This window comes from Halictus rubicundus, chromosome 2 (genome assembly GCF_050948215.1).
Source record: "Halictus rubicundus isolate RS-2024b chromosome 2, iyHalRubi1_principal, whole genome shotgun sequence".
Lineage (NCBI taxonomy): Eukaryota > Metazoa > Arthropoda > Insecta > Hymenoptera > Halictidae > Halictus > Halictus rubicundus.
Window position 1 is genome coordinate 22436933 of NC_135150.1, and position 66745 is coordinate 22503677.

Below are 66745 nucleotides of genomic sequence, written 5' to 3' on the forward strand. Positions count from 1 at the left end.
CGAATAGGATTGATTATCGTTTCAATCTGATTTTTCTGTTCTATTACGCAAATTACACATCGGAATTGTAGCCGCCGCAATATTTCAAGTCTCTCAACGACGTCGACGATGACGGATGGAAGCGTTGACATTGGCCGTTCACGCATTAAAATTTCGAAAGTGTACGTATAATATCATTCGTATACAATGTACCCAAAAAGTATTGACCCTTAGACTTCTGCGAGTTCTGCCCTATGCCGGAGTCATTTCAGGCCCGTGCGGATATTTCGCTGCACCCGGTAAACAATTTGCTATGAATTTGGCACTAAAATTTGTCCACAAATTCCTATCCATCTGTTACCCACGGGTGATGAATGACTCCGGCATAGCACACGGAGGGTTAAACACTCCATTCCCAATTCTCGAAAAATTGTCGATATTAAATTTTGGTGATTTCGTGTAAAAAAACAATGCAACCATAAGCCACAAATGCTGCAGATTCAAACGTCTCTGAAAACTTTCAAAAATTTTTCTCGTAAATCAAACTGCCATTTTAATGTTGAAGCCTCTTCTTTACAACAATTCTTTATAAAATGCACGATTTTTTTCACTGTTCTGTGAAACAAAAACGAGGTAAAACAAGTCCGGACGTGTACAGTCCTCATGGTGAAACTTATACTACTGTAAATATATCAATATATTTATTTTTCCTTTGCTTTTTTATGTAAAAAGCATACGCGGCAATCATATTCATTGAAATTGAAATAACCTCGATTTAGTAACAGAAGATGGGATCTTGATGATCAACTTCGCACCCTAAAATGGCGAATTAATGAAGCTACAGGCAATAATAGTACTTCTTGATCGAAACGGTTCATAACATTTGCATTCTAAAATTGGACATTTAATATTTATTCGGTATCCGTAAAAGCTGTGTCAAACTGACGCGAAGGACAGGTGAGAATTGATTAGTCAATTGTGGATAAAGTTTCTATGAGAGATGGCACGGTTCCAGCAGGATTCCAGGAGAGTACGAGGTCCTTGATTTTTCAAGTGTATCCTCCGTTAAAATTTTGTTGCAGACAGTGACTGCTTCCAGTGATGGACGGAGAAACCAAGGTCCGATTACTTCACTCGTCGGAGTCAGTTTTTGTGTTTCGTCCTCTGGTTCGCCCAGTTTTTCCTCATTGCCCTGCTTGTCCAGAAGACCTCGAGGGCCGATCGCCTAAGGCGACGGTCAACGACCGGAAAATACTCGTGAATCGTGGAAAAGAAAATGATGAAGAAGAGGATCGGGAAAGCGCTATCCATGATTGAGACTTCGATGGAAGTCACCGGGCTTCATTCGCCGACCTGCAGACCCACATTTTCACTAGGTTTTTATCGGAACGCCTTCTAATCACTAGACTACGGATTTTATGCGTTCACCGCGAAAATGAATGGGTGCAATCGAAAACTGTAGAAAGATAAAGAGAATTTAAGAGGATTGATACATATTGTTTCCAACGTATTGAGATTATTAATGCACGAAATCAATTTTTTATGTAGCTTCGGTATCTCGCAATTGATGCAGAAATTCTTTATTTTGCAGTCCAGTATTTAGCAATCGCTGTTGAACATTAAATTGGAACACTATTCGAATCGTTTCGGGTCAACATTTGTCTGACATGCAGATGGTCATCGATCTGCACGCAAAGTACATACAACAGAGCAACAAACCATTCGTTTTTAATTACAGTGAGATAATTACATTTGCACGTGAGACTTGTAATAGGAAGCGGAATAAGTATCTCTCACGTAACAATAAATTCCGTTGTTTTTATCTCGTGGGTCAATGACCCGTTTGCGATGACTGTTCATTTTTTTGCCAGAAGCGACAATGAAAAAACTGGACAGCCTCTGGATCATTCCAGTAACATTTTGGAAAGTGGACAGAACTAATTAAGTTTTTTTTTTCGAGAATTTAGAAGGATTCATTTACGACACGACGTGTCAAAATAGTAAGTATTCGTTTTTACAACTTTTTGATAGCATCATTGCATGTAAATATTAGTATTTTGATTACTGTTTAAATACTTTTTGCTTCCACTGTACATCTAGTGCACAGGTAGTGAACGAACCGTTCTGAAATTTGAAAAAAGCTCAAGTCGTTTGAATCAATTTCAAAAAAGTCATTCCGTTCCAAGGGTTGTACGAAGACTTTTTTGGTTGACTGCATGTAAATGATCTGTTACGGCAACGCCTTTCGAACGATAACGAAATAATAATAATTTCCACGTGTCCTCGGGTGCTTGAAAACTACGCAATGGCGGAGCTCCATTTCGGCGGGGAATTCGTCGAACGCGCGCGCGCACGCGCGCGTACTCATTCTCTGACGTCGTCGGCTCGGAAAAATAGAGAAAAGAATCGGAACTCTACCGTTATGTTCACCCAACTCGCGCCATAATTACAACTTGCTACTTGCGAGATGTATACGACCAGGCGATACAGTCCCGACCGAATGCCGGAGAGAATCCGCAGCCTTGTTTCTAAGGCGATTATGATAAAGTTGAGTCACGGTGTGTCTGTCAATGTTTAACAACGGCGCGATCAGTCTTCTCTAATTTATGTTGCATATCATTCGAGACGACGCAATGTGGGTATTTAGCCGCAGAACAACCGTTTAACCTTCGTTTTGTTTTATCCTTTCCGTGCGATGCGGATTGAAAATGCATGGCGGATTTCTTGGAAATTAGCATTAATGTTAATCACGCTTGAATCGGTATTTTTTCGAAGAAAACCATTTTTTCAAGGAATCGGCAGTCCATCATAGATGTATGTACATATTATTAATGTATGCTGGTATGGTTTTATTCGTGAATATATTTAAATACATGTTCCCCTGATTATGTAGATGATATTTTTGCGCTTGTAATTTATTGTTTGCTCTTTTAAATCAGTTTTTGTGTTATTCGATTATTTACTAAATTACTGATGAGTAGACTGCGCGGACTTTTATGCAAAATCAAAATTCTATACCTAAATTGCAACAAACTGGAGCAAAGTCAAAATTAATCTTTAATAGGTTCTATATATAAAATAGTGTACATACAGATAGTTCTAAATTCTTCTAATGTATTTACTGGTTAGTGGTCCTTCTACTGAAATCCGCTACTCATTTTGAAAATTGCCTTTTTCTGTTTTTCATTCAGAATCTACTTATCCGCGAATGAATCATGGCGTCATGGTACTCAGGATGCTCTTCATTTTATGTTTCGCAATGTCGTAAAGCTCGAAGCCTGTATTAGAAACCTGAGATAGCTAAATATTCACTGCATTCGATACGAAGGCATTACGTTACTAAAAGAAGGCTTTTAAAGTTAATAAGGTAGATGACCCTTTTCCGGATCATATAAGGATATGATTGCTTCATGAGCAGCAGATTTTTTTTACTGAAATCTGCGAGTACTTTCGTCGGATATTAATTATATCGATATTCGCGTTTCCCCTTTTTAGTTACATTATGGTTCAAGTGCGATAATTATTATTAGACTGTAGATCTTTATGCATTTTTGGAGTTTGGAAAATTCTAAGCTACAAGAACACGTGTATATTAATAAAAATTAGTAACATTTTTATTTAATTTTTACCAGAAGAAGTCCTTTCATCGACGAAATTTTTTTAGTTTCCACAAAATTCTGAAAATGGGCATTTGCATAAAGATCCGTGGTCTAATTGTAACGAATATGCAATAAAAATTGCATTTGGCCTAACGTTCCCATTATTCATCTATCTGCGTCAGTTGCAATATTCTTAAACAATTTGAATCGTTTTTTGAAGAAAACACAATGTAAATTCTCTTGTTTCGCATAAAGAATGTCAGATGAATTCTGTGGTTGTCTATACTCATTGAAGTTTCTCACATTATGCAAACGTTGCATTTAGAAACATATTATGTCTCTAATTATATTGCAACCATAAAGTCATTCACTGCAATTTACTTGCTATGACTGATATTTTTCTCAGCATGTGGGCGACATGTTTTACTTACACAGTAGAGAAACAATTATTGTCGTTTCAAAATTATAAATTCTATCTTGAAGAATTGTGAAAGAAGCGAGGGCTGAAACTTTCCAATGTTAACATTTCATTTATAAGTTTGAACATACGCCTGGAGACGAAACATGTTTAAATTTAGAGGCAGTAAAAAATGTCTTTTTCGATTTGATAAAATTCAGAGGACAATGATTTAAGCACATATTAAAAATGAAATTAAGCATAATATTACAATTGACGAGATTACTTCAGTGAAAACAGAAGCGACTAACCGCAGAAAATGATTAGAATTTTACCGCATGCATTTTAGTATAGTCATGATGGATACGTTGACTACCGAACCACCACTCCAAACAACCTCAAAAACTCAAAATAATTCAGCTAGAGAGTCCAAAATCACACAGTTCAATTTGATCACAGTTTCAACCCAAATCCTAATGAAAAATTATTTTTCGTTATTTTATTAGGACAATAGCATTCAGAAACAAAAGGTTATATCATCTGCATGACTAATACGGTAGCCAATGCGGCAGTAGGAAAAGTTGAACTCGCAGTGATTCGAAGTTACGGCTACGCATTTTTCGCCGATTAGTTTCATAAATAGTCGCGTGCGACTATTCAATTAGCAATAAAAGTTCCAAGGTTCTTGCTACCGCGGTGCGAGAACAATCGTGTGTCATGTTCCATTAGATTTCCCAGAGGTTCGTAATAAACCTTTCAAGGCCGACGGGAGTACTTGTGTAAAAATCATCGCGGAACATGTGATGGATTGTTTTGCGATCGTAAACGCAGGTACGTCATCGATCCTAGAGAGAGAAAGAGAGAGAGAGAGAGAGAGAGAGAGAGAGAGAGAAGCAGACGACCGTTAACGGGCATAGTATGCAAAATGAATGCTCGTTAACGCGCCGTTTCTTCCCCTCTAACGACGAGCATCAATTACGTCGCCGCGACCCGCGATTATTTCCTGCGAATCGCTTAGTCGCATCGGATAGCGCGATAAATCGCCGGTGTTTTATTGAAACCAAAAACGAATCGGCTGTGTCTCGTTCTCTTAATTTATTTCGATGCTCGATACACACGGTTCAAGAAATGGGTGATCAAGATGACGGACGCGTCGCATCGTACAAAAATTAATGTTGTTAAAGCGTTTTATGTTTGTTCGCGGTCCGTTAGGCGTACGCGCGTGTAAAACACGCGGCTTCGCGCAGGCAGCATGAAGTTTGCTAACTCTCCTCTCTTCGTTCACTGCCCGTTCCGTTTGCTTTATTTGCCCCTGAAAGAAAAATGATTTCATTAACAGGAGCGATAAATCGCCGGGACGTCTGCCCGATGTACAGGTAAGCGAAACTTCGCACGTACCAAGATTGCGCCGAGGCCTGAGCCGAGGCTTGGGAATACGAATTTCCGCCATATCCGCCATGACCACCGCCACCACTGAAATTCCGCAAAGATTAGTATACAAGCTACGATCGAAAAGAAACCGCGGACTCCTTCTCCTTGCGACGGTGTCTGAGAAAAGATGGCTTTGCTGGTCGCTTATCTGCGCTTTCAGTCTGCGTGTCAGTCTGCCAAATTTTCGTGGAGCTGCTTTGTTATTTCTCTACAATTCGACAACGTACGCAAAAATGGAAAGAAACCAGACCGAACTAGAAGTGGTTCCATTCTGCGTTAATAGAACTATTCCAACCGGTTCCGCGATCCCTTAATTACAGTGATTTCTCTATATATGTCGCCAAGGACAGGATGATAAACGTCGCAGAATTATCCCCACTACTGCGGGGTATACCCCCCGAGCCACGGACGCCGAGGAGTGTAAACATAACACAGCTCGAGTTATGTCTCCTAGACGATACACGACGCTGTCAAGACCCATGTTGTTAACATATATCGAGAGTTCACTGTAACTAGTTGTTGGAAATCTTACAAGGAAAACTTACAAGGCGCAGAGCTACAGGCGCTATTAAATTGTTTGTAACTGAGACATTCGCAGCTCGATGAAACTTGACAGACTGATACACAAGGGCAAGCAATCAGCAAAGCCATAAGACAGAGTCTGGTTTCTGTTTTATCACACCTCGTATGTTTACGATAGAGTGCATTATCAGTGGATTTTTTAATCCTTCGAACCTCGACGAATATAATCGGGGGATATTCTGGTTTTTTATTTTGTAAAAATAGATGATTTTTTGCATTCCCCTAATGTATAATATTGTTATGTAATATGAGCACATTAATTTTAGCATATTCATATTATATTAAAGATAATGTTTTATCCTACCCTTCCTTTTGCATTGCCACGCAATTTGCTTTCTTAAAAAACTGGATTCAATTGAAATTAAAATTTGAACGAAACAAATATTTGGAACAATCTTGTTTTTCAACATTTTTGCTTTTTTTTGTTGTTGAAAAAGCTACGAGACTATGAGAACTGTCAGACTACAAAATGTAAAGGGATTGTTAAAATAGAAATACAAAAATAATTTCAAAATCATTATTATCGAGCTAGCAAAATTACTAATACACCTTCCTGACGGTGTTATGTTCTTGCTCGATAGAAATCTTAATTGATATACTAAAGTAGATGTACTAAATAGTACGTTATAAAATAACACTGTTGAATAAGAACGGAATTTTGATAGTACTTTCTCCATGTAACAGTGATTTCTTTATGTACACTTTTGTCATAAAACTGCTAAAACTTACCAAGTACTGCAACCACCACCTCCGGACGGATGATACGATGGGTAACTCGCTGCAACAGGTACAACAACTACTGGTATAACACCAACTGTTTGTGTTCCTATAAAACCCATTTTGCGTCAAAAGCGGAAGCGATGCGATGCTGCAGTTGTAGAACTAAATAGATGTAGTTCCATTTTCTCACACTGTCTCTTACGAACTAACACGTCATATTCAATATAAACGTACTCTGTTTTAAGCCTAAGTTATTTTCTCCTCTTAAATTCGGAATTGTAAGTAAATATAATTATCAATCTACTGCATGCTTGAAAAGTAATAAAAGAACTCATGCTATTAGCTAGTTTATTAACTATATTGTTATTCCTAACTACAGTGTGGTTAACGTTTTTTTTTTTGTATAGACTATAAACCGAAACTACAAAATTATTCAGTGGAATTATTAGTTTCATTTTAGTTTCTCATTCTGTTTCAATTGAATGAGTGATAGATTAATTTTTTTTTTTTTTGTAAAATTGAAGAATTGGTAGAGTGTATCAAAGATAACATTGTCAATTGACTACTGCTGCGCAATATTCTCAACACCTGAAGCATGCCGCCATTGCCAAAGCTTGAATGATTAGTGGACTGAGGATTTTCTGCATTTATAGCAAAAGTGTATAGGTGAACAATAGAATCCTTAAACGCATTTAAGAATATCAATATATTGTTCCCAACTTATTCAAAAAGAGGCACCCTTATTTGGATTCTGTTTCTAATAATTATATGCAAAAAAATTTTGTTCTGCATAAAAATCCACAGTCTAGTGATTAACTTACCCTACTGATGCCAGGAAGACTGATATTAAAAATTGTATCGATTAGAAAACTAATAAAATAATTTATGGAACGACGTAAAATATCTATGTTTTCACAATATAGTTGTAAAATCAATTTGTTTATGTCAATCCTGGAATCAGAAGGGTGTATTTTAGTGATAAAATGTTTTATTTAAGTGAATATTGTCCAATGAAGATACTTTTTTTAAAACATTAAATATATATATTGAACTTACTATTTACTTATTACTTTTAAAAATATATAGATAATGTATAATATGTTATGTATATAATAGAATGAAAATATTTGGTTTTTTTATGAAATGAGTGAAATCATGAGTAGATGTTCAAATCAGAGAACAGATGTAACGCTTTCTCGTAGCCTGTTTTTCGACAAGAAAAACTTGACCTATACTCTCAGAAATAACAACTATCCATCATAATTAATTGCAAGATATAATAGCCACTTTGGTATCTCTTAACAATTTTAATGTGTTGAAGGTAATACAATAGCATTTTCAAATTTTTCAAATTATTTTGACTGTTTTACATTTAATCTACTTATTTTTATCATACATGCATAATCAACAATCTGCAATGCATTAAAATAACACTTGAGTATCTTAAACAAAGTTCTGCTACAGTATCACCAAAGTCTCTCCTTTCGAAAAACCGCAACGTGTCAAAAACGTACGTAATTTAAATAATAATCGAATGTTAATAGAACTAGGCAATACTAGCAAAAAAATCATGCATTAAAGAGCTGTAAATTGAAATAAGATTTTGAAAGTAAAAAACATGCAGAAAGTCGTTCCTTTGTTCTTCGTTTCAGAACACATGCAAATTGGTTTGAAGAGAATGATGTGCACAATATTTTAGTGATAATGCTTCAATAATAATTGTCTTCTATGTGGGCCACAGCGATCTCATTTACCACCACCATACAGTGGTTAAAATGGGTTTTCTAGCTGGACAGAACCTAAAACTTGCATTAGTCCTAGTTTCTAAGGTTTAATTTGAGGTCATTACAATCAACTCTTAGTAAACGAAAATATAAATATATCCTATAATATTAACGTGACGACTACCATCTCGAAAAATCTTGCAAACGCAAACAGTTAGTTACTAACAAGTTATGTTAGTTAATGAATCCAAAACTGCAGAGTCAATTCTAACATTAGAACAACCAATGTTATATAATTTTTAGTCTATTAAACATATTAAGAAAGAAAATAAATTTCTGCTTCACTCCAGTTTGTTGCAATTTAGGTAGAAAATTTCTATTTTATATGAAAGTTGTCCCAAAAATTCTTTCGTTAATCATTATGAGCATGTACACAGTGTGATCATTTTTTTGTTAATACTCTTAATTTCTTAAGGCAGTGATGGGCACGGTAGGGGCCCCTTAAACGCCTGCTTCTCCCACCAACCTCTCTTTCATGCAGCGCGCACCTTCGTCGCGTTCGCTCCACCATGTGTACCCTTTGGTAGCAATACGCGACAGGCGAAGCGCATCCTTTCTCCATGGTAATGGGGCTTACTGGAAGAGGATTGTGGGCGCTATAGTGGGGATGGTATTGTCCCAATTGAGACAAAAATGCCCACCCCTGTTTTGCCTACTTGCAACACCGTTTGTTTGGGGCATACAAATGTGTCCCCTATGAAATAGGATTATGTACTGGGGAGCTGAAGATAAGACTTGAATGAAGGAAAAGATGTTTCGTCTCATAAAAATTCAACTGATTTGAATTTTAGCGTTCGTTTATCCTAACCCTGTCTAACCTTTCTGTATTCGTTTCTCATCAGATAGATGTACGTCTACTACTCCATTTAGTACCACGGATGGCATGAATAGTTTTGTCCAGCTAGCAGCTCATTTTAACCACACAGCACCAATGCTAACCACCTCCATCTTCGGGATACCCACCTCCGCCGCATCCTCCTCCTCCACATCCGCCACCACTGGGGTAGCCACCACCACCGGAAGGATAGCCTCCACCAGGGTAGCCACCACCACCGGAAGGATAGCCTCCACCAGGGTAGCCACCACCAGAGTAGCCTCCACCGGGGTAGCCTCCTCCACCACAACCTCCACCACCGCATCCTCCAGGTCCACCTCCAAGGCCTCCACCTCCTCCAAGTCCGCCGCCAAATCCGCCTCCGAATCCACCTCCGAACCCACCTCCGCCTCCGCCTCCGCCGCTTCTTCCACCTCCCAAGTATCCCTTCAGCTTGCACTTCAGACAAGGCGACCTCCTATTACGGACTTTCGTCATCTTGTCCATTTTCGGCGCGTGCAACAAGATGCCCTCAGCGTCGTCCTTGTCCAGTTTCACTCGGAGCACCTTCGTCTCACCGGAATGGTTGATCCTCTCCACGTTGAAGCCTTCTCCGTTCTCTAAGTCGTCGGCAACCTCGTCAAGGTCCACTGGCACGTCGGTCTCACTGTCCTCTTCGTCAACCTCGATCACCATGATCACGGTGGCCAGCGGCCCTAATCAAATTCGACATTCAGTTAGTTTACCGATAAGTAGACTGCGGATTTTATGCAGTTATGACAAAAATGAGTAGTTGCAATCTGACACTGTGTAAAGACAGTACCGCCCCTAGCACCGGGAAAACGGAGCACTTGCCCCGGGTCCCGCCTATTGTTAATAACTTCCATAATTGATAAAACATAAATTAATAAAATTGTAATAGCTGAGGCACTCAATTTTTTAATTTTTTTTTACTATATTATACGTAGGTAACGGTCTTTTTGTAGGGGCCGGGGGCCTTTTTCAATCATTTTCAAAGTATTAGAAAATGCAAAACGTTCTTAAGTGGCATCTATATTTTATAACAAATGTAGACAATTATTATTTTGCATTAAGATCCGCTATCTAATGATGATATAAGCTGTATCGTTAGAAACAATAGAGTAGATGATGTCATTAATTTGATTGTATTCAAATTGTAATTTCATGGATAAAATGTAATGGAAGTTAACGATTTATAAGAATTAATGGTTTGTTTATTCCAGGTTGCCTTACCTATCAGTTCGGGCACCTTATGGATAATCTCGTTTTCGAACATTTCATCCGAAGTCTCGCCACTGGCATTTTTCAGACCATAAAGATTTATAACAAAAAGTACATATTGATGTTCATCCTCTTTCTCCGGTGGTGGTGGTGGTTTCAGTTCAGTTGACAATGTCGTGTCCTCTGCATCGCTTATCACCTCCGCATCGGGTTCTGAAAATTATTTTACGATCATTGAATTGTGAATTTTATGACAAATTTATTTATGATTCATGACAAAGACGTAATTTAAAATAGTAAAATGATTAAAAGAATTTAGAAGCATCAATATATGATTTTCACTTTACTAAAATTAATTGAAAAATGGGGAAATTTTCACTTGTTCTTATTTTTGTTTGCTTCTTCGAATTGATGCACAACATATTTATTTCGCATAAAGATTCATAGTATCGTGATTATGATCCCAATACTGTTAATTTTATTGTGTATAGAATGATTAAATTGTAACATGTGATGACACAGATAACTGAAGGCAAAATAAAATTATTAGAATAGTATACTTGATATAATTCATTTGCTTCAAATGTACAAAAACGTAAGTGAACAAATGTTATAAATAAGTCAGTTCTAAAGTATCACAAAATAAATTTTTAGAAACAGAGACTGTTTGAAAAGCAAATTTTGCAGTATTCCAAAATTATGACTTTAACCCTTACATTAATACTCAGGACAGGAGTACCTACTTCCAACTTGATTTTAAATTTTGTCCTTCGCTGACTTTCGTAAAAATAAAAAGTCTCGAAAAAACCCGCGGCACGTGACTAGTTACGGGCAAATAAAATAGTACAATAGAAAGTGAAAGGGGTTGATTTGGATGACTACCCTTGAAATTGGCTTACCTGATGTCGGTAAGGCCGAAAGCGCCGTGACAAATAAAAATATAGCTAAAGCACTGATACGCCAGGACGTTCCACCGGCCATTGTGAAGAGCTTAGGTCTCTCCGGATGCACTGTGCTCCGATCCTTTCATGTTACCGCTTTTATAGCCATCGATCTTTACACGTGCGCCGCTCTAAGATAATTACGTAACATCGCCGGAACGCGAAACCACCACTCTGCTATTTTCCATCACAACAGCTGTTTACTACTATCGCGTCTCTGGCACGTTCGGTTTTTCCGTGCATGTCCGGCACACTCGGATGTTATTGTTTTTGAGCCGATTCGGTTCTGTGAAGACGATCCACACGATGCTTCTCGTTAATTCTGCTAAACCAACCAGATTTTTCAAAATTTTGTTTCAACATACACAAGTTAAAGCAGTGTTCCCCAACCTTTTTTGTGCCACGCCCGACCTAAGCCTTTCTAAAATTCTTATGCACCCTATGTAACATATACATACTTTTTAATATTCAACAATTGAATCGTTCACTGAAGAAACTTAAATGATAGGTATCAGGAAGAAATTGCTGGGAAATTGTTGAGGAAACACAGTAAGTATATTTTCAAAAGATATAATGGAGAACTGAAATTCAAGTACGAAATAATTTTAATGAAAGACTTCTCTATATTATAATTATTTATTATTTACATTTAGTGAGATCCTGAACTGAGAGTCGCCATACGGTTAACTTAAACTCTGAACGAGTCCATCTTCAATCAAATTATTCCTCTGTGACGCGTGGGCCCCATGTTGGAAAACACTGAGTTAAAGTATACCGATCTTTAATCATTAAAATTGCTAACACGTTTCGACAATCGTTTGGTTATTCCACGAATCAATATAGAACCGCAAAACAAGGAAATATGATGTGAAAGATATATGTTAACAACCAGACTGCAGACTTCCATGAAAAATAAAAATGTCCTGCCTCAATTGGAGAAACCAGGAACCGAACAAGAATATCTTACTTTTTTTGGATAACTTCAATAAATTTTAAAATTCTTTTAATAAATCTGCTCTTTGAAATTATATTCATCCATTTTTGTCACGAATGCGTCAAATCCACAGCTCTATTAATTAACTGTAGATGTGACTGTGTCAACAAGATATTATTTACCAGGATACGAGCATTTTTCATCGATCGGACACTATATTAATTGCCCGATAGTATGGATTACATGAAATGAGAAAGACAAAATTATTGTTATATAAAGTCTCGAGGTTGGCAACGAGAAAGAGGAAAATCGGAGAGGCTCGCAGATTTTCTATTAACTTTGTTTCCAGAATTACGACACTTTATCTGAATGCGATTCATTAGTACGTACGTAGACACTACAATTTTGCACATAACAGACAATTAGCATGCGAAATAATCGGCTCCGGTGCTTTTTGCTTCCAAGCTTCGTAATAATAGTTTTTTTTGCGGGAACATCTATTGATATTCCGCACCGAGAATCGAGTGTACATTAATCAAGTCAGTAGGATTAGAAAATTCATAATTATGTCCGAGTATACGCACATATCACGCGAGTTATGGTCATCGCATAGTATTCCCCGAATTCCATCTTAAAAATGCGTTATCAGTTCTACGAAGACGCGGAATAATTTTATCCATTAATACGTAAATATGAACTTGACCTTGAACTTGATCTCGTGACGTAATTCATAAACATAATGCTACATAAACATTGTAATACAGCATAGTAAAATGGTATCATTGTAAGAGCAATAGCCAAAGAAATGAAGTTCTAAGTGAAAAGTGTTCGATCACTGTGCTCGCAACTTGCAAAAAGATACGAAAACAAAAGGCTCCACAGTATTGTGCTTCTGGGGTTTCCACTTCTCGTCGGTTATAGTTTAGTCATTTTAATTTGTGTGAGATCTTGATCATTCATTCGCATCTCAAATGTGAAATCGCATGAAATAGTTCGCCATTATTGCCCGTTATCATACTTAAACTTGACATCTCGCATTTACTGTCCTCATCAACTGGTTAACGTAACATGATACTGAATCTTGCAATGAAAGCTCGTATCAGATTGAACAAATGATCTCGAATCAGTCACACAGACATGTTGGCAGCAGTATTGTATTTTTAATATCAATAAATTCAATCTAGAACAATTTACAATTGCGGTTTTTACTAAACCTACTGGGGAAAAAAATGAATTTTTGTGCAACCGATTGTAAAAGATTTTTATTTTTCGTCCTTATAAAAAATCCACAATCTAGTAATTACGAAGATGTTGTAGCGGGTACAATTTAAGGATTGTCAGCTTTGTAGACTATTATTATACATAAATAGTAAATAATCGAATGTCATTTATATCTTCGCATACATTTTTCATATTTTTCTCACACACGATAGGGATATATTAAAAATGTTGAAGAAAGTGTCGTTCGTTAAAAACACTATTATTAACTATTTCCGCTGTAACCAAGTCTTTTGCCTCGCAATCAGTTGAAAATCAAAATGCGGTAATCAAAACTGTTTGCCGTCCACGATGAGCCATCACATATTTTTCTTTCGTCACAAACGATCAAAAGATTTTTTTTCCGAATGATGAATTACGAGGCGATATACCATAGTCGACGCGCATTGCGCTGATGCGATGATGAAGAAGTAAACGTAATTATGCGCGCTTAGAAGACCGTTCTGCGCGTAGCTGTTCCTATGACTCAATTCGATCAAGACTGATAATTCGCGGGCGGTCTTAAGCAAAAAGTGATATCGCTGCTTCGTGCGACTCGCACGAATCGCGAATGTCTGAAAAAAATATCCTAGAAGCTCGTAGTTTTCTTTTCCTGTTGACTGTTGCAGAATCTTGATCTCCGCGCAACCTTGGCCTATCGATGGGAATTCAATCCACGAATAATAACGCAATTTTCAATGTTGAAAGGAAGCGAGCCGTTTGGAAAACGAAGAAAAATTTATTTCAGTGATTTTTTGTTGGCGTTAGACTGCGGAACCTTGTGTAAAATAAACGTGTTCTACAGGCTGGCTCAGATGTCACTACACCATTCCAAATTCGAATTTGTTTATAAAGATATGAGTGTGTATTTTTAAAATTTGAACGGGTTATTCTATTTTAAAATGGTCCAGTGATTTTTGGGCCATATCATAATTGGAACAAACAGGTTGGAAATAGAAATTTATTACCATTCTTAAGAATCTTAATACGATGAAATTAATATTACAACAATTTTAAATTCTTCTAATGGTTTTGCTCGTTTTTAACATAAAATCCGCAGTTATCGGCGAAATAATGTTTAAATATACTATAAAAGAGTTTCAGTCAACAACTCTTGCTGCATCTAATTGAATCAGCAAATGATCGCAGGTTCATTATTCGCGAATGGTTGAAAAACTCGGGTATTCCTTGAACTTGTATAATCACACATCCAATTTACTTATTTCCGGCGCTATTCCGCGTACGTAGTTTCCCACAAATTGAATACATTATTTAGTAATGAAGCGCCATTGGAAAAAATTGATAGATTCTAGGTTTCCCCGAATTAAAACACAATTAACTATTGTTCAGAGTAAAATTAAATAATTGGGACGATTAAAAACCAATTGGTACATTCATAAACTATCATGTTGCGGGTATATCGAATGCATTATATGTATGTATCCCTCGTACGTATATGTATGTATACATAGGGTCACTCTATTTAAGTAAGAATTATATTTTATCATCTCAATGAGTGGTCTCGAATTATTCCCAATTATTTGTGTTATATCTACATTTATTGAAAAAATCCTCAGACCAATTTTTGTAATATAAATTCTGAATTATTGCGCATAAAGATTAATATTTAACGAAAATGTAATTGGGGACACTATGGGAATTATTACGAAAGTATAATTACAATTTTACATAAGATCGAAATTGCTGATTAGCTTTTAGCAAACATTTAATTGGAAAAACTACAGGAAGGTGGCGTCAGTATTTTATAAAAAGTTTTTCGATTATGATGTTTATCATAAGTAAAACGTAGAAATAGTTTTCTTGACATTTTTATTAAAAGCGTTAATCCACCGTGTAGATTTGTATTACTGATTAGAATTATCTCACTTGAGTCGCATGTAATCGTTATGTGCTTCCTGACATGTAATTAAAGATGATGATTGAAAATTAGATCTCGTGTTTGCACATGTTCTTGTTTTAAGATAGTATCACTAAAAAGACATGATGTTTTTGTTAAATCTCGGCTCGGATTAAGACAATCAAATTTTCAGTACTGAAAAAAGTTCTTGTAGATGTTATATTTTGGTATCATTTCCGGAAACTCATCTTTTGACGTCATTACCGCGAATTTTCCCTGAATGAAACATAAAAGAAAAAAAAAACAAAACGCGTGTTCATTTCCATAAGCGGCGTTCCTGGAACAACCTAAAGAAGAGTTTACTGGTTTAATTGACCACGAGTAGTGATAATACTAGGATACAAAATTACAGTACCGCCAGTTGAATTGGACGTCTTCTGCGTTCACGTATATACGGGGACTTTTTAAATTACTACCGGCTTAGTCACCACGAGATACGTTGTTCCGCAAAACGGTACGATGCATCTACAAAGTATACATCACGACACTTCCCTTCTATCGAGTGTGTTGTACATCAAATTTTAAGCTGCCTCCAAATACATTTGAAATGTGTTTTTGCAACAGACAACGCGATCGAAATGTGGCGCAATATTTGTAATAATTATTAAACAATTATTTTCAACAATTTTACGTTACGTGTGTATTTAATTTAATTCTTAGATATTGCTAACAGAAGAACAAAATCTTATTTTGAATTAAAAGAAATTAATAACATACACATCCAGTATTAGATCCTGTTTGAAATCCTCACCACAAATCTGAGTTATTATTCAACAAGGGGATAATATTTACGTTCGGTTTTCCATACATATATCAATAAGAATTATTTGTTCTAAGGCTTCTAATTTTTCAGTATTTGCATTGTACGCTTTATCTGCTTGACAATCTTAAAACTAATGTTTCTTAAACGGAACGGCGTAGTAGGCGTGTTTTTAATTTGCAAACATTGCAAGATTAACATTTTCCAATGAATTTATCTTCCTCGAGCGAGACCTAAACTGAAATTTTTGGAATTGTAATTTATGATTAAACTGCGGATCTTTATGCAAAATAACAATTGCATCGATTGAAAGAAATAAGAGTTCAATGAAAATGTAATTATTCTCTTAATAATTTCGATAAGTTGTAAACAACACACCAGCAATCTTACATTCTTATAATGTTTCTTCTGTGCTGTGTTTCGCATACTCATTCTCGTTATGAATGCGTAAAATCCGCAGTTTACCTGTGATGTTTCACCTCATCGTCATAGATATACGTACGTATGCTTCCTGTTGATGTATGAATTTCGAGGGAAATTGATCTGAATAGCTGTGTCACGTTCATTATTAGATGACTCGGGACAACGAATCTATTTTGATAATACCTGGACATATATTGTGGTTGTTTGTGATATGCGAACAAAAACAAACAGTTTTTCACGATATTGATCACCTTTATAGTAAAATATAATTTCAAAATTTCTGACTCAACATCATGAAATTTGATATTGATTTGGTTTGATTTAAGTATTTGAACTAATAATTATTAGTTTCGTATTTTAAAGTTTGTATTTTAAAATATGAAAATGTTGTCTTGTAATTTCTCTTAAAGCAATCTACTGTTAGCAATAACACAAACACATACACGCAGAAAAATTGTTAAAAGTGGTATAATAACTTCTCTGCCTTCCTTGTTTACCTCCTGAAGATATTATCCAGAAAGACGAAGTCGATTTCCCTTTGTTGAAATAAATCATCCCATTATTATTGTTTTTCTCATGACTATAGGCTTCATAAGCAGTGATAATTATTGTTTTCTTTTCCTTTCCATGCAATTGATTCATCATTCGAGTGTTCTTAGCAACCAGGAAGCACCTTAAAAAGACGATTAGTAAGATGATCTTAGACATCAGAAATGGATGCGTAGAATTTAAAAAGAAAGTGATCGAGACCTTTTAAACTATAAAAAATTACTGAAATAGTTGAAGAATATCATAAATGGATTTTTAAGAGAATAATTACGCAAAAATCATGCAGAAATAAAGAAACGATTGCGATATGACAATGGCCAAAGTGAAACAAGGCCACGTCAACGGGTCAACTTTTAAATCAACAATCGCCTGTTACTCCAATATACCATTCTTTCTCTTCATGACTCAATCGATTACATAAACTTCTATCATCAATTGATTTGCGGAAGCATTTTCAAGAAAATGACCAGGAGTTTTACGTTCTCCTATGTTCTACCTCAAAAGGCTTCCGTTACTCAAAAGTCTTAATTGCCCGATGTATAGTTTTCATAAGACTCGTCGACAATGAGTGATCGCAACGACACTCGAGAAGGTCACTGCCGTGACCTTGAACTCGACTCGTGAATGTATGTATCTCAGTGTCGGATTTGTGTGTTGCATCGTGTGACTCACCGGGTACAGCTTTTCAAGAAAGGACTTTCTACCAAGTTGTCAAGTCGAATTGAAAAAATGAATATTTAATGTCTAAAGGAAAGTATTACGTCATTTTATTTTAATTTTTAATATTTTTCGTGTTACAGATTTTTTATTTGCTTTGTGTTCTCCTATTAGACGGAGGTCAGCCCATTTATTGAAAAGTGTTACATAGTTCTAACATTTTTAAGATTTTCTGTTATACATTTTTTATTTGGTTCATGTTTTTCTATAATCTCAGCTTTCAAGGTGACCACTTTGTAAATGTCGTTATAAAAAAGCTCCAGGTAAATAAAACGTCTTTGAAGATATCCTATTAACATTTTCTAAATTTTCAGCCAATTATTTCAGTGGCTTCTTTGAAATATTATCGACATTACAATTGTAAACATTTCATATAGAAACGGTGTATAGCCGCCGATGCTTTGGGAAGATACTTTCTATAGCATTTCAAGCCAAAGATATCAGTGTTTCATGTACGAATTTATTAAATGATATCATATCTTAGAAAACAAATCGCAAAAGTGATAAATGAAAACATTGTTACACGGCAACGATGGTCGCTTAGTTATTAAGAGATTACGGGTTCTTATACACAATTCATTTTTTATAAACTTGTGTTAACGCTTTCACATGCAGAAAACAAAAATAAATGTCATGAACCGTGTTGAGCCAACTTTTGGATGTAATTTGATTAGCTTCATTAAATGGGTTATTCAAAATTTCCCTCTATTTTCTCACTCGATACAGAACTCCAATTTCAAGTAGACAGTAGCTCCATCTAGTTCAAACAATTACATACTAATCTGCACGCAGCATAGACTTAATATCCCTATAGAAGTCTTATGTTAGGGAAATTTTTGTCAAGATCCTAGGGAGTTTTTCGAACACTCGTTTCAGTGTCACATGCATATGGCGCGAATATTCAAACGCTCGATTTCTGTCCACGCTATTCATTCAATATTAAATATTTTTAAATTACAACGTGAAAGTTAGTAACTAAAAGGACAAATTCAAAAATCTAAGTTAAGAAAGTGAAACATCAACTGTTAAACTTTATCATGAGAAATTATATTTAAATTCATTACTATCATCTTCAAACTAAAGATTGAGTATAACATTTCTTTTTTGGTACCTAATAAATGCATTAATATTACAGCTATTATTATACATATGTAACATGTGATTGAGCATTTAAGTAAAATATGCAACTGTATATAAGGTTCAAAAATATTATACTTCCATGATAGGAATAATTCCTGAAGTCACTTGTAGTAATTTTTTCCTTTGCGAAACTGTTCTCCGCAATTTAGTTACGGAGTTATTAACGAAAAACACGGACTAATCAGAGTGCGGCTTCAACTAAGCTTGGCGTTGGCATTGACCGAGCCGGAAACTGTCCGTTGTAGTCGCACTCTGATTGGTCCGTGTTTTTCGTTAATAACTTCTTAACAAAGTCGCGGAAAACATTTTCGGAAAGGAAAAAGTGACCCCAGAAATCATTTCTTTCAAGGAAGTACAACATTTTTGGTATACAGTATTATATAATTATATACCAAAGCATTTATAAAGTATTTATGATTATTATATTTTTGTATTTCATATCGATATTTTAAAATCATTTATACTCTTTTATTATTGTTAATCTAAACGGCTTATTTTATCTCCATCTTAAAAAAAAATGGGATTTGAGTTTAGCGGTTTATAAATACGTCGATAAGGCTATGCGTTCACGTGACCCGAATGTACCCGATGATGCACGAAACAACATAGTGACTACGGCGCATACACCTAAACGAATGCCGGTTATATTACCGTTTTCTGCCCTTCAAATGACACTATTTCTGTGGTAATCGCAGCGTGTGGTACGTTTTTCACGTAAGTATATCACGATTTTTCGGCTTCACTCCAATTGACTTTATTTTAATTTTAATTTCGGAGTGCATACATTTTTTAACCGGTTCTATATGCTTCGTTTTACCAAATTGTTACATTTATTAACCGCTTCGCTTATCGACTCGATCTCCATTGAGAACAAAGAAGGAACGTTGCTGCATTCCGGTATTATATTTGGAATAGCATAGTATGTGCATGCAAGTACATTGTATCAGTACCGGCTGAAGTGACATTACTGAAAATAGGTATCTTCCTTGAATAATCCATCAGTGGATGTAACATTCGTCGTGGAAGTTTCGAGAAACGTGGCGTGGAGAAATAGAATCCACGTCCAAATCTGTGTCTAGACCGGAATCTTTCTGCTGAGCTGGGAGACTCATTTCGCATTATCTTTTGAACTAATCTACTATGCTAGAAAGATTGTTACATTAACAATTGCAAACGAATTTCCTACAATATTTACGATACTTCAGAAAGATTAATAGACGAAATCTAGAAATCGATATTAGTTGTTTCAGATGTCAGAGATTATCGATTATTATGTTCCTATTAATATTCCAAGAAAAATAATACCGAAATGAAAGGTTTTGCCGTACATTATCAGTTAAAAATTGTTACTTTCGCAAGTTGCAGTCAAGAAAGTCTTCACTTTGTATTTCGAAAATAACCAGTTCCGCTCGTAAAATAGCTTCTATATGAAATTAGTATCTGTGTGAGATATGGTATCGATTATAATAAACAAATTTTGAACCTGAAAAAACCTAAATGTGAAGATCAAAATCATTGCAGCATACAGCTGTATAGTTTATCGTGTGACTGTCATTTGTATGGTCAATGTTACGTCATATTACATATATCTGAGATTTCAATGCAATTGCAATTTCCAATAAACACTCTCTATAATTTCTTTTAAATTAATGGTTTTATTAATCGAACTCGTATGGAGATGTACGTGTACGTGAAAAAGGTCACGTTTATTCTCAAGGACAAGTTCAGAGACGCCTATCTGTTAGACTTTCTGACCTTGAATGACCTTCTAACACGAACTACTAAGTTTTTTCATCTTTCATCTATTATTAAAATAAAATTTGAATACATTTAACATTTTATTAATTAATTGCAATCAGCATACAGTTTTCGATTCAATACAACAAAACACAACTCTAATTACCATAGATTAATGTATCATAAATGAAAAAAGTTATCGCGCGTATTCAACTTAATTTCCTTTATTAATGAATGAAACATAAACCTAATACACGTTGCGAATGTGAAATATAGATCGAAAAAATAACCTTATTTGAAAAGAAGAACATCGATCGCTATGAAATTAACTTCAATATTTTTTCAACGGTCATTTCTGTCAACAGCAAGAAAATTTATTAATCAGAATCGATGCGTATCTGCCGATTTCAGAATATGGTATCCAAAACTATCTGCTTTATTTTCCAGTTGTTCAGAAAGCACCATGAGTAAAATCGGAATCAACGGATTTGGCCGTATCGGCCGTCTCGTGCTCAGGGCCTCTATCGAGCGCGGAGCCCAGGTAATTAAAAAATCATTAAAAAAAAAAGAAACTAATCCCTTGTTTTACCATTTTTCATTAACCTAATTATGAACTGTTGCAAATGTGATAGGTTGTTGCCGTTAACGACCCGTTCATTGGTCTGGATTACATGGTGTACATGTTCAAATATGACTCCACCCACGGTAGATTTAAGGGAGAAGTCAAAGCTGAAGATGGCTGCTTAGTTGTTAACGGCAATAAGATCGCCGTGTTCAGCGAACGCGAACCAAAAGCTATTCCATGGGCGAAAGCTGGTGCTGAATATGTTGTTGAGTCCACTGGTGTCTTCACAACCATAGACAAGGCTTCGGTACATAAAGACCCATGTATTCAAATATCATCAGAAAATTAAGATATAAGTTATTTATATAAACTGTCTTGTTCATTTGTATAGGCTCACTTGGAAGGTGGTGCAAAGAAGGTTATCATTTCTGCACCATCAGCTGATGCACCTATGTTTGTTGTTGGTGTCAACTTGGATGCTTATGACCCATCCGCCAAAGTCATTTCCAATGCTTCTTGCACAACCAACTGCTTGGCTCCTCTCGCTAAGGTCATACATGACAACTTTGAAATTGTTGAAGGTCTTATGACTACTGTGCATGCCATTACTGCTACCCAAAAAACTGTTGATGGACCATCTGGCAAGGTATATAAAACTTTATTATACGATTTCCTTTCAGTGTTATGATTATTACCATTTATTATTAATGCAATTTTTGAAATTACGTAATAGTTGTGGCGAGATGGACGTGGTGCTGCTCAAAACATTATTCCCGCTGCAACTGGTGCAGCTAAAGCTGTTGGCAAAGTCATTCCAGCTTTGAATGGAAAGCTGACTGGTATGGCTTTCCGTGTACCAGTACACAACGTGTCCGTTGTTGATTTGACGGTCAGACTCGCCAAACCCGCAACCTACGACGCCATCAAGGCTAAGGTTAAGGAAGCTGCTGAAGGTCCTATGAAAGGAATCCTTGGTTACACAGAGGAAGAAGTTGTTTCATCCGATTTCATTGGTGATAACCACTCCAGTATTTTCGATGCTAAAGCTGGTATTTCATTGAACGATAACTTCGTCAAACTGATTTCGTGGTACGACAACGAATTCGGTTACTCTAACCGTGTAGTCGATTTGATTAAGTACATCCAGACGAAAGATAACTAAAATCGATTTTCGTATGTCCATCTGTAATACTTTGAAACGTGTTTTTGTATGATATGTTATATCATACGAGCATATCGTTGTTGTATGAATAATTCAGATTAAATAACGTTATGACTAGCCATTAGCGTTTTCAAGCAGAAATTGAAAATGTAAAACAAAACTGTACTTTAGCATACATTTCTTCCTACACAAGTAATACAAATCCACCCGAAAAATTAAGTACAAAATAAAATTGACTTTGATGTCGAAAGCATTGAGTAATTCGAATGTCCAATTAGCGTTTGCGGACTCATCCGTTAATAATGTAAAAGTATAGTTGGAAATATAATATGCATGCTTGGAAAGTACAGAATCAGTATGTAACGTAAATTATTGTATTCTTGTGTCGTATTACTTAGATAATGTATGTTACTTTTAAATGATTTATATCAGTCATTCATTCAACATTCGCACGAAGGATATCAAATTATTTACGATTTCTTTCTGTAACATCAATATTTATCATTCATTGACACCAATAAAAATTGTTATGAAACTAAGAGGTTGTTTATTCTCCAAATATTCACTTTTCTGTATATAGTTACATTTTTACAGGATTACACTAATAAAGAGAACGAGTAAATAACGATTTCATATAACTTTTACATAATGCCTATGCGCTTACAAAAAGATTTTTTTTTGTATAATTCTTGAATGAAACATTTATCTTTAAATAGCTTTTAACCAGAGGACAGTGTTATTTTTTTTAGCCATCGATCGGTGGCTATAATATTAATAATAAAATATCGTATTGTATGGCACAAGGAATTATTTGTTACAGTAACTTCTGCTAGTAGCACTAAATCAGTACTGGTTACAATGATCTGTCAAATAACAATAGGTTCATAAACATTGTAGTCATAAAACATTTAGACGATCCTTGTAAGCAATGTAGTGAATCCTATAGACATTTCCTGTGACATTTCGTATTAAAATCGAAAGTGGTACGTTAAATAATATGTAAAGTGAAACAAAATTAGAACAACAAATTGAGTTAGGATATTAACATTTTTTCAAAGTATATTTATTCTCTGAATGTTCTGTTCCTGCAGACTTCATTTTCTCTCATTCCTTGCTCTAAACTCTATTGACTATATACAACTACTATCACGAAACGAAATACGTTGTAACACTTTTTTTCAGGAATACCGATTCTCAACTATATGCCATGCTGTGAAAAATTTGATTGTACAGTGTTACGAAAATACAGTTTCATTTTATCATCGTAAACAATAAACATCTATCGCTCATTTTTTTTTACAATATGTTTCTATAATAATTTTGCAGTTTACAATAATCACCAAGCGTTCACCACTGCTCGATGTAAACATTCAACTTTTCAAAGACTCTTATATACATACAAAGAACTATTAGTTTAGCAATTCAGCACAATACTATGCATAAAAAATATAAGATCTCAAAATGATTTAAACGTTAAAATGCTGTAACATTCGAATGTTAAAGAGTGGCAGATGTTGCTACAATACTTGTACTTGCGCTCCTAATAATGCACACTGGAATTGCTGGTGAGAAAGGACAAAACGGATAATAGCGTAACCGTGAAAAATCTTACTTCAGTATTCAGAAATTTCACTATAAATTTTCATTATAAAACTTCAGCTTCTTTAATGAAGCTGCAACATAAATATTTGTAATTATCTTATTAATATATTCGCGCAACTGGAACAAGTCTCACGAATTGTAATTAAAAAAATATTTTTGGAAAAAGATAACTATTTTAAAAGGGACTATATTTTGAACGCCACAGTGGTTCCGAAGTGTAATAACACATATGTATCTGTACAGTTGTATCAATTTTTCTAGTGCGAACGTATATCTTTTGCGTTCACAGTTTTTGCATTTCGAAATCAATACCAAAACAATGAATAAAAAGTGAAAATTTAATTTTTTAACATTATAACATAATGTTTTTCTACGTATGCAAGTATTTGATGCATACAAGAAAGAGAAACGTTTTCATTGTAAAAAGTAACTCTAGTCTAAAGTGCATACATATTATCACCCTTACGAAACAATATGATCCTGAAAGTGTAGAACCTCTTTGAGCCATTCATTTTTTTCAAAAAATATTTTTCTACTCACAATAAAGAAAATATAGCTTCTCCTAGTTGCGTAAACCATCCTGTATATCACTACGGTATTAACCCTCTGGCAGTTGTTAAATTTACCTACAGCAGTATAGTGGAGATAATTAGATCAACAGTAGGTAATATTTCGTAAAAACACGATTTACATTCAGATGCGTTAAACAGTACGTTTTAAATACCTCGTTCATCGGTAGTACATACTTTACTTAAATACTACTGACAAATAAAACGAATAAAAAAATATCTAATAAGTTCATCTTATATTTTCGTTTAAAAATGGTAGCGATGTGAATCGAAATTATAATTCATATGTCATCACTGAACGTATCCATTCACTGAACGTATCGTCAGTCTTAAAGTAATGTCGACTTATTAAATGACGATATTTAAATGCGTTACAACCGCCAAAGGCTTAAAGTTACATAAATACACGATCAAAGGGCAACTGATTCTTAAAACACCAAGTAACAGCGAAGAAAATAAATCGAACAGCTTACTCTCTGCATAGATTTCATACAATTTCTATTGATACTTGTTTCGCAATTTTAACGTTTTGGTTACGCTAATGATTATGAGTACACGAGACTTCATTGAGAAAGGAAAAAATTCTAGACTAGAATGATGTATCAAATACATGAGTTTACGGTGAATTTGGGAAAAATCGATATCTCACAGGTTGGAGCGTTCACGAATGGTAACATATTCCATCATGTTAAAAGTAAAAGTTTTGCACGAAGGTTTATACGTTCCTGGAGCGCGCTAGCTAACTCCCGTGTTAATTCCTCACAGACTAATCGCAACTCCGCGTTCTTCTCCCGCAACTCTTGTAGCGTTAGCTTTTTTGATTCTTCCACTTCGTCCTTGGGGGTGTCTTCGTCGCCTCCATCCCGTTCTGGAACGGTAATGTTTCATTTACAAAAGAATTTCGAAAATCGACGAGAGAAATAGAAAAACTTACTCGGACTTGGTTTTCTATAAATATGGAATGCACCACAAACACCAGTAAATTGTTGTGGCTGAGGAGTAATGGTTTCCAAAGGTGGATTTTCAGGTAGTTCGCTCTTTGGGGAAAAGTGAGAAAAATCAGCGACAAAATTTTGATTATCACTTAAACTTTTTTGTCCCTCTCCCTCACTCTTTTGCCCAACCAACTTTCGAGGTGAAGTCTGTAGTAGAGATATATAACAAATTTCTGTTTATAATAACGAATTTTGCCTATGCTTTGCAACATTCAGAATCCACAAAATCATATAATTATATGTATAGAAAATATCTACTGCGCAGATCCATCGAAAAAGCAGCTTAATTAAACATAATTAATATGTAAACCTATAATCTTAATTATGTAAGCCTATAATCTTAGAATAGTCAAACAGTTTCAAATCAGACAAGGGTACTTACAATTCCAGGTGAGATTCTAGGCGGTATTAATGGAGGTGCTCCAAGGAAATTTTGACCATTTTTCCCTACAAGAATGTGCACAGTTTGAAGCATAAAACTTTGCTTTCACAGCCATGGATGAAAAGTATTGCAGAGAATTGGTAGCAACATATACCTAATTTATTAAGATCAAGACTAGAGCTTCTTGCGTGTGTTCTATATGGCCTGGGCGGTGGTGGAGGCGGCGGTTCCTTCTTTGGAGTTACAATGATACCTTCTTCGTTAGGGGCGGATGGTTTTTTTATTAAAGGTCGTTGGAGTATTGCTGTTGCAGTATGTTGGAGATCGTCATCTCCCAGTGTAGTGCAACTATTACTATTACCGTTTGCTCCAGATGCGAGGATAGCTGCCTCAGGTGTTAAGCGTAATGGTACAGGATGTAAAATTTTTGGATCCTTTTCAACGTCGGACTTTTGGAAATCGAAATTCACTAATTGCAAACCTGGTATGGTAAGAGAACTACTAGTTCCAGTCGGCGAATCTACAAACTTCGTCCATTCTCTGAATCTTCTTTTCTCGAAAGTGGTTTTAGTGGTATTAGATACAGTTTTCTGAGTAGTTGTATTCGATGGAATCGGTGGCCGTTCAGTCTTTTGCCTAAACAGTGGATTCAATAAAGGTAAAGGTAATACATTGGGTAGAGGCACATGATTTCTTCGTAATACAACCAAATGCATAGCTACAAGGAATTCTTCTAAACTCAATGCCCCATCTCTGGTTATATCGGCCAGTCGCCAAATGCGACTAAGTTCTGGGAAAGGAAGGCCAGACTTTTGAAAAAATGTTTTGGCGATATGACCATGTAGAAGTCCATCGGGATCTAATTGTAGCTGTGAAAATTGATTGGTGTAATATTCGCATTGCTCATCAGTGATTATCCATACTTCTGGTGGGAATTCTGAGCATTCTCCGTCAGCATCAGCTTCGTCACTGCTATGACGTTCTGAACTTTCTTCTTCTGTTCCTAATAATTGCCTTAACTCTTCGGATAATCCTTGCCAATCATCGGACACAGAGTCCAATATCGGTTTACCACCTATATCATTACTTCTATCTTGTATTACGCTGTTCGTAGGGGTCGGTGAATCAGTACTACCGCCTGTTTCCCTCGGAGATTCTGCTTCGCTTTCGCTTTCTGTAGTACTTTCAGGAGCATGCCGACCTTTCACAGCTCTATTAGAATCTGAACTTCTTCTGTCATCTTCATCTCCCGACGTCGGCCAAGTAAATTTTGGCAGAGTTATGACATCCAAAGGCATGGTAATTAAGTCTTTGCGGATATTAAATCCTGCTTGGTGAGCTGCCACAAGTTTTAATAACCCATAAAATTGTTTCTTTCCGAGATGTGTTGCGATACATGGTGCTTTGGTTCCAAAGCAAATATCCAATATCTAAAAAGCATAAAGATTCTAAATTTTGTTACAAATATTATGGATTGACAAGAACTTCTATCTTAATTTGAATCTGTAATATTACGAAGATGTTAAAACTATAAATCACACTATATTTATAAATGTCCTATTATTTGCTAGCAATAATCAATACAAGATTTGACATCAAGAAAATTGTAATTTGAACTTTACTGTACTTATGAATATCTCCCTCATGATGTAAATAATACCAAACATTGACTAATTCTTCAAGACGTCTAGTGTCGTGATAATATTTATGCGGTTCGCATGTAGACCCATTTTCAAAAATGACCCCAACCTTCGAGAGCAATAAAACGACTAATCAATTTTTCAATCATACATGTTAATTAATATTGCGTGTTCGTGCCAGCAATGCGTGACGAATGATCATCGAAATGCTTGACATTCGCTTCGCAATGCGTTCAGAGACACAAAGGAGATGCGGGTTCAAGTCGTAATTAAACGATAATATAAATAATTCGCTTATGATCCCTGTTATAACCTAACCTTCTCGAGTTTCCAGAATTTGCCGACATCATGACACATTATGGCACATCGGACGACCACCTTGTGATAATTAATCGTCGCTTAAGGGTCTCGGTGTTTAGCTCGCGTGGATGACAGAAAACCAATAGCTGACAAGCCGAGCATAAAAAAGTAGATGTGATTTACCTTCATCGTGACAAGTCCTGGCATATTCGCCGAGCGTAGCAGCTCGGCGACTTTGATCACCGGCACACTCTCGCTGTCAGTGTTTTCGCAACAATAACTGAAAATGTCTTCATAGTACTGGTGCTCGGTGATCGTCAGATGAAGGTTCGCCATCGTGATCGTGTCCCAATCCATCTTGGAGACAAGTTAGAGCGGAGCAATGAACCGCTTCAACACTCGTTACGTATAAAGTGGATGTCCGTTCTCTTTCTCTCTTTTCCCTTCTTCTCCCTCTCTTACGTTGTTCCCTCGCTCTTGACACGATTTGCTTCGAGAGGCGGCCTGGATCGGCGTAGTCACATCGCACGATAAATATTATGACTTCGATAAATCCCTTGGGAACGCGAGACACCCCATTTATAAACTATATCCCATGCATCGCGAAATTACGGCCCGACCGCCATCTTTCCGTTTGCTCCTCGGCGTTTGACATTACTACATATAATCTATACGTGCATATACGCTACTTCGCATCGTCAACTGACACTTCCATGCTAGATGCGTAATAACTTCGCTTTACGCACCGCGCATGCTCCGTATCCTCGCGACGGTAAGGCGGGACTTTCAATTTCTTCAGTCTTTTTATTCCGTAAATTCTTTATCCGTTTAACATTACAATTTAATATTACATTTATATTTCTTTCATTGCTAGTTACTTGAGCGTCGTACACAGACTGCAGATCTTTACACATTTATGGCATATGTGAATTTCTAAAGTACAAGGAAACGTGTGTATTAATAAAAACGGATAACATTTTTGTTTTATTTGTCTCCACGATAAGTCTTCTAATCGATCGAAGAAATTCATCCCTTATTTTATTTTTCATAAAATTATGTATGAAAATGAGGATTTGCATAAAGATCCGCAGTCTCGTCACATACATTACGTCACACATGACAAATCGCTTCACCTGTATGTATTTGAATAGCTCGCATTTTCTTTTCTGGTTTAACAAATATTTTAAGAGTAACTATATGCTTTCGAGTTAGTATTAGCGTTTCTTGTTGTTTGATGTGAACGATATAAAATAGTATTGTTCTTTTCATTAAGTTTCGGTCACTCTTACGAATATACTTTAGTTTCGACGTAGCGAAAGACTAAGCTTTTGCGGTCCTTAAGTGTAAACGAAGAAGCAAGTTGCTTTGCGAAAGGGAACTCGTAGAACGCTTATGATAATAACTATATGAACTGAGACGTGACTAGAACATGTTATTACTCTCACAGGAGTTGCGGGTATACCGAACGTTGTCTCCGTCGAATTCGTAATGAATTCAAATGAATTGGTTGCCTGTTTTTCAGTCTAATAGCAATGTAAAGAAGATGTCACCATGAATTACGGGCACAATAATTCACACAAAGTCCAGCTGCGGAATCAAACGTTCTCTGCGACCGAGGAAGACGGGCTTCTCTTCGAATTACCATAACGTCCGGTCACTGTCTTTTTCCCGGTCAACTTAAAACGATGAGACACCGGCGAAACTTCTCTTGGACTGCCACTGATATTGTCGAAGTCCCAACTGGCAAAATGTTCTTCGAACAGCTCTTCGAGTCTTTTCGATAACGCCTCGATCGTTTTCACACGATCGTGGTCATTCTGCAATCACATGATCATTCTGTTAGCGCGAGATAATTTTTTACATTTTCTCGAACGATCAGTTTGTTGTTGTCGACACATTATAGATTTCAAAGATTCCATTGAAAATCTCTTATCCGTGCAATATTTTTACTGCGACAGCAATTCACATATTTGTCTCAAGAAATAATTTGTTCCAAGACGATAATTACGGGATTTTATGTATATATTTACCAACATATATGTACATACAGTGAATTCCCGATATACATAAGTCACTGCAAGCCTCACGTTTAAAGGTCACTGGAACTACCCACACCACCGCGGGGCATACCCCGTGAGGGGCCGAAGCTCGAGAGGCTTCGGACGTCAAGGTTTGTAAACATAACACTGCTCGGGTATGTCTCCTGGACGATAAACGACGCTGGCAAGACCCGTGTTGTTGACATATATCGAGAATTCACTGTATTGGCGTGGGTCAGAAACGACTCCGGCATAGGCCTAGAACTCGCAGGAGTCCGAGAGTTAAACAAATATGAGAGTCACTGTATCCAAGTCGATCGACAGGCAGACCTCATTGTATATAGTAGAAAGAATAAAACAATATAATACTTAATTGAAACATTCACGTAATAACAAGTAAGCTACTACGAACCTTGTGATACAACTTGGAATTGTAGACGATACGACGAAAGTCCCGGACCGCATGTTCCACCTTGTGATAGACACGGTTCTTCAGCTTGTACTCAACCGTTTCAAGAAACAACGGGCTCTTGATGACCTTACAGTAGTCTTCGATCTACAATAGTGTTTTACAATTACTACGCTGCGATGTCTACGGTAAAATAATCTTGTCAAAGAATCTAACTGTGTACGTAGAGGATTCACTGCCGCCGTTGTCCCCGGAAGACGGGTACTTGAAGACCTCCGCTTCCTCCATTTGCCAGACCGTCTGATGAATCGTTTCCAGCTTGCTCAGCGCCAGAGGACTGAGACTTTGCTTTCTTTTCGAGCTGTACCACACGGACCAGCCTCGATCGCTGGCTTTTCCTCCGAATTTCCCATCTAAAAACTCGATGCACCCGATATATTCCTTTTTCTTCCCATGCTTCGCTGCGATCGCGGACTGTGGCGATGCCGCGGACGCGAACGCGGTTTCCTTGATCGGTTCCTTCATCGTCTCGTTTCTCGTGCTTTTGGATCTCGTGCTGGTTATCTCCTCCATCTGGGGCTCACTGCTTTCGTAACTTTTCGTCAGCTTTTTCCCGGAACATTTGCGCGATCGATTGTGCAGGAGATAATACGATTTCTCGAACTCCTTTCTCTGACACCTACGCCCGGAAATCGGCGCGATGGCACTGTTCGTTCCAGTCGAACTCGGGACACTCAATTTACTCTTTTTGCCAAATTCCTTTTTCTCCGATTGCGAGGTGCTCATAGGCGTCGAACGTCGCACTGTTTCGGAATACGTGGCTTTTCCTGCAACGCGCTCCACCTCCTCCGAAGTCTTTTGATCATTCGAAGGGCTGCACGGACTTTTCCTGGAGTAGCTCATCTGCTGAAGATTCTTCACCGTTATGGTTGTCGTTACAGTCGTCGCGGACGTGGCCAACGATAAGACAGGAACAGGTTGTTCGTCCTCTACCACTGAACTGTTCGATGATTCTGAGGTGTGCTGATCGGTACTGTTCTTCCGACGCTTTTTGTTCACCATGCTGGCATTGTTCAAGGTTCTGATCAACCACGAGTCCGTCTTTACGTTCACTTTACTGAAACCTGTTAATGGGCAGCTGCATAGAATATTGCGAAATTTAATACTGGAGGAACGGAATCGGTATTCTCGATGTATCGTCAAAATTAGCCAAGGGGAATTAATAAACTACACATAAAAGTTAGCCTTTTTGTACACGAAATAATGTTGTATAGAAAGTAATTAAGATTTCAATCTTTAATTAATTGAGAGCTTTGCTAGTAGCAATATTTCCGTTCTTCTAGTATTAAAATCATTAAACGTTACGTATTAACGTTTTCAAATAATCTTTAAAATTTACAAAATATTATTGAGCAAAAGTATAATTTACGCTAATAAATATATTTCTTTTATTAGTAGAAAGACTCCAACCACAAAATATTAAGTAGACTAATGAACAAATAAGTTTTTCGTTACTAAAAACACTAAAACTACAAACTATTAGGTTGAGCAGTGTACAAGTATAATTTACAAAAAAAACAAACAAACAAAATGTGTACAAATTACTAAAAAAAAAAAAAAAATGCTTCGCTTATTTCACAACAATAGAAAAATAATGATGCCTGCTTTAAACGAACGTGTGTTACCATTCTTATTTTCAGATGACTGTAAGGTCTCATTGATGCTCGTGTTAGGGGACAAACGCCAGGGTGACCCCGAGTCATCCTCTGAAGCCTCATAACTCGAGGCTCCGCTGCAACCATCGTTATCCTCTTTGACCTCTTTGGGGATGTCCTCGTGCAACTGTTCTGACTTCTCTCCCGATTGCGGCAGAGGATCGACATCGCTGTCTTTGGCGATGCTTTCTTGTTCTACGGTAGGCTCTTCGGTATCAATTTCTTTGTCGTTAACATCGTCATCCTCTTTAACGTTCAAAGCCTCCAGCAAAATCTTAGCTGAAGCACAAGCTGCGTTCCAGGTGACGTCCTGAGTGTGATTCAGCTTGTCGGAGCGTTTCAAAATCCTGGGCGAATTTTCAAGGGAGAAAGCTGGCGGTGGAACAACGGGACTCGCTGGGAACGGTAGTTTCACTGCTGTATTCACGGAATCGCTGGTGGTAACGGTCGTCGCGGCAGCTCGCGACGCAGGTATCGACGACACGGGAACAGAGAAGACCTTCTCCTTGCTGGTGTAATTACGATTGTTGCGTCCGCCAGTCACGTTCCTGGACACGGAGTTATCCAAGCGACGCGTTGACCTTCGCTGGTGCCTCTTCTTCGGGACGTTGTAGCTTCCCGGCTTCATGTACACTCGACTGTCCTCGGAGCTGTCGTATTCGTCAGGCCCTTGAATGCGATTGTTGATCAAGTTGTAAGTGTTCCAAGGCGCGCTCTGAATGCTCTGCATGTTCTGCAGCGTTTGGAACTGACGATTTGCGTCGATCTGCAGCTGCCTGATGCAATTACTGAGGTCGATCGAGTTCTTCGAGATGTCCTGACGCGACGGTATCCTTGGCACGATGTTACCCGTCTTCGCTTCCCCGAGTTTCATGAAGGACACCTGCCTGCTATCAGAGTTCCTTATACTCGCGAACCAGGCTGACAAGTTAGCGGTCATCTCCTCGGACGATTTCTCCGGAGTGCTTGGCTCTATCTGACTCAACAAGGTCATCTTGTCTTTCGGAACGGTCGCCAGCTCCAGCTGGCTCGTCGACGACTTGCCCACGTAGACCAGATCCATGTTGCTCTTCTTTCCTTGTACTTGATCGCAACTCTTCGCGCTCTTGTCGACATACTCGACCGGATACGAGGGGAATACGGTGTAATTAGGATCGAAACTCTCCGGCTCGTTGTTCGAACTGAAGTATACCGATTCCAAGCTGATAGAGGGGTTCAGGAACGACGATTCCACACGGGACAAACACTTCTGCGTGTAATTGCCGTCGTAGTTCTCGTTCGCTGGTCGCTGGACTTGAAACATGTCCGGCGGCGGAACCTTGTTCTCCGCGAGTTCTTGCTTCTTCTCTTTGTACGCCCACTGTTTGTAGTCCTGGTTGTTCCCCGTGAGTACTTTGCTCCTCAAGTGGTAGAACTCTGCGTTCAGGGACTGGGCCGAGTCGGTTTTCGCTGAAGAGGAACTTCCTCGCGGTCGGAGCCTGCTGCTCGCCGAAATACCAGGCTCCGCGTGTCCTAGGAACATATCGGGCACGGATTTCGCGCTGTCCATTGCTGCTAGATTCTCAGTAACGGTCCACTTACTTCGCAGCTTCGACTCCGTCTGGGCCGTCTGTTTCTCCTGCTTGTAGAGGTCGGGACTCCGCAGGCTTCCGACAGACTGAGCCACGTTGAACGGAGTGTCCTGACCGTTTTTCTTGCTGCCCGAGTCCTGGCGCGAGTTCGTGCCCGAGGATGGATCGAACAAGTCGCAGTTCGTGTAAACTGAAACGTCACCTGGAAAAAAGGTGCCGAATGATTTCGGTTTCTCGACGTTCGCCGCGTCACCGATCTCTCCGAGCTTCAGGAAGCTCTGCACGATTCGATTGAGCAGCTCGTGCGTGTGCTTCTCCCAGAGCTGGAAGCTGGCGATCAGCTCCTTGTCATATTTCTCGTCTAGGCTGGGGTAGTGCTGCTTGTTCAGGTAATTATCCAGTATTAGCCAGCCGTTGCTGATGCGCAGCAAAGCGTTGATCAGATCACCGACGAAGACCTGATTCCCGGCGAAGACTGGAAAGCAGGTCGACGACTTGGTGATCGCAGTCTTCGTGGCAGTGGAGAGATTCTTCAGCCATCCTGATCTGGGATTCGCCTTGCAGCTGGTGCTCAGGATAGTCTCAGCTTCCGAGCAGCCCCAGTAGACGACCTTCCTTAGCAGTTCGGGATACTGTGTCCCATCAGTTTGTATAGCCGTCGACGCGCTGGCGCCGTAGTTGCTGCAGAAGTCGGTGAACCAAGCGTTCTTGTTCGAAATGGTGTCACCAGCCCCGCTGAACAGAGGCGCTGAATTGGTTTTGTTGTTTTTTGACTCCTCCCTGGCCAGGTCGTTCGAGGAGGTGTTGCACAGTGCCGACACCATCTTCTCGGCCTCGATGGTGAAATCGAAGCTGGCCGACGACTCGTCGGAGTAATGCTCCTCTTTCGTCTTCGTCGACAAGTTCGAGCCGACTTTCTCCAGCGAGGTCGCCGTTGTTTCTTGACTGGCGTCATCGGTAGAAGGTTTCGCGTCGAACAGGCTGCTCGCTGAAGAGGCTATCGTTTGGAACGGCCACTCGTTGTAGCTTTCGGAAGCGATCGGCGTGATGCAGCAGCAAACTGTATTGCTGGGAACCTTGCTCTTGGCGCGTTTCACGGTTGGAACGTCGATCGAGGGGACGTTGTCTCTTTGCGGACCCTCTGTCGCAACGTTTGCTGGTTGTTTGGGGAAGATTTGCGCGGTTTGCACCGACTGGACGGGTCTGACTTGATTGCTGAAGTTTGTTGGCGCGTACGGGCCCAGATTCGAAAACTGAAAGGTCGAGTGGGTGTTCACGGTTTGGAGGTTGTAGGTGTTCGTCGCCGAGATGTTGTAGTAGGGACCGTGCAACGGTGGTTCTTGTTGTTGCGGTTGTTGTTGTTGTTGTTGTTGCTGTTGTTGCTGTTGAGTGGTCTGCTGGTCCTGCAGCAAGCAATAGGTTTGCACATCCGGTGGTTTGTAGTATGGTTGTGGCAGCAGGGCTAGGCCGGAATTATTGTACTGATCTCCGGAATAGGAGCCGTGCGCGTAAGTGGAGGCTACTAAAAACGAAGCCGTCGGCGCCGGAAGTGCAGCATTGTTCGCCGTTTGATCGAATAAGACCAAGGGCTTCTGGTTGTAGGACAACTGCTGCTGAATGCGCTGCTGCTGTTGCTGCTGCTGTTGTTGCTGCTGCTGATGACAGTATTGCTGATTTCGTACGAGCTTACTCTTCGGGACCCATCTGCTTCCTTTGCCTATATTCATGGAGTGGTTTGTACGAGAATTTTAGAAAACTGAAAACATTGTTTAAGAAATACAGGTTATTTTGACGTTTGTGCAGAGACGTAGTTTGCAGATTCGTGCTCTCATTGTTAGACTACGGATATTTATGAAAAATAAAAATGTTCCAAGTCAACTGTGTGGAGCACAAGTAACATGACAATGCATTTCTTCATTTAATGATGTTAATAAGTCCAAAATATACCAACATTCTTGAATTCTTGTAATGTTTTCATAGTTTACTACTTATTTTCTTGTTTTGCTTGATCGTATCTGGTTGTATTGGAAATAATGCAAAATCAATTGTACTTACTACATGCAAAAATTCGAACTAGGTCACTTTGAAATGTTGTGCATTCGCGAACGAAAATAAATGTACTAGAACTGTAAAAAAAGTCTGTTGAGGATGAATTGATAACAATAGTTGCCTTCAATTAAATGCTATTTTATATGCTGTTATATACGAAGTTCCTTTTGGAAGGAAGTAAAAAATATCTTGTGTCTATTTACTTAAGGACATACTTTAATTATGTACATTTTCAATCAGTATTTGTGACAATGATTGAGAACTTCGTTAGTATTGATAAGCAAAATATTTATCCTTGTTTCGTTACCTGTTCCCATTGAAACGTATATCATGTGACCGTTTTTAAAAAAGTACAGTGTTTGCTCCATATATGTCCCAAATGCCTAGCCGATAAAAATTCCAGAACTATCCCCACTGCCGCGGGGTATACCCCGTGAGGGGTCATGAACTGGGGCCTCTAGAGGCCTAATATATGTCCCTGGCTGGACCCATGTTTTGGACACGTATCGAGTAAACACTGTACTATTATCCATGTTTCGAATGATATCGATTAAAATCAATGAATCGATGTTTCAAGGAGATCATGAGATGAGCAGAACTTGTGAAACACGTGGATTTACACCTTGTATGTGCAAAGAAACAGGATTGGTTGGGCCAGCGTTACGTTGCGCTCCGGGATAGATACAGGATGGATGTAGACCAGTCCCGCATGGTTGAAGGGTTAACATTGGATTGATGACGGGCCCATAAAGAATTGGTTGCTGCTGCGGATGTAGAATGGAGGACGGTGTGGATGTGGGCGGAATCGGTGGTTGCAAAGGTGTTCGATTAGATCGTGCAGCTGTAGGGTGCATGATCCACCCTAACCCCGACTCAAAATTCTTCTTCTGGCCAGACGATGGTCTGTTCAAACGTTCGAATCGTTTAGTCTCCTTTTTTTTACACCAATATTTCTCGCATGAACGTAAAATAAAAATGGCACAGAGGTCAACGCGATAATTCAAACGAAACGAACGTAGTCATCGTATCAGCTGTTATTTGACATGTTTCTAACCTAAACAGCATTCGGTCCACTCCTTCAGAAATAATTCGTACTTTACCTGCTGCCCGAGATGTCCTTCCGATTTTCCTGAGCAGATCAGTCTTTAAACAGAGAGGACAGCGTAAACGATGATAACCCGTCATTGAACGGGCAGTTGCGTCCATAGGGGTGAACTCATTTTGAACTTGCGTAAAAAAATTAATACACACGAACGAACGGGAAAAAAGGATGCGTATTGAACTGTCAATGGGTAAACGTTCGATTAGATCGAGTGGTGCTGATCCACGGAGTTTCTCCAAGTAATTACTTTCCCAAGTTGCAACACCTCTGCTCCGACGTGCTAATTAAATGTACATGTTCTACAGTATTTATCGCGTACCGTCTTCTACAGGGAACCGAATCAGATTTCTTACGAACGAAAGATAACAAAACGTATTTACATATCGGAAGTACAATGGTAATCTACGAAACGGAAGAATTCAACGAACACCGCGAAGAAAAATGGCAGATCACTGACTGCTGGTATAAAACAAAATGATTCGCCCGGAACAATGAAACGAGAGAAAAATTTGACGCACGGTTCAAGCTGCTTCGATTTCGATATACCTGGTAGGATTATTTATCACTAAACGAAAGATGCTTTCGTGGGAAATGATTAAATCAATATATTTAGTAGAGAATGTATTATAATACGAACCGCACAAAATCCAAATAAATTCAATCTCGTCATTGATCAGTTACTTTTAACGCTTTAGTGTTAATTAATTTAATAGTAATAGTTGCGCACCGACTTCAACTCGTTTAGGCAAACATTAGACTGCGGATTTTATGAATTTGTGAAATAGTAAGAAGATTAGAAAGATTTAAAAATGTCAACGTATAATTTTCAGTCTATTAAAATTATTAAAAAGAAGAACGAACTTTCTGTTTAGTTTCTTGCAACTGATACAGAAAGTTACAATTTTGTATAAATTCTGGAAGCTTTTGCGTTGGAATTTTTCTTTTGAAAACTTGAAACTAAAGTAATTTGATTTATTATGGTTGCGAATCATTGTTCGACGGTAGCTCATAACAAGTGTGGGACCAAAACGTAATTCAAATGACAGACCGCCAAATAAAAGATCTTTTTAAGGAACTCTGCTTAACAATTATTTTTAACAATCTGTTCTGAATGAATTATTTTTAACAACCGAACAAAAAAGTTTGCCCGAGTGGATTTTATAACGAATTTAGCACGAACCACTAACAAACATTTACAATCCAATAAATACTTACAATTTAATATTTATAATTCAATCAATATTTACAATATTTACAATATTTACAATTAGGTTGAGGGGAAGTAATGAAGGCTCGACCTCTCCGCAACGACAACTCTGATATATTTTCCTCGTTTCGCACAAAAAAAAACACATTGTACAGATGGTTTTTGTCGTGAATACAGTTACAACAAGATCCTCGACAAGTTGCGCAATCATTACGTATTAATTATCATTCTTAAGCTCTATGCAGAAAAATCGTCGAATGAACACAATGTGACCGACACTGCCACACTCTCAGCACCTACAGTTGAAAATTTTCGAAAAAGAGTTACATACACGCGGCCGAGGAACGATATTCGTCGGGCTGCTTTTGCAAAAAGTACGAAAAAATGTGACTGTTCCTGAATCCCTACGCACGGTTCGCCTCGATAAGAAATAGTACAACAAATCCTCGGCAATCGTCTGAGCTTCGCTTTCGATCGGCAATGTTCGAACTGAACGGTAAACGCCGCGAGTGAACGGGTGAACGATGAATGAACGTATCTTGCGTATCGTTAACTATAACATATTTTTTCAGCGATCCGCTCTCCGCTTTGCACGCGGCCTTTTTCCCCCACCATTTTGCTTTGTTTTCTTTTCTTTCTTTGGATTGTTCTCGCGACCCGGAGAATCCGGTTGTTCCCCTAACGATTGAAATGTCATGTCCGTGAGAGATAACGTGAACGTTTGGCTCGTTATTACGTGTCCTTGATGCGTTTCGTTGAAAAAACGGACAAGGTGACCAGGAACAGCGTGCACAGTTTGTCTAAAGCTACGATAATCGTTAACCAACGGACAGGAGGAGGCCTCAATGCCGGCGCTATAGTACGTCGAATGAAACACCGGCCTTTTTCGCTCAAGGATCCTCCGTTCCCTCGATTACTTCGAGATCGCTAGCGTTCGATTGTCAGAATGAAACGGAAAGAAGTTTTCTATTGTGTGTGTGTGTGTGTGTTTTCTTTTTTTTTTAGATGCGGATACTTTGCACTTCGAATGGCGTGGCTTTTTTCTCTTTCTTTCCTCCTCTATTCTTCGTCTCCGTCCTCGTCGTTCTACGCGCGCGCTTCTCTCTTATCAGCGAGGCGAGAGGTCAAAGAGTACAACATCGCTCGTCTCGTGTCCGTCGCCCTGCCAGCCTGTTCCCTTCTTGTTTCTCGAGTATGCAAGGTACGAAGCTGTCTGTACTAACGATCTCGAACGTATCTCTTTCGTCGATTGTTCGGGAGCATGATAGAATTTTCGCTTAGGTCTAGTTACGGATGAATGCTAGCAGAACGCTGCCGAGGGCGCAGGACAGGATCAGTGATGTTGCCGGTGGCACGGTCGGCGTGGCTGCGTTGCAGTAGTCTGTCAAGCACGAGCAGACCTCCTGGCGACCTCCGAAACCACTGCGCTGGTAGCATTTCCCTTTGTAGCTTGTCTCGACCCAGCCGCAGCCCCTTATTACACGAGTGTCAGCTGGAACTGTTTGGAAACGCGTGTTACCGGTGCCGTTCGTTACACCTCACGATTGTCTTTATGTAACGGTATTAACCTTTCTTTTCTAGTAGCTTTACAGTCATATCCTTGATGTATGCAAAAACTTTGGGACCGAAATGTTACATACAATCGGCTACAAAACACCATCATTCGACCTCTTACTGCTAGCGCTGAACGCAGATAAAAGCTTGAACGAACCAGATTCAAACTTCGTGGTTTTTAATCATTTTTCTGTAAATCTGTTACTAACACATTCGTCACATTTTTCTGATTAAAACAACACCAAACACGACATGATTTGGATCGTATTTACTCGTTTAATCCACGATACAGTAGAACCTCCGTTATCCGAACTGGCCAGAAGGGGACACTACCGTTCGGATAATAGAATAATTACCTAGCTACAGTGCCGGATTAAATCTTTACGAATTCGGATATTATCGGTTTGGATAATTGAGGTTCTACTCGTCAACTGGACAAGCAAATGTGCTTCGAAGTGTATCTATCATGTTCGGATTCGTTTTAATCGGGAAAATGTCACAAATCAGTTGGCGAGAGTTGCATAAAGAAATTATGTAACTGGCTAGAGAATGTTTTATACATAATATTCTTTTGTGTAGCAAGAAATTTAGCCCCGATTCGACCTTCATATGTAATTTTTCATCTTGCCAATTGTTGTAGTTTTATAATATTGCAAGAGAACACTGTACGAAGTGATTTCAGCGATGTGGACTGTCGATGTCCCACGCGGCGTGAATGAAAAGTATAAATTTAGCACGGCGCTCAACGCGTTAATATAAAGTGCTTATAAACCTCGGAGCAACGAGGTGTTTAGAGATTTTATGATAAACGGCGATCAGTCTTGTGAGCGTCATAGCAGATTTGCACTATTACCAAACTTTGTCGTCTGTCATGATATCTGCCGTAACAATGTTGCTATTCGAATCATGTTATCAACACGTTAGCTCAAGGTTGTCAACACAAACTTCTTACCAATATCAGCAGACTTCATAAACGCAAACGAAATATTTCCAATGTGGAAAGTGTTGTTCTCGAAATATTAATGTTCACAATATTTGTTCATTATTCAAACGTGGAAATGGCAAATATACATCTCCTGTATGGCCTTGCTATTGGGAATATTTCTGTAGCTCCTGGTTTTTGTGCAGCAAGAAATTTGCGTTAACAACCTTGAGCTAATGTGCCTTTGAATAAAACAATTTGTTTACTTTTTCTACGATTACATCCATTGTTCGTAGATGATAAAAATCGATTTCACGTCAAAAGAATTGTTTCTAGGACATATATTGATTCGAGATTTTTTGCTCCCTTTGGTGAGTACTCTAGATCCTCAAAGTTTTGAATTCATTCTTTTTCAACACGGTGTGTATGTAAATATTGTTTACCTTATCTTGTTCATCTAAAATATCTATCTTGTTTCACCGCACAATAAAAGTATTTTTAATACTTATTCACGCGTATAAAGTATTTCCTTTTTGTTTAAAACACGAGTTACGCCCAACGTTGCGTCATTGTAGTACGATAAATTACGCTAATAGTTATATTGTGCTAGATAAATCAGGCAAACTGTAGTTTAAGATGCATTGTGCTAACCACGCTGCTGTAACGTGCTTGGTAGCATATTACAGTAGCTTTCTATAGAATAATGAGGAGGCAGTATTAATCTGGGTTAGTGTTGATAGCTCTCTGAGCCAGATTGTGACACGAACATTCGATGTTACAAATAATAAAAACTTTCCTATTTCCATCGAATTTATCAACACTTTACAGTCCCTTGTAACGAATTGATATATTTTCTCACGTATATTATTCAGTTCGTTCATTCTCTCCTAAACGTGTTCGTATTGGTCAAAGGAAACGAATATGAATGAAAGACGCCGTGTACGTGTGTACCGTTACATAAAAGATAATCGTAACGCATCTAATATCACAACAATGAAATAATTTGCGTATTACTTACGTCCATTAACGCTAAACTCAATGACTTGCGTAATCTTTCGGCACATCGTGTATTTTGCGCCGTCCTTGAGATCGGAGCAATCTCTTTTAAGGGCATCCGGTGGATGTTCGTCGGAACATCGGCTGTCATTGTGACTGTTACACAAGTAACACTGCATGGCGTCGATACCTGTAGCATTACAGTCACTCTCAAAAATCATTCAACCAGCATCAGTAACCTGCTTACTACTACGGCACAATGTCTCTAAAAAGCAATGATTACGCAACATTCAAACTAAAAAAACATCATTACACTAACGCCAAACCGGTTTGAATATCAAAGAAACATTTGTGTCAAATGTAATTCCTTAAAATATTTATTTACGATATTAACAGTGAAGCACGTATAATAACGAGATCTGTTGCGAGTCAAATATAATTCATTAAAATATTTTCTCTCGATATTACAAGTGAAGTGTTTTATTAATTTGTACAATAATATTATCGTCTAATAAATATGTTTTCGAATCGATCGGAAAAGCATTTTTATCAATTGTTGTCGTGTCAGGGATTAGATACGATTAAATATTTTATTATACCGAATTTGATGGGATCACGTACGATACGAACGCATAGGCATCCGCAGTGATCATCATCTACTTGTATACAACGTGTAGTCTCAATTTCGTAATAACGCGAAGCACAAGGTTTCGACCATTATCGAGTGGCTGATAAGAGGGGTCAACGAAGATAATACGGCCGGCAAACGATAACTGTCAAGGGATTCAGCAGACTATGCATGTTTTAATCTCCTTGGTACGGTAGCCGACAGCTATCAACTATCATCAACGTCGAGTATAGTCGACGATGGTACCGAGGGGGTTAAACACCGACATGTGCGTGCGTACGGAGACATTTATGTAGGTCAACATAGTGAACATACTCATAAATCTTTGACTATCAAGTATATCAGATACGTTTTGGATGAAATGCTTTAAGTGGATCTTCTGGTCCGGAGCGTCATTTTGGAAATTTTTGTAAAACAAATCAGGCGACTGTTTTGTATTGATGTTTTGCATACATATTTTCTATTATTTGGATTGTACAGTCAAAATACTTAACATTGCAGAAGCTCCTTGAAGAGGTGCATACCAAAAAAAAAAAATTTTTATCTAATCTTATCTAGCACATGATTTATTTTCTGATACGACTCCAGATGTTCTATCGCTCTGAAATAAAAAGAAATGCAGTGGCATTCTAATTAACATGAATATAGTTATGGCATAAACCAAAAGAAAGAAAATATGTCGTAATTTAACAAAATGACGGCACTTTAAATTTCGAAGTCTGATCAATTCTGATTAAAAAATAGAAATATATCAATGTTTGTTGAAGTGTTTGGTTCTGAATTTGAAGTGGTTCGCACTACTAGATCTTGAGATATCCTGAGTCAGCCGTGTCAGAAAATAAGGTTCCGGGATGAACGCGTTCAATGTTTTGACTGTCTACAGGGTGTCCCAAAATGTTGTACTTCCTTGAAAGGGGTGATTCCTGAAGTCGTTTGAAGTAACTTTTCCTTTCGCGAAAATGTTCTCCATAGAGAACGACGAAAAACACGGACCAACCAGAGCGCGGCTTCGGCGGACGGCGACAGGTCCCACTGAGCGTGGCGACGGCATTGGCTAATCCCGAAATCTGTCCGATGTAGCTGCGCTCTGATTGGTTCGTGTTTTTCGTTGATAACTCCGTAAAAAAGCCGTGGAGAACATTTTTGCAGAGGAAAAAGTGACTTCAAACGACCTCAGGAATCGCCCCTTTCAAGGAAACAAATAAATCTAAATAAATCCTTATAACAAATAAAACTAACCAAATCATTTCGCAGACATATTTTTAAATATGTGTGCGGAAAATGCAAGAAAAAAAAAGAAAAATCGATTCTTTCACAGTTTTAAACCAGAAGACTCCCTCTTAAAGCATTCGTCAATTATTATAATCCTTCCACCTGATTTTCCGAGAGTAACGCTAGACAATTGGCACGTTCAGTTATTTTTCTTACGACGTGTAACAGCTTTATAATCTCGTCGCATAATTGTCTATAATTCGATGAAATTTTCATAATGGTGGGCATGCATTTTGTGATTAATTTTAATCGATTGGAATTTAGGTTAGAACAGGGCATAAATAATCGTAGAGGTGGTCGGGCAAATATTAATGGTTAAATTAATTTTGATTTCGCTTTGCGGAATAGGCAATGCGTAGGAACAAATCGATTTTCCGTGAACACACACGCTCTTTTGCGCATAGCGCGCCGTCATTGATCTTACTGACGTTTGCATGCAGCCAACGCGCTATATCCCCTTTTCTTCAATGAGTACGCGTTTTTAAATGTTTACCAACTGACTCAGATAATCTATTAATATTGCGCGTGTCCGTTACCGTCAACTCGATCCTAGTAGTAATAATATCTCCAAACAACTATGCACTTCCAGAATGAGGAGGTAACGCGATACTTTTTCTGCAGAACCTATAATGTCGCGTCCTTTGCGTGCACGTTATTGAAAATGCACATCATAACAATCTGATGTGATCCATACAAGAATATACAAAAGAATAATTTCTATTATTTCAACCACTTGCCATAAAATATTGAACCAGACTCGCAACCAAACTGCGGATTTTTATGCAAAATAAAAATTTGTCAAATCAGTTATAAACAATGGATGATAGGTGAAACTGTATTTCCTCTTTTCATCATTTTAATAAAATCGGAAATAACTCAGATATATTCCTATTATAGTCACATAAATGCATAAAATTAGCACTCTACTCATCAAAAATTAGTTTATATAAAACTTGCTAGGTACGAATGTTATTCCTCTTTTTTGTAAATCAAAATAAAATTCTGTTCTTCTGTTATTATTACACAGCGGATTTTTATGCAAAACTTGTCTGTGTCAATCACCAGAAATAAATGACACATAGAAATGAATTTCTTCTTTTAATAATTATAATGCGTTTAAAACAATGAAAGTCTTAAATTCTTCTGATGCTCACTCTTTCGCATTCCACCTACTCGTTTTTGTCATAAGTGCATAAAACGCGCAGTCTAGTGATTGTTCGAACGAGTGCAAATGTAGACATGCAATAAATATGAATTTTGAAATTATTAGTTAGGATGTTAGTAGAAGTTCTCAATTATTGTAGCCGTGAACAAAATCATGGCAAGGGGTTAATCGTGAATGTGAAAAATGAGTAGAGGTTCTAATCATGGTTGCCGGGAAGAAAATTATGCGGCAAGGGGTTAATTGTGAATGTCAAAATCGTCACACGTGAATCACGTCGTGTATCGTCGACGAAACGCGAGAATCTTTGATAACCGGAGTTACATGGCAACGACGCTGTCGGCATGACTTCGTCTTTTAAATTTAATCGCCAGAAGCATCATATAGATATTACAAAATGACGAGAAAGTAATTCTCTGAAATTAATTGTACAGGGCAACGTCATAAAATAGAAAGTTTAAATAAAAGAAAAGTCAATCTATGCCGTGAACCGTTCACAAGCCAAGTCGATTAACTACCTTTTAAGTTTTTTTTTATATTTCATCTACCAAGACACATGATTGACGCTTAAATTTTACCATTTAACCCTCATACGTTCCTCAGGGTGAAAATTCATCCATTTTCGTCTTCTGCGTAATGTAACACGTTTGATCTCTTTCTGCCTGTGTCGTGAGATGTATTTAAAATGCGACATTATAACTTAAACATAATTTGTTGATTTAAAGTGTACAGCAAAAATGAGGTGAAATATTTGAGGATTGTACGAGGAGCGTTAAAATCAATTTCTTTAATAATTAGACGCAATACTACTGAACGATAAAAATTGAAAGAACTATTAAAAGGTAATTGATAAAATTTCATGGATTTTCTCTACTTATTATTTTGCGGAGTTTATCGATTTGGCAAATGAGCGGCTCGTATGGGGTTCAGCTACAACTGAACATGCGAATGCTACAAAAGAACCCCTAAACGAAGACGATCCCATTAGGATGTTTCAAATGTAGAAATCGCGGAAAATTCGATTGGAAAGCAGAGTGAAAAATTTTCATTTGAGTGAAAGCAGCACAAGGAAATAGTATAAAATTTTGAGAAGCAAAAGAGAAGAAAAGTCGATTGACATGAGGAATCGGTCACAATTGAATATCGGAATGCTCAAAAAAAAAACCCTAAAGAAATCGATTCTATCAGACTGCTCCAAATTTGAAAAATGTCGAAAAATCAAATAAAGAGCAGACTGAATTTTTCATTCTGAAGTCGGTACATAATGAAATAGAATAAAGTTTAAAAAAGGGGTAAAAAGTGAATTGACGTATTCAACTACAACAGAACGCTTGAATGTAACCACGCAACCCCTAAACAACTCGATTCTACTGCTGTCTCGAACATAAAAAATATTTAAAATTCAAGTAAAAATCAAAGTAAATTCGAGTGAAAACAGTGCAATAAAATAGAACAAAGTTTAAGAGAAACGGAAGAAAAGTCAATTAACGTGTGTCATTTAGATGGAACTCAACACTCGAATGTTGTAAACAACTCCAGAAGACCTCGATTCCACTTGGTTTCTCGGAAATATAGAAAATGAGTAAAATTCAAATGAAATTTTAGCAGAGACAGAATGACAAAATAAAATACAGTTTAAAAATGGAGGAAAAATCAATTGACATGTTTGACTGCAACAGAACACTTGAGTGTTGCCAAGCAACCCTTAAAGACCTCGATTTTACTAGGGAGTCCAGAATAATTAACGTTCAAGTTAAAATCGAAGTAAATTCCAGCAAAGACGGCGTAATAAAATAAAACAAAGCTTAAAAAAAAAGGGGAGAATAAAAGTCAACAGACACATGGGATTCATCTGGAACAGTACACCAACCAAGGAGCTCCTGAAGGAGTAAATTCTACCATTGTATTCCGCCAGTGCGAAACGCGTAAAATTCGAGCGAAGAGGGTAGAAACGGTGGCACTAAGGAATAATTTACGAATTGAAGCGTCAAGCGGCAGGCGATTGAGGCGGGAATCTAGGTCTACCAGGGACTGAGGTAGATCGATAGTGAGCGGCGTGTGTCTGTTAAACCCGCTCCGATCGTTGAACCAGAGGGCTAGCTAGCCACGACGCCCGGTTAGGCTTACCGTAAAAACCGAGACTGAGCAGGAGGCAAACTGCGAAGACGTGTGCGCGGCTCATGGTTGTTCTACGACGGTATTATCCTTGGCAGGGGCGAGTATCCTTCAACGAGCAGAGACAACGGACAGGGTCCTCCTGAATCACCGGTGGTAGATTGCACGCGACCGGGCGGGCGCTCAGGGTGTCGAGAGAACCCGGGCGGGAGAGAAAGAGAGAGAAGGCAGTTGTAGATCAAGGATCGCCGTAGTCAACCATTCAGCCCCGAGAGCTGCTGAAGCACTGTTCAAGCTGGTCGACGCTCGACGCGATTGCAGCGCAAGCCCCGCAACTAAGGCGACACGATGCTAGAGAACCACGGATACGTGATTGCGCGCGAGAGGAACAGCTCGGAGAGAACCCCGGCAAGACCGAGCGAGACGAGACCAACGGAAAAACAGAATTGTCAACAAATTGCTCGAACCAGTGCGGGTCTAGGCGAGGGTGAGATTCAGCAGGTGTCCCGGCGACCGGTTCGCGATTCTGAATGCACCGTCCCCGACAGATAGTCCCTTGGCACCCGACACGCGCCCGAATCAATATTTTTGACGCGCAGAAGGAGGGATGCTGCTGATTCGGATTGGTTATCGTCGCATTTCCGTTTTTAGATTGTTTTTATTGCGTTTAGGAGGATCCCATGTCCCGTCCCAGCCTTGGAGTTCGTTAGTTTTTGTTATGATTACAATAAACTGTCGAATTTGTTCCAAGAGGTAAACATGACGTAAGTCGTTTTAGCGGGGTTAGCGAAGAGTAATATTTAGATATTGTTATTATTTATTTGATGCTTTAAATCAAGTATGGTTTGAGTAGCATATGCAATACGTATTAACATATTACGTAACAGTTTAATGCGCAACTTAACTTAACTTAAAGCTAGTTTATATAGCTTCTACTTGGTTGCGCTACTTTAATGAAATTAAATTTTGATTGAACATTGCTTAACAACACATAATTGCACACCCCTTCCACCGGATTGTCTCTACGAAGGCACCGCTAAATATTGCTATGCTATAATTTAAAACAATTCCGACGATACTAAATGTAGGTCTTCGTGGTTAGTAAATTGCCACATGTTCGTGTGCGGTACGAGTAAATACACTAGACTGAGGAGGACAACGTTGATCTCGAAAAGGTAAGTTCGAGAATATGTAAAACAAATGAATGCGTGAGGATTTGAATGGATTTAGCCATGACTGCTATGAAATCATCAAACCCATCTGTCTTGCGAGGGTTAACATATTCAGAGTCTCATGTTTCATACAGTCGATCCAAAAGGTATTGGAACACTAAAGTTCTCATGTTCGAGAAATTTATAATATTCGAACTGTGATAATTGAAAAGAAATTGTACAACAATATAATTGCACTCATTTCTAATCTTGAAGCCTGAATAGAACTTGTCACGTATAAAGAAAATATTAATAGACTAATGAATATGTAGCGAATTAGACACTGATTTAAGGGAGAGTTTAATCACCCCCTAACATTTAGAACATTTTTATGGCAATGTTTATTGTCATAGTCACCGTTAAAACGAATATTAAATACGAATATTAAATATTCATAGAATGAATATTAAAAACGAATATTAAAACTCTATATATATATATATATATATATATATATATATATATATATATAGCTAAAGCTATAGCTATAGCTTACCAATATAGTTCGTCTAAAGTTTGCAGAATGGTTGGTGCAGGAACCCGTCTCTGTTGTGTTGGCGAAAGAATAACAAAGATCTTAACTTGTCGGAGACAATACAATGTAGGCAAGGGAGCCTTTATTGGACGATAACAAAAAGTACGATTGTTTTGACGGATAAGGCAGGGCTACATGTTAAATAGGGAAGGCCGTGGGCGGTACGAAGAGCTTTATGTTCAAATGGAGCGTAAAGTGGTGGTTTGGAACACTCTAAGTGGATAATATCCCTTTTCCTGTGACACACTGAACGTCATGAAATGTCATGGAAGCTCGTATAATAAGTCGCACGCGAACAGTACGCGGAAAGGATACGGTACCCTTCCGCGATGGAGGATAATAAATTCGTTTTATCTTCGAGAGATGAAGTCGTTAAAATTTCTGAATTACGCTACACGGAAGAATGGTTTTCATTATTGTTTGTCGTTGCTCATTTATTGTGGCAATATTAACCTTAATCTGAAAATCACTGAATGTTTCATTGATCGATTACTGTATATTTTGAGCAGATTTTGTATACAAATTATTATTATTATTATTATTTGTTTATTGCTTTAAACCATATAGGGATTTTGTATACATATTTGGATAATTTTTATTTAATGATTCTAATTGAAATTGAAAAGATGCTTCTAGGGGAAATGGTTTAATAAATTTTTTTAATTAAACACATATTGTATTAAAGACCGTACAAAACTTATACAAATCCTGTCCTGTTATTTTTATCAGATAAATTGATTTTAGGTTTAGTTTTAAGTATACTACAATCATGAAATAATAATAATCGCAAAATAATTGCAAGAATAATATCACTATGTACAATTATAGCAAACTATATACATACAGCTGTACAAACTTTACTTGAAGGCTTGCGTAAGTTTAAATAGAAAAAGAAAGAATCAGTAGAAAATGAATATCTTGCTATAAATCAGTTGAATTTAGTAATAATGCCAATTAATATCAAGAATTTATACACTATAAAAATAACATTTTTTATAATATGTCTGTGCACTGTAGAAATGGGTCATAATTTTCTATAATGTAAGATTATTTTCTTGCCAATATAATAAATTATAATAATTGACGACTTAAGAAGACAATACGTAAAAGTGACATAATTGTTTAATGTTCCAAAAACTGATGTATCCGATAACCAAGACTCGCTTTATGCTCTTATGCAATGGAACATTTGTAATACGATGCTTCGAGCAATGTATATCCTTACAAGATTTATTTTCAGTTGTAATGCACAAAGAATTAACAAACATTTCAATGTAACTGCAAAATTATATTTCCAATGTTTTTCGGCTAATTATTTTTTTATTTCAAAACTTTAAGATTTGAAACTTCTAATATAGTAAAAAATCTTTGTACGATTTCCTTTGTGAATATCCTTAATGGATTAGTTATTTTGCAATGAAATTAAAATAATTATTATATATAATGGAAACGAACTCTTAGACACGTTTAAAAACTTTTATGTAATTTACGATGAAGCAATTTTTTGTACGTATAGATAAAAATATTTGTTTCAGTTGGAATCTCAATTACGATTTGATTTTCACTACGCATTGCTTATTGCAGGTCGCATTTAACATATTTAGCAACACTGTGTGTCCCTGACACATCTTCCGGCGATTATATTCTACTCGGTAAATATCTTGTACCTATTTCCTATTTGTATATTAAGGGTCATCTTGAACTAAGTAATCTTTATTTTAATTAAATTAACTTCTCGGTTTTCTCAAAAAATTGACAAGTATTGAGTATTGAATAACAGTGAAAACTATACGCAGCTACGTTTCATAGTAAAAACATCGATTCTTTAGAAAACAAATATTGAACAAATTACGAAGAATAAGATCTATTTTCAATATTAATCTAAATGACGTATGGTTAAATGAGCGATACATCGATATTATTTGCCATCTTCATGCTGATGAAGTATTCACGTCAAGGATAACACGGAATTAAATTCGAGTTAAATTCCAAGCTCAGTAGTTTTATTAATGTTTCAGTGAGTTTTCCTAATTGATTAAATCAAATAAACAATTCCTACGGTACTGAGACGTAAGGAGGAAGCAGATTTATTTCTTCAATCATTTCGTCAAGTATTGATTTCTTGAGGTACCATATAACCTGATCATTACAGTTCTGTAATTAATATATTAAATTTTTATTTATTTTAATCACGATATACAATCACATTTCCTTTGCAGATTACTTAATTAATTATTTGGACAAGATAATGTCATAAAAGTATCTAAAACCTTGATCTAACCACAACATTGGGAAATGCTATTCAGTATTCTCCTATCTTTACAATTGTTAGAAAATGAAAGATAAGTTGGAAAAATAAATGCAAGAGAACAGAATAATGCAAATGAAACTAAATACGCTACAAGTATTATTGTTCCTCTTTGTTTTTCAAGGTGGTAAGACTTACATTGTAGATACCGTACTTGTCGATGGTAGAGAATATAGACTGCATGCTATACATGTAATGTTAAAGTAGAAAACGAGTAACGTCACTGACGAGATGAAGGAATATAAATTTTATCACGGACAAGATATGCTAATATACCGATCATTTTTGTTTCTGTCACACGTTTGTGGGGCTCTAGTGCCTCATTATTAATTTCGCGTCGTGCTAGTCGTTACAGATAACTCATGAATCTGGGCATATTAGTGAGAATCGAGTATCTTGAATACTGCATTTTTACTACGAATGTTTTAAAATGATTTACAGCCAATAAATGAATAAGGCATGTCCAGTTGTGTATATATCTCATAGAGACACTTATTCTTGGAAAGAAATATTAAATCGGGTTGAACAATTGAAAAAGCGTGACCTCATCAATCCTCGATTTGTCGCCTTCTTCGATGATAATGATGCTGAGACATAGTAATCATAGTTAGACACAACCATATGGGGAAACTAGGCGAGAAGTTCACGAAGAAACGTTGATGATGATGATAATAATGATGAAGATGCTACGAGATGAGATTTTATACCCCGCACACGAATACCGCCTATTTACCTCGCACGTGAGTCCGATTCTAACCAGCTCACGAGAGTCAAACTTAACAACCGCTCACGAGAATGAAGCTAATCCCCACACACGAGTACCGCCTAACCAATAAGAAAAACAGGAGGAATCCAAATCTGGCTTAAATCATCTTTATATCTAAGTTTAATTCTTTTTAATATCTAAGTGAGCCCGGGGGAGGGGGGGCTCTGATAGATGGAATCTTGAGAAGAGGCACTTTTAAAAGTGCAGAACCAAAGTGCAGCTGAAGGTGGGCCAAGGTAAACGAAGAAAGCATTGAAGAACCCCGACTCCTTGACTCACCCCGAGACAAAAATAAGGTAGTCCAAGGAATTTTTAAATATCTCTTTGACTACTCTAAGCTAGATAAAGATAGACCATGGTAGGCAGAGGAAGTTCGAAATGGCTTTTGGTCTACCCTAAGCTAAATAAAGGTAGATCAAGGTAGGTAAGCGTAGGCCAGGGCAGCTCTGAAGGACCCCTCCCTTTTTTTATGTGGTGGTAATCACTCATTACGGATTTCCTGTCCTTCCTGGGGGAGGGGAGAGATGGACTACAGGACTCCCCCGATGGTATACCCGCTTACTCTACCTGGGTGACCTCCCTGAGTTAGTAGAATGGGGGGCCAGGAACTCTTAACCGAAATTAACTCTGGCTGCCTCCTTTCCCGACAACTATCCACCCCGGGAGGAGTGAATCCCCCCCCCCAACTACCTACTCTAGTAGGAGCCCTGATCGTGATACCAGCGACCCCCGGCGGCTCTCTCCGTCACTCGGGGGATTGGCACTCGAAGGTGCCCGTCCTGGCCAAAAGAAGAGCTTTGGAGGACTCCTGGCCAACCTCAAGGTAGACAAGGCTAGGCAAGGATAGCCCTAAAGTACCCCTGGTCAACCCCAAGGTAGACAAGGGAAGATCTACAGGACCTAGTCGACCCCAAGATTGCCCAAGGTATTTCATAGTCCTTCTGGTCCCAGAGGCCGCCTGATCCTGCCGGAGTCCCCGTCCTGACTGACTGATTGACTGCACTCGGTGAGCACAGGAGCACAGCTCTACCCACCCCAACTACTTTCGGTAGATCTCGATCGCCGTAATAATTAATTATTGATGAATTTATTATTTCTGGCTGTTTAATGTTTATAACAATTCTTTCTGGTAACGATGTCGACAGGCACTTCCTTGACTATTTGACCGCCTGTTTTTTTTAGTAAAAATAGGTAATAGTACTGAAGATATACAATAACTTTTAAAGCATGTCTTGAAGCATGTGAGAGTAACTTCCATGTATGATCATTTGGAGTATACAAGACACTCGATTCTCAGTAATATGCCCAGATTCATGAGTTATGTTGTTTGTGTTTTGATCTAGTTCAGCAGTTGGCTGTTCTATGTGAGTAGAGGGCGCAAGAAAACCGCTGATTGTTAGCTATGTCGGTATTTCAGATCGTGACACAAGAAGCTGCATAAGTAGACTGGTCTATTCGGAATAGACTATTCCTACATCTCGTCTATGGTTTTATTCAATGTATTTTCGTTATCTACGCAACATAGATGTGTAAGACAGTTATAACTGTGTTTGATCGATTATGGCTCGTTTGTGGTATCATTCGAGCTCAAATATTTTACTGAATATTAATAATTAAGGGTTCATTGCAACAACGATGTTTATAGAAAATTTTGGTGATAATTAAGAGACAATCATTTTTTATCCCTTTCTTTTTGTTTTTATATCTTTGTATACTTATATTACTGTTCTTTAAATAGTTTTCCATATATTTTAAAGTGAAAGATTTTAAGGAAATAAAATTGTAAGCTATGTTTTCACTATTCTGTTGCTGATCTAATTTGGATAGTGAAGATTTCTATAGTGAAAAATATAAGGAAATATAGAAAATTGCTATACTGAGAAGTTCCTAAAAATAGCATTATCATGTAACACACAAGCCAGACTTTTCTTAATTAATGAATTATAATCAATTTCACATAGTAGGTACAACGGTTGTTGGACATCATCGTCAATTATATTTCTTAATTTTCAAAGAGTAGTGTTTCTTGTAAACTTTTTAATTGTTACCAAAACACAAATAATTGTGTAGAGTTTTCAGAGAGCAGTTCTATTTATATTTTTCACAAAAAAAATAAATAAATTGTATCGAATTGTATTGTATTGTTAAGAAATGTTAATAATAAATATTTTCATATTTTTTCGTTACTAACATTTCTAAATAGACTCCAGAGCCATAAAATGTTACCAGTGCAATAGTAAGAAGGATGAAGATTGCACACAAAATAAAGTGGATATCAAATATTTGAAACCATGTCCGTCATCGCACAGATACTGTCGCAAAGCCATTTACATATGTAAGAATAATTTTATTCTATATAATTTATTATGGTATTTAATCCTTGTCTGTTTCTTGTGTCAATTTGACAGTTCTTTTAACAGTTCCATGGTAGCCATTACTAAATCCATTAAAATCCTTACGTATCAATTTTCCTTTACATATTTTTACTCCTTTGATAACAACAATGTTGCTAAATGTACATTTACAATTTAAAAATAGCAATTCTTTATAAAAAAATAATAAAAATTCTATATAACAAAATTTTTATTTAAAAATTGTTTGCAAACGGTTCTGGTAATTTGATCCTCCACAGTGAATAATTACTAAATTAAGCTGGTTGATAGAAAATTAGAATATAAATGGAATATTTGCAACCCTACCAGCCATCCAGGGTTTAAACTATTTTATAGCGTGTTTCTCAGTAATCCTGCTTTACTGCCAATACGAAATAGCATTATGGATTTCCAGATTATTTTATGGATTCCCGGGAATACATAACAGTGCGAGAGTGTGCAAAGTGGCGAAACACCGATAAGATGTGTTACAGGGGTCGTTATTCGCGCGACAGTTATCAACTTGTTTGCGAATGCTACGGAACAGGGTGCAATCGATCTGTGAGACATTTCTCGAACATGAACATACTTCTTTATATCCTGTGTCAACTGATACTCCTCCTCGGTTTAAGCCCTACCTGATCCACCAAAGTTTTAAGTTCAATAATGTTGTAAGATAATTGTTCAATTGTATCGTCGGAAGTTATTCGGTCCCAATATGCATAAAATATAAAAAAGAACAATACCTACAAGCATTTTCCTACTGTGATGTAAATAATAATAATATCTGTATATTGTTAATTAGTAATCTGTATATTATTAAATCTTGATGTTCGTAATAAATGTAACACTGTAGGTTCTACAAGAAAGTGATACAAAACATACGCTACTGGAGTAAACAATATGATTGAAATAGTTAAGTGCGAAGGGAATTATGTTTTTCAGAATTTGCTTCATTAAGTATGTCTTCTATTTCTGTAGGTTCATATTTTATTTTATTAACTTATTGTTAGTGTTAACCACGATTAGCTGTAATTATTTTACTATTGGTTGGAATAGAATAATAGTAATATTGTATGCTGCGTTCAGTTAAATAAATGGTTCTAATTTGTTATTAACACAAAAGGGGAATTTTTTATGTGAACAGAAAACTACACGAAGTATGCAAAATTTAGGAATCTGTATGCATATTTTGTTTAATCTGTAAATCTAATAATGTTGCTATCAAATAAAGAGTAATTTGTGTAAAATCGGATTGTTAAAATAAAATATTGTTCACGAAACTTCGTTGTAAACTCGAAAATTCGTTTGCACAGTGTTCAACTCCCTTGTCTGTTCAATACCAGACATTTCTACTTCTATTAGCTCTGTTTCTCGTTTCTATTGCTAATTAAGCTAATTAGTTACAATAAATTGAGGAACAATATTTCTGAATAGAATGTAATTTCATAAAATTACATTTTTTAAAAATTGCAATATTAGATTTGGTATATTCAAATGTGCATATTTATTATTTTAAATAGCTGGTACATCCGACATTAATTGTCTCGAATTCAAAAAGGAAGATTTATAGTAATTATAATAAATTTCATTTAATCTTGTAGATCGATATCTGCAATCGCACACGTTTAATTGATTGATCAATCCTTTTACGAGTAGCACATGTCTCCGGTAATAACAATTTATAGCGAGACCTAAACGATATCCTATATTTCATCAAAGTCCAGGAAATGAGTAAGGAGTGTCGTCGGTTTTTCTATTGGGAATGGAATAAAATGACCGTTTTTATTCGGGTTGGCCACCGGCCAATCGAAGTTTCATATTAGTTGGAAACTATCGGTTCGAGTAAATCTCGAATTTAAACAGAAAACACAACGGGCATAAAGCAAATGTTTCTGACCTGTATACATATAAACATATGCAAACAATTTTTTTAAACCAACTGCTGGAACAAAAACTAAAGAACACTAACTAGAACACTTCTAGACTAAACTTTACTTCAAGAAACCAGAAATTTTTAACATTTTTTATGTAATCCAGTAAATTTTGGCGAGAAAATGCCGAGAATCCAAGTTTTAATCCTAGGTGATCAGTAGTTCAAAAGTTATGCGTATGTAAAGATGTGCGATTTTCAGCGTTTTTGACAGGTAAGGGTGTCGCCATCTTAGCATGTATTCAGATATCGTCCAATGAGCGGAGCCGAGGAAGGGAGGGGAAGGGAGAGGGGGAGAAATCTACGTTATCGATATCGCCGCGTGCTTATGCTGCCACCTAGCGGCTCCGCTGGTTAGACAACGCGCGATGCTGAGTACATACCAACATGGCGACGCTCTTACCTGTCAAAAACACTTAAAATCGCTCAACTTTAATCACACGCCCAACTTTTGAACCAGTGAATTCCTAACAATAAAACTTGGATTTCCGGCATTTTCTCGCCAAAATCTACAGGATTACGTTAAAAAAAGTTAAGAACTTCTGGTTTCTTAAGGTAAAGTTTAACTTACTTTTAGATAGATATTGGGCTGGGCAGAAAGTCTTTTCGCGTGTTGTAATATTTACAAATAAGTTCCATCTTATCTGATATAATTGATAATATATAATTGTCTATTCTCTTTATATATTATATTAATATATAATATATATAATACAATCAGTATTATGTTTTCCGCTTTGTAATGAATGTGTTTACATTGAAGCAACGAGCAGAGTGATGTTTATTAGACGATCAAGTGTTGGGAATGAAATATTACAAAATAACAAAATCTTTTTGTTCTCGATTATTTCTTTATGAAACATTTACTAGCATATTTGCGACACTTTTCTGATTGAAATGACACCAAACACGACACAATTTGGATCGTATTTGCTTGTTTAATTCACGATTCAGTAGAACCTCGATTATCCGAACCGACATCTGAATTCTCCATTATTTACGTGTAAGCAATTCGGTCCATTCATATCCCTCTAGAGCTTTGTGTAACTTTCAAGTATACCTCTCAAGCCATCAAAAAACTTTTTAAAATAAAACAGGAAATCATATTTTGGATTTTATTAATATAAAACATTATTTCGAATTGAGAGCACTTATCTCTCCATATTGGTACATGCTGCTCCCAAATATGGTACGATCGCGATTGGTTAATTAACACTACATGAAAAACTAATACATAATGTAGAAGCAATAAATGCAAAATTTCTAAATTTTCTTCTATTTATGCGGAATCTATGATTGATTGAGAAGAACCTGCCCATTTTCAAGAACACTTAACAAGAACAATCGAGGAACAAACGTTCTTCCGCGCGACTGGCCACGTCGTCCTTATTGTTACATGCACTCGGCGATCCTATTTGGCAGGACATCGGCTGATTTATCGGCCCGAGAAAAGTTTCTTTCCGGGGTGCTTAACGTCTGGCTGGCGATGCGACGTCCCTCTGGAATACAGGATATCCCTCGCTGGAGAGACGTTTTCGCACGCAAACTGGCTTCTGTATCAAGCAGAATGGCCGTTGTATCTTAGGCGAATGGTTGCGTAAACGGGTAAAGGCATAGGGAAAATAGGGGACGAGTCGTTGAGACTGAGACCAATTGAACGAATTGCCTCGTAAAATCGTTTGCATCGTGCGAGTTCTTGTCAGGGATGATAATAACGTAACAGAAGGCTGCTGGCCGCGTCCAAAATTCGCGAATGTAGGTGGTGCACGTTCCTCCTCGTCCTTCATCGTTCGCAACAGCGTCTCGGACCCGCCTTCAACGATGGTATTATTACTATTTGGGTCGCGGCAATGTGGCGCCCGGTATCCTGACGCTCTACAGACAGTTTTCACCAAGCTACGCGTTCATTATTGCAACCCGTGGACCCACGCCTGTGAACCAGTCCCGGGTTCATAGCTGCGAGAGTGTGTTCCGCCGGCTTCGATGGAACCCTCAGAAATTGCCGGGCAGGATCGATTTTCTTCTTAATGGAACTTCGAAGAAATTTGACTCGAAAACTTCAACGCCGTCCCAGAAATTGTAATGGCGACAGCGGGTTCGGTGATTGCCCCACCCCACCCCTCCCGAAGTAATAATCAAGGAAGTGGAGCATTAGTTTTCATTAATCCATTAGGGCTCGGCCGGATAAGACTATTTTTATATCTACTTATTTTTGTCACGAATGCATAAAATCGTCAGATAAAAATTAAGATAAAAATTGTCTGCATCGTTTGTAAGAAACAGGAGCCAAATAGAAATTGCATTCTTCCATTAATAATTTTTGTATGATGAGAATGGTACGTCGATATTTTAAAATTTGTTCGATCTATTTACTGTTTTAAATTTTACTTACCCGTTTTTGCCATGAATACATAAATTGTGCTGTCTAATAATTATTTATTACCAGACTCTTGATCTTTGTGCCAAATAAGAAATTTCTAAATGAATTGTTGGAAATAAGAGTGAAATCCGCGATTTTTTTTTGTTCATCGTGATCACCTGTGATTTTTTTCATATTATTAGATTTAGAATTTTAAATATAGACATTCTAGTAATATATAAATATATAAAATACTACATCAAAATATGTGAGAATATACATTACAAATAACGGCAATATTCAAAGTGAACATAGTTATTGCCTAACTCTGTATATGAAAATAAAATATAATATACACAATTATATATTTTATACGTATAGTTACATTAGATTATACATAAGTCTCTACGTAAGTTAATTTGGATTACTAGAAATAAGATAAATATTTCCTATGCACACTTGAGATTGTAATGGGTGCAAACCTAAACACAATAAATAACATAATAATAATATAGTATATAAAATTCTATATATTTTGACTGAATATTCTATATATTTAAATTATAATATAATGTATAATTAACATTTATAAAATCTTCTATATTTAGTGATTCTAATCATAGAAGTCTTTCAGTATTATCTGCTGTTTATATTATTGGTTCCCTGATCGTAAATATTGATTGAATATAGCCTGTTTGTTAACACAAGCTCGTAGGGAAGCGTAAGATTGATGAGAAACGGATAATGGTATACTGCGGTCAATGCTTACAAGCAGAAGCAGTGAGTAATGGACAGGCACGTCTCGAATTGAATCCGGCGCTATGCCGGTATACTTAAGAAACCTTTAAAATTGATTTTTTTTTTAAATTATATCTCGACTATGTAAAAATTTGTTTGAATCTCCAATTTATTTTAATAAGAGTAATGACTAATATTATTTGGGGTTGCACGAGTTGCTCATATGTTAAAGCAGTCATGACCAAATACGAAGTTAATGCTCCTCTTGAGAAGTTTGCATAAAAATTGACACTGAAGCTACATAAACATTATATCTTTTCTTGATAATTATAATAAGACGAAAATAATCCAACAGCATTTCAAAATTCTTCAGATGTTATTTCTATTTTGCATTTGACGTGCTTACATTTTTATCATAATACATAATAACAGTTTCCTATGATTGACATGGAAAATTCTCATTCTGCTTCAAAATCAGCAATAAATAATTGTTAACTGTCTATGATAATATCATTCATAGATAATATGATTCAAGACTAATTTGCTGAGTAACAATCGTAATTAAACGTACACACGATAGTTCAACAATGCCAGAACCAGAGCTTTGTAACTCCCATGGGCAAGTTTCATTGTTGTTGCGGTAACTGTTCGATGCATATATCATTTTTGATGGTGTATTAAATCAAATCCTTTCTCCTGAAGATATAAATGTATAATATAATATCCCGACTGCTGCAACTCCTGTTGAAATACTATTCAACTGCTGCAACCGATTTATGAAAACAATATTACCAACTGACATTTAAAATCTACAAACACAATGGAAAAACAAATTTGAAAATAGTTTAATCCACAGGTGGATCGAATGGGCAATTCGCAATTCGTGTTTTGGGTCTATCATGCTGTATAAACGATCGAGGGAAGGATTTGTACGTATGCCAAGATCGTTATTTGTGTTACAGGATGCCTCAACCCCATTTAATTGTAAGGATGACCTGCTACTACGATAATGGATGCCATAACGCTGATTCTTCCGCGAGAAAGATTTATTAGTGTGTCATGATGCCTCGCTCACGGAGTCTCGAGAAAATGCGTGCAAAGTAAAGCATTGGCTCTATTGTACCGAAAGATATAACGATTTTTGTACAAGCAACTGAGTGAGCATTGTTAGTTGGTGCTCGGAGGTTTCAGCTCTAGTTAACTTTGGGTCCCGATTTTTCTCTAATTGTAAAAAATGATTATTAGTGGGTGACGATTGCTTAGAAAATAAAATATTGGAAACTATTTTTATTTATATATTTTTATTCGTGTAATTTTACTTTGTTTCATTATATATTTTATTTATACATTAGACATGTTAAAATTGTACTAATTTTATATTTTCATCTAAAAAATATACTATTTTTATATTTTCATATGAAAAATCTACTATTTTACTCTTTTTATGTTTTCATACAATAAATATACTATTCTTATATCTTTAATAAAAATATTACAAATAATCATTGTGTTTGTAAGTTATCTTGCATAACGTTATTCAAATGCGATTTAACAATTGCATAATAAAGCTTCATGAAAATGATCTAGATATTTTTAATATTTAGATAATATCGAGTTTATTAAGTCTTATTATAATTAATCATCCTCACTGAAAGCAAGTAAGATATAACTTAACAATAAATATTATAATGCACGACGACGTTGATAGACGTTTTTCTTCTGTTATCAATTAATTAATAGCACCACCTCAGAACAAGACATCGTTGACTGATAAAGTTAGAGTATGAATGCTAATAAAAATGTCTCTCTCCCACGGCAATGACATCATGATTTGAATGAAAGAAGTAGAATAAAATTGTATGCAGTTAATAAATCATAAAAATGACAAATTCTGAGGATATATCTAGCACAGTTATTGAATCTAACACGAATTTTTAGTGAGAAATTCTTCTACTCAATGTATCTGTGTTTCTTCCTTTTAAAAAGCAGACAATGGTTTTCTATTGTAAACGCTCTTTGTGCGATCAAAGTGTAAAGGGTATACGCGTAATGCTATTGTTCAGAAAAAGTCTTCAACCTGTAAGACAGACGACAAATAGCCCGACTACGTGAAAAACTCCCTAAGTGACGTTGAGTTATGAAATGAGCTATACAGTAGTTGACTTATATGGATCTGTGACCGGAAGTCTACCAGATTCGTTTCTTACGATAAAAATCGCGAATGATTTATGCGACGATCATAGTAATGCACGTTGCCATCAACAATTTCACTATCTTGCGGACTGTCGTTCCAATGAAACTGTAACGGACGCAAAGAATAATTAAAACAGTCAAATAAAATAACTAAAACAAAGTTTCATAAAAAATTAACATCACTATGTACACTATTCAAAATTCCCTTTTACTATATCTATTTTCTTCATTTTCACAATAATTTATACAGTAATCTACATACTCCTTTAATCTCACTATTTTATCTATATGATAATAAACTAATCTTGTTTAGAATAAAATTCCTATCCTCGGAGTAGGCCAAAGATCACTAGGCTATTTGATATTTAAATTTGTTCACAAAAGAATAAATACGAGTTTTTAAAGAATAAAAGGATTGTTCCATTTCAAAATGGTCTAGTGACTTTTGGGACACCCTGTATGATAAATATTCAATTTTTAACATTTGAATCGGGCGATCTTTCAATTATGGGCAAGTAAAAAAAAATAATACATTACAAACAAATAAAACATATAAATGGTCATAAAAATTTTAATTTAATTTAAATGTAAGTACAGTATAGTTTCTATCAGCGTTGATGCTATAACACGATAAAGTGAAAGTATTATTCGTTGAACTAATTGTAAGATAGACAAGAAAAATTTCTGAAAGGCAATAGCAAGCACGAATGACGAATTAAATCGTCAAACGTGCTTAAAAGATTAACCTAATTACTTAAGTTATCCTAATTACTTAATTTATTGTATTAAAAAAAAAAAGAAATAAGTACAAGTAAGAATTGTAAAAGTTAAAAGGAATATAATAAAAATTTGTGTGGTTAAGAATGTTTTAAATGTAACAATAGATCGGAGAGTAAATAGGAAACAATATACATGTGAAAGTGTAAAAGAGATAAGTGTTGAATAATAATAATAATGTAAACACGATGATCAAATATGGAGAAGCATTGATGAATAAGATGAGAGACGTAAAAGAGTGCAGTAAAATAGATGGAAATTCTGAGCATAACCGCGAATAGGTAAAGGATACTGTGGTAGATTCTCTTAGTAATTGCTAAATCCAAAACTGTGAGCTAGACGGCGTCGTTGGCGTCCTGGACGGGCGCCACGGCGTCGGACGTCTCTCGCATACATCCTTCTTCTTTATTGCAGTTTCTTTATCAAAATATACTGATTTTCCCGTAGAACCGGATCTAGGTAAAAATAAACGCGCGTCGCAGCGAACGAAACGATTCTAATCTACGACTAATAATTACGTTTCGCGCGACGGTTCTCGGCGTTATTTTTTTTTTTCAAAAATTCGTTGGCGCGGGAGAGGGAACCGTTTCCCAGAAACAGGAAGTAAGAACTTCGGTCGCATATATGAAAGAAAGAGGCCACATAGTCGGATAAACCGAAGCGGAATTCAACGTCATTCGATGAATCTTCGAACTGTTGAACTGAACGAATAAATGTATTTACGTACGAACCGCGGATGCAGCGAAAAATGTAGAACAGTTTTCACTAGGAAACACCGAATTCTCAAGGTCTTTCAAACACAAACACTATTACAGCTTTGTTTATTACCTCACAGATATGTAATTCTACACGCAGCTTCTCCGGGAAAGAGGCCATCCAATTTCTTCCCCAGCTGCGGTGATTCGAAGAAATTTTAACATTTTAGTGTTCGAAGACTAAAATTCAAAAATAGGGTGCCTGACCAAATTATTAGCATCGTTACAACATAGAAAAATTATGAGAATGCAGTATAGCCAGGTTTTCATTTAAAAATTGATTGTTTTTTTTATCGGTGACTGTATATTTTCAAATTTAAAGTCTAAGGTCATTTCAAGGTCACGCTATATTACACAGGATATATTGGTGAAGAATTCTGCACAAGACAATATTGCATAAGAATGTTAGGTATAATATGTATATTACAACAATGAAAATGATGTGTAAATATTACTGTAAAAAATTATGAATCACTTTGAAAAAAGAATGAAAGGAATTATGTTCATGGAAAAAATGTTTATTTCGTTTAATTTACTACTTGAAACCATTTACATTGCAAAGAAAAAACATTTCTCATACCGTCATAGCTGGAGAAGATAATTAAACGGTCTGTATAATGTATAATTAGTAGACTGCAGATCTTCATGCATTTATGGTACGTGCAAGTATGTTGAATGCAAGAAGACGAGCATATTAATTAAAATTAATTGCGTTATTATTCTATGTTTATCACAAGGAATCTTCTAGTCGATGGAAAACAGAGGTTTGCATAAAATAATTAATAAAACTAAGAATTTATGTAAAGATCCGCAGTCTAGAAATTAAATAATTCATTTTTGCGGTAAGTAGACTGTATTTTCTTTTGATTTTACATTGTATACTAATGTAATATTGTAAGGTAATTGTATTGGAAGCTAAATGATTTTCAGGGGTGGTTCTTTTATTTCCGAATTAATTACGCACTTGAACCGACATACTTTATGTGCCATTTTGTCAAGAATGCAGTTTTAGTTAGACTGAATGTTACCATCGTATTTGACACAATTGAATACATATTTCGTGTAAAACTGATACTGTTTCAGAAACTGATTTTCTACATAATATAAAGCGATGCAATCATTGTACGGAGAACGGTATTGATCAATGAAATAGGCGATATACTAGGACATAGTTTTGCGTGACGCAACAAGTGAATACGTTAGAAATTATGCAAACACTGCCTGTGACCTGGAAGATTCATTGGTATATATTATTACACCAAATGCATTCTCGAGAAGATATACGTATAGTATACGTCGTATACATAGCAGTCAAACCTCGTTGCTCACTGGGGAAAAAGAAGTTTCAGCGTCGCGAGATAGATGGGAACAATAAGTTTTCTGATTCAAAGCCGGAAAAAATAAGCAAGAAATGGAGAATATAATGTTTCGTGGCTTTCTCCAAAAAAGTGGAGTCTCGATTTCGATTTGGCTGGGTACGTGTGCCATTCAACAGGCCTTGGCTAGCCTGTTCACTAGTTGCCGTTCCTCTTGATCGTAAATGCTCCTATGAGTACCTGACCAATTTTTAGACCGATTTTCTTAAATCAAGCACGTCGCACAGTGTGAAAAATCTTATGGTATTAAAAGAATTCATTGCAAACTATTTATGTAACCATGAAAATTCGGTGAATACACGTGCTGTTAGATAGGCATCGGCTGTTGAGTTTGTTCATGACCTACCAATTCTACTTCCTGCAAATAGGGCACACGAACCCAGCGGACCTTTAAACTCACTTTTCTCGAAAATAAAAGCCTTAAAGAAAAAGCATTATTCTTTCTTTTCGACTTATTTGTACATGTAGCCTCTCTGGGACTTGTACCAGATAGATGACACCCTGTAGACAGAGTGGCGTATAGCTGAAGCTTTATTAATTCAAGCAAATCCTTCTGTAGACGTGTGCAAGAACACTTATATCAAGTATGAAATTTCTGCCGATTTTTTTTGTTAAAAGAATGTGTACATCTAGCTCAATTGTTTTAATCGGATATAAATAGCAACTTTGCTTGCCCCATCTGTTTTGTAAGCTCATTTGTTGATTCAGTAGAGACTCTCCACAAGAATAGTAACAATTCGTCTGTTTTCAAATCTGAGTCTCCCACTTAAAATAAAACTGTTTTACCTGAATTTCAACAAAATGGAGTGAAATACAAATTTATTTTCTTTCTTAATATGTTCTTGAGAATATGCAGATATGCATTTCATTTACGGCTTCTACGATGGGAATGCCCGAGTTGCTGCGAGGGAGTACCAACACCGATTTCCTGGATGAAGAGCACCGGATTACAGAGTGTTCATACATTATCACCGACAATTATTAACAACAGGATCCTTCGAATCATGTCTCGAAGGAAATGAATTCAATGGAGTTACAAGTCAACGAAATCGCATATCAAGAATAGTGAATTTTTTTAATAATAATCCGACAGCAAGTGTTCGCAATGCCTCGTACCAATTGGGATTATCACGGTCGACTGTATGGCGAACTGACCACTCTGAAAACAGACATCCGTCTCATTATACCAGCTGATTATGAAAAACAATTGGAATTCTGTCAGTGGTATGTGTATGCAGTGCAACAAGATAATTTGTAACCTTACGCCACTCGACTTCTATCTGTGGGGAACTTTGAAAGATAAAGTGTATCAAACACGTCACAAAAAATTCACGTAATGAATTAATACAAAAGATTAATAATGCATTCAATGAAATAAAACAGAATAGAAACGAAATTCGCACAGTTATAAATTCGATCGTTGATCGCTGTCAATCATGTATTGTCAAGAACGGTAGACATTTTGAAATGGTGTATTAATTAACTGTGTAAGTTATTCTCGCTAATGCTAGCTAATGCTCGCAATAACAGCATGTCGGTTAGTATTCCTATATTACTTGTATTTCGTATTTTTGTTATAACTTTTTAATAATGCTCTATGCGACTTATGTTTACCTAACATTTTTTTCTTATTTAGTGCCATACAATATATTGACAAATTATATATAGAATATATAAAATATATTGTACTTATCAGAGGTCAACATTCCTTCAGAGCTCGTTTACATCAATGTATCGACGTAAACGGCCATCATTTCGAACATTTATAAAATACAGGTATTTTGCTTCCATATTTCAGTTTTATACGTTTTTTCTGTCCTTGACCTTGAATGACCTTGGAGGAATATAGTCACTGAATTCCTAATGAAAGGGACTATCATTGTAGGTGTCTAAAAAAGGGTGGTTCCATTTACAAAAGTCAAGGTGACCTTGATATCTCTAAAAAAAATGACATAAAAACCAAATTTTTTTTGGCATCGTGTCAGCCCCATCGTACCATTCAACTTTGTCCTCACCATATTTTACGTATCTTTAGAAACAGCAAAGATATTTGCGGTGCAAACGTTAGGTGACTCACCCTGTATATCGAGAATTCACTGAATTTTCAAATTCTTCTAATGTTTTTACTGTTGCAAATTACACCAGCACACTGTCGTCATAAATGCATAACTATTTCTACCAATGTTGACATATACCTGCAGACACAATATTGTCATCGCAAGCTTCCTAAATCAATTGCCGCGGTTTTAATCAAATTGAAGACCAGCAAACTACAATCCCAGACGTGTCCCCTTCCATGTTGCGTTTTAAATCACAGTTGTAAAACGATTCTTGCAGAATACCTAATCTGTAAAAAAAAAAAGAAAGAAACAATAAATAGCAGCCGCAGAATATAAACGCGACACGGACCGGAGCTTTCTACATACGAGCAGTCCGCAGAATTTTCCGAGCGACCTGATGTTTCAAGAACCAGCAACAAAATTGATTTTCGAAAAAATGCAAAACCAGAACACCGTCTCGATCTCCGTCGTCGGTGTCACGC

General features: G+C 36.9%; 6 protein-coding genes and 2 long non-coding RNA genes across 11 annotated transcripts; 4 read left to right on the forward strand and 4 right to left on the reverse strand.

Moving 5' to 3' along the window:
- Positions 1–762: 762 nt before the first annotated feature.
- On the forward strand, positions 763–5128 carry LOC143365635 (uncharacterized). Its single transcript, XR_013084575.1, has 2 exons — positions 763–4158; positions 4199–5128. It is a non-coding gene; the product is annotated as an uncharacterized LOC143365635 (long non-coding RNA).
- On the reverse strand, positions 5051–11602 carry LOC143365633 (uncharacterized). Of its 3 annotated transcripts, XM_076805987.1 has the most exons (7): positions 11448–11602; positions 10561–10761; positions 9765–10022; positions 9456–9686; positions 6718–6814; positions 5374–5448; positions 5051–5287 (listed from the first exon to the last, which is right to left on the reverse strand). In XM_076805987.1, exons 1-7 carry the CDS (start codon positions 11527–11529, stop codon positions 5278–5280), a joined length of 954 nt encoding a protein of 317 aa, XP_076662102.1. In that variant the 5' UTR covers positions 11530–11602; the 3' UTR covers positions 5051–5277. The 3 variants fall into 3 exon arrangements, with proteins under 3 accessions (XP_076662102.1, XP_076662101.1, XP_076662100.1); XM_076805986.1 differs by lacking the exon at positions 9456–9686 and having other exon boundaries at positions 6718–6766; positions 9711–10022; XM_076805985.1 differs by lacking the exon at positions 9456–9686 and having other exon boundaries at positions 9711–10022.
- A 144-nt stretch (positions 11603–11746) lies between these two features.
- LOC143365636 (uncharacterized) lies at positions 11747–12599 on the forward strand. Its single transcript, XR_013084576.1, has 3 exons — positions 11747–12038; positions 12143–12305; positions 12382–12599. It is a non-coding gene; the product is annotated as an uncharacterized LOC143365636 (long non-coding RNA).
- Positions 12600–19746: 7147 nt separating this feature from the next.
- On the forward strand, positions 19747–23190 carry LOC143365632 (glyceraldehyde-3-phosphate dehydrogenase 1). Its single transcript, XM_076805984.1, has 5 exons — positions 19747–19901; positions 21372–21465; positions 21557–21796; positions 21881–22135; positions 22223–23190. The coding sequence occupies exons 2-5, from the start codon at positions 21388–21390 to the stop codon at positions 22649–22651; spliced, it is 1002 nt and encodes a 333-aa protein (XP_076662099.1). The 5' UTR covers positions 19747–19901; positions 21372–21387; the 3' UTR covers positions 22652–23190.
- Positions 22704–28825, reverse strand: Reps (RALBP1 associated Eps domain containing). 2 transcript variants are annotated; one of them, XM_076805983.1, is made up of 5 exons: positions 28323–28825; positions 26354–27629; positions 26200–26264; positions 25757–25859; positions 22704–25690 (listed from the first exon to the last, which is right to left on the reverse strand). In XM_076805983.1, the coding sequence occupies exons 1-5, from the start codon at positions 28494–28496 to the stop codon at positions 25506–25508; spliced, it is 1803 nt and encodes a 600-aa protein (XP_076662098.1). In that variant the 5' UTR covers positions 28497–28825; the 3' UTR covers positions 22704–25505. The 2 variants fall into 2 exon arrangements, with proteins under 2 accessions (XP_076662098.1, XP_076662097.1); XM_076805982.1 differs by having other exon boundaries at positions 25757–25964; positions 28323–28824.
- A 412-nt stretch (positions 28826–29237) lies between these two features.
- LOC143362759 (uncharacterized) lies at positions 29238–36776 on the reverse strand. Its single transcript, XM_076803191.1, has 6 exons — positions 36545–36776; positions 32273–35590; positions 31142–31711; positions 30804–31063; positions 30591–30734; positions 29238–29956 (listed from the first exon to the last, which is right to left on the reverse strand). Exons 1-6 carry the CDS (start codon positions 36774–36776, stop codon positions 29735–29737), a joined length of 4746 nt encoding a protein of 1581 aa, XP_076659306.1. The 3' UTR covers positions 29238–29734.
- A 1549-nt stretch (positions 36777–38325) lies between these two features.
- On the reverse strand, positions 38326–47392 carry LOC143365637 (uncharacterized). Its single transcript, XM_076805988.1, has 3 exons — positions 46893–47392; positions 41726–41893; positions 38326–39729 (listed from the first exon to the last, which is right to left on the reverse strand). Exons 1-3 carry the CDS (start codon positions 46945–46947, stop codon positions 39515–39517), a joined length of 438 nt encoding a protein of 145 aa, XP_076662103.1. The 5' UTR covers positions 46948–47392; the 3' UTR covers positions 38326–39514.
- Positions 47393–51003: 3611 nt separating this feature from the next.
- On the forward strand, positions 51004–54714 carry LOC143363103 (uncharacterized). The gene is made up of 3 exons (XM_076803721.1): positions 51004–51061; positions 53904–54035; positions 54488–54714. Exons 1-3 carry the CDS (start codon positions 51004–51006, stop codon positions 54712–54714), a joined length of 417 nt encoding a protein of 138 aa, XP_076659836.1.
- The last annotated feature ends 12031 nt before the right edge of the window (positions 54715–66745 follow it).

Bases quoted from the DNA above. Each gene is read 5' to 3' on its own strand.
- LOC143365633 (XM_076805987.1), bottom strand. From the start codon at position 11,529: ATGGCCGGTGGAACGTCCTGGCGTATCAGTGCTTTAGCTATATTTTTA. The intron at 6,815-9,455 runs GTGGGTATCCCG...TGGGTTTTATAG, and splicing joins AGGAGGAGGATGCGGCGGAG to GAACACAAACAGTTGGTGTT. The intron at 5,449-6,717 runs GTAAGTTTTAGC...GCGGAATTTCAG, and splicing joins GGTGGTGGTTGCAGTACTTG to TGGTGGCGGTGGTCATGGCG.
- LOC143365632 (XM_076805984.1), top strand. From the start codon at position 21,388: ATGAGTAAAATCGGAATCAACGGATTTGGCCGTATCGGCCGTCTCGTG. The intron at 21,466-21,556 runs GTAATTAAAAAA...CAAATGTGATAG, and splicing joins CTATCGAGCGCGGAGCCCAG to GTTGTTGCCGTTAACGACCC. The intron at 21,797-21,880 runs GTACATAAAGAC...TCATTTGTATAG, and splicing joins CAACCATAGACAAGGCTTCG to GCTCACTTGGAAGGTGGTGC.
- Reps (XM_076805982.1), bottom strand. From the start codon at position 28,496: ATGGATTGGGACACGATCACGATGGCGAACCTTCATCTGACGATCACC. The intron at 27,630-28,322 runs GTAAATCACATC...TATGCTTTTTAG, and splicing joins CAGGACTTGTCACGATGAAG to ATATTGGATATTTGCTTTGG. The intron at 25,691-25,756 runs GTAAGTTTTTCT...TTACCGTTCCAG, and splicing joins TTATAGAAAACCAAGTCCGA to AACGGGATGGAGGCGACGAA.
- LOC143362759 (XM_076803191.1), bottom strand. From the start codon at position 36,776: ATGCACCCTACAGCTGCACGATCTAATCGAACACCTTTGCAACCACCG. The intron at 31,712-32,272 runs GTAACACACGTT...GCCCATTAACAG, and splicing joins GTCATCTGAAAATAAGAATG to GTTTCAGTAAAGTGAACGTA. The intron at 30,735-30,803 runs GTTAGATTCTTT...ACACTATTGTAG, and splicing joins GTGAATCCTCTACGTACACA to ATCGAAGACTACTGTAAGGT.
- LOC143365637 (XM_076805988.1), bottom strand. From the start codon at position 46,947: ATGAGCCGCGCACACGTCTTCGCAGTTTGCCTCCTGCTCAGTCTCGGT. The intron at 41,894-46,892 runs GTAAGCCTAACC...GTAATGCTACAG, and splicing joins GCTCAGTCTCGGTTTTTACG to GTATCGACGCCATGCAGTGT. The intron at 39,730-41,725 runs GTAAGTAATACG...GTTTCCAAACAG, and splicing joins TGAGTTTAGCGTTAATGGAC to TTCCAGCTGACACTCGTGTA.
- LOC143363103 (XM_076803721.1), top strand. From the start codon at position 51,004: ATGCAAATGAAACTAAATACGCTACAAGTATTATTGTTCCTCTTTGTT. The intron at 51,062-53,903 runs GTAAGACTTACA...ATTTCTAAATAG, and splicing joins CCTCTTTGTTTTTCAAGGTG to ACTCCAGAGCCATAAAATGT. The intron at 54,036-54,487 runs GTAAGAATAATT...ATGGATTTCCAG, and splicing joins TCGCAAAGCCATTTACATAT to ATTATTTTATGGATTCCCGG.